The sequence below is a fragment of the Cornus florida genome, unplaced genomic scaffold (assembly GCF_030987335.1).
Source record: "Cornus florida cultivar Cherokee Brave unplaced genomic scaffold, ASM3098733v1 CherokeeBrave_3.0.0_Hap2_Chr01, whole genome shotgun sequence".
NCBI lineage: Eukaryota > Viridiplantae > Streptophyta > Magnoliopsida > Cornales > Cornaceae > Cornus > Cornus florida.
Window position 1 is genome coordinate 70,219,400 of NW_026775571.1, and position 60,948 is coordinate 70,280,347.

A 60,948-nucleotide genomic window follows, 5' to 3' on the forward strand; every position below is an offset into this window, starting at 1 on the left:
TGCCTCGATTAGTGGACCTTGTTGTGAAGTGCTCAAGGCGTGATGGTGCCCCTCGCTCCTCTTTTCCTAGGCATTTTGATATGCTCTATGGGGTAATAAAACACAAATTATTGTCAAATTCTCTCCCACTCCCCTATTGTCTGTACATTGCTGAATATATACAAAATAATGAGAGATAGAAATAGAAACGTGTACCTAATATAATGGTGGATCGTGATATGTACATAATTGTGTAGAGATAAATTTTGAAACTATGCTCTCTTCTTGAAATGTGTCACGGTGCTTCCTTGGCATGGGTGCCTCGTCAAGGCAAAGGTGTAGCTCACTTGTTGAGCAAAATGGCTCTTGTAGCCAAGTGCTGTGCTTTTGAGTGGAGTGTCTGCCCCAGTGGTTGTTAGACGCTCTTCTATCTGATTGTAATGTTTCTTTTTCTTAATGCATTGATCGTTTTCCGTCAAAAAAAAAAAAAAAAAAAAAATGATCTGGACGTTAGGTAGGTTAGATTGGTGGAGCTTTAAGTGTGATCTCTTTTTCATGCCCCCCTCAAGATAAGAGTTCCATCAAGAACACCTATCTTGATTCATTGTCACTGAAGTTCTTGGCGGGATAATGATTTGGTTAATGAGTCGGTAAGCTGATCAGCGGAATGCACATGGGAAACTCTGAGCAATTTCTTCAATGGCGATATGTTTCATTCGAGAAGGAAACACAGGGTTGGCGCAGAGGTATGTGTGTAAACTTTAATAATTCGTGTTAAGCCATTAATCACAAATTTACATGAATCCCATATCTTAGAACTTCATGATTTTCACATATCTATAATGCATAAATAAATGGTTAGATATAAATACCTCGATTCATGATATTAAACCTTGTTGAGATTATATCCAACGTCTAGATCATTTAACCACGAACTAATCTGCAACTCTGATTAACAGGCAAAGGTGGAAACTGGTTTCTCTCTCTTGGCCTTTTGCACACATAAAACTTTTACGTGTTGTATCATTAATCGTACATAATTGATGGAGTATATGCACTTTTATAAAAGTAGAGAGAAGACCAGTTTTCCTTTTAGTAACATAATTCTACTTTCCATCAAAGTAAGGAATAAGAAAGGAAAACACTTCTCCAATAAGTAATTACCAAAAAGGTAATTATAAGATGATCAAAAATAAATAATATTAATTAATATCTATTTACTTAGCCACCAAGTAATAGTCACATGTCTAAATCATGTGGGCCACAATTAAATAAATAATCTTACATTCTCCCACTTGGCACATATGATAATTTCTGTAGTAGTTTAGTAAAATAGTCATTAGTGTGCACCATAAATCAGATTAAGGTATTAAGTTGGTCATCATAAATATCATGGTAAACAAACTACCAATGTGAGTTATGGCGGTTGTATGTCCCTAAATGACACAATCCCTTCCATGTACCACAACCCTAGTAACCTATTCAACATAGTCTATAAATGAGAAGTATCAATAATGATCTAACAATAATGTATTTTTCAAGACTATTCCTATTACTACTTATTAAAGCAATATGTACATGTACATTAATTAATAAGAAATATCAGAAACACATTTAATGAGTGCAAAATATCATATATATATATAAGCACTGTTAAGAAATTCACAATTAAAATATAATCATCATTGACTACATTCAAGACCCATTCTTTTAACATATTCCATAAATGTCTTGGGTGGTAATCCATTCGTTAATGGATTGCAATCATAAGTTGTGTGCTTATATATTCAATAGACATTCGTTATTTCTAAACATCTTATTTAATGATAAAATATTTTAACTTTAGAATACCTATCATTTTTCATACAAAAAGATCAACAATTGCAGCATAAATTTTCAGTAATCTGAAAATGGTACCCATAACTCCAAATCCTGAAATAAATTCAGCAATAATAAATTGTAGCCTCAAAGCATGCTACTAATTAAAAATTCATAATAGACAAAGTAATAAAAAATTACTTTATACTTTTTCATAATATTATTCTTCCAGCCAAAAGAAACAAATAACCAATTAAAAAATGTATTCTTAAGTGTGAGCATATAATTTTTTATCACATACCAACTTGTATATACATCAAACTCCACAATATATGTATAAGGAATATTTTTCGTTTCTTTACCTTCTAGCTAACTCATTCTTTAGGATTGCATTAGGCTGAATTTATCCCCTTTTATGTATGGAACAATATTGGTTAAACAATGTTCCATACGAAATCTTTTTAGAACTCTTTCAATATGTGCTTTCTGAGACAAATCTAAAAATCCACGTGATCTATCATAAAATATTTCTATTCCTATCACGTAGGATGCCTCATTCATATCTTTCATTTCAAAGTTCTTAGCGATAACTTTAGTTTCATTTAATAAACTAAGATCACTACTAGCAAATAAAATATCATCAATATATAGAATTAGAAATATAAACTTACTCACACTAACCTTCTAATATATACACTGATTAATAGTGTTTTCCTTAAAACCAAAAGAAATAATGGTATCATTAAACTTAATATACCATTGTTTTACAGACCATGAATTCTTTACCCTCTAATGTGAAGCCTTCAGATTGTTCTATATTGACTTCCTCTTCTAAACTCCCATTCATAAAAGTTGTATTCACATCCATTTGATGTAACTCTAAATCATAATAAGCTACTAATGCCATGATATTTTAAAAGATTCCTTTTTAGATACTGGAGAGAAGGTTTCTTTATAATCTCTTCATTCACGGCACTAATCTATTTAATAAAATCATTACTGTTAATGGCTTATGAATATGTAACCGAATCTGTATATATTTCACTATATATCAAAATCAAATTCTTACAGATATATCACATAGTCATCCGGAATAACAAATCTCCTTTCTCTTTGAGATCGTCTTAATATTATTCCTTATAATTCATCTACAATCTATTCATTGATAGCAATTTCATTATGGAGTTGTTGATCATTTAATTATTCTTCGTTGTTATACAGTTCAACAACTGAAGGAATAATTATTTCTTTAGAAGTTATGGGTAAAGAAATTTGTACCCTAACTTCTGGAATGATCAAATTCTTATTTTTATCACTCCCACTAATTTCACCATTCTTAATGAATCTGTCATTACCGGTTTCAATAATTATCGTACTATGTTTAAGATAGTAAAACTTGTACCCTTTAAATTACTTAACATCCACAACATTATGGATAACGAGAAATTACTTAACAAGTCCTAACCAATTCCATAAGAGTACGATTACGCCTTACAGCTACACGCTTCTGCTGTGGCATGTATAGCAAAGTGTATTGAGCATAAATGTTATATATTTCAAGGAGTTTAATAAACGGTTAGAGTATTAACCCGTTTCATCATACTTTCCATAATTTTTTTTTTTTCCTAATTGAAGGATATTTATAAAAATAAACATTATAGTACATAGAAATAAAGTAAGGGTATACCCTTACTACAAAACAGAGCCTTACCAAGAAGGCAAAATAAGCACTGATCTAAAGAAAGGAAAAATTACAAGACATCTTGAAGTGTTACCCCCATTACATCAAGAACCTCCCAAATCACAGTCTTAACTAACTCCAAAGAAGCTTTACATATATCATTGTGTACTCTCTCATTTCTTTCTCTCCAAATGAAATACATTCCTGCAGTGAAAAGTATCCTCCGAAATTTATTCTTCTTTCCTTGGAATTTCTGTATAAAAGCCGTAGCCAAATCCTGAACATCACCCGCTTTCTGTAAATTCCAAGTAAAAATATCTGACATAGTGGACCACACAACCCAAGCATAAGGATAATTACAAAACAAATGATCCAATGTTTCTACATTGCTAAAGCACAAACAGCATCGTGAAACAATAGAGAATCCTTTGTTTTGCAAAAAAGAATGAGTAATGACAGCATTTTGCAGCACCAAAACTGAAAAAACCGACCATCTAGGTCTACCTCCATTCCAACACAAATCTGCCCAGTAAACAGGTTGATTAGGCCTTCTGCATGCCTCCCAAGCAGCCTTAAAACTGAAATTCGAAACCCAATTAAGATGATTATCTTCCCCAACAACTTTATAAGTATGAAAAAACTGAATCAAATCTTGGGTAGTATTCATCAACAACTCATCATCCCACTGACCCTCAATAATGAAATCACTCAATGTACAATGCTTATTTCTGCTAAGGGAACTCAACACTCTATGATTAAATAGCTCACCTAAACACTTACCTTTACACCAAGGATCCAAAAACAATTTGATGTTCTGACCATTACCAATTTTATATCTGCAATTCACTTTGATCACATCTTTGACTACAACGATGCTTTTCCAGATAGATGAATTAGCATCCCTCTGAACAATATTCCAAAAGGAGGATTTTCTGAGATATTTTTTCGTGAACCAAGCCACCCAAATTCTATCTTTTGATAACAAAAAATCCCAAATGAGACAATACTTAGAAGCCATATCAATATCCACCAATCTTCTCAGCCCCAAGCCACCTTTTTCCTTAGGAGCAATAATCTTATTCCATCTCAGACCATGTAATTTCTTTCTATCTTCTACATGCCCCCAAATATAGTTCCTTATTCTCCTCTCAATCAAGTTAACAACCACAGCAGGTAGAGAATACACAGAAGTCCAATATAGTACCAAAGGAAGAATACAAGCTCTAACTAACTCCACTCTACCAGCCATAGAAACATATAAGTCATTCCATCTAGTTGTGAGAGAAATAACTTTCTCAACCAACTTAATACCCCTGCTTCGGAGCATTTTATCAGAAATTAGTAAACCAAGGTAAGTGAAAGGAAGTTTCCCACTCTTATAACCAAGAGCTCTCAAAATAGTAGACCTTCTTCTAACAGAATCAGTAAGAAAAACTTCTGATTTCTCTTTACTCACTGCCAAACTAGAGGTATATTCAAACTGCAATAATGACCTTATGATTTTCACTTTTCTATCTAGTTGTTTTTCAACCTCATTTATGTATACTTTAAGAGTACCCATTGCTTGAGATTTTTCATATAACAAATAGATATATCCATAACGTGAATATCAACTATAAAGGCGATAAAATACTTTTTTCCTCCAAAAGATGGAACACCAGAAGGTCTACAAATGTTTGTATGAATAATTTCAAGAAATTATGTACTTATTGTGGCTTTTTTCTTTGTGTGTTTGGTTTATTTACCTTTAATACAATCCACACACACACCAAAATCAGTAAAATTTAGATTCAGAAGAATCACATCCTTTACTATTTTCTAACCTTTCATTAGATATTGACCTAGTCTTTTATGCCACAAGAAAGATAAATTTTCTATTAATTGAGCTACGCTTCATTCTAACATTATGATGCAAGATCAAAAGGTTTTTAATAAATAAACTATCAAGTTTGAATTTTCAGAAATCATCAACAATAATACCATAACTCACAAATTAATTTTTTTTTTTAATAAACATCATTATCAAATTTAAATGAAAAACCATTAAGGAAATTGAATAAACGTAAAAAAGTTTAAAATAATTTAAATAAAATCCACTGTCTAACATTAAACATAATGTCACAATAGTTTCAACAAAACTTTTTCCCAATTATCATAAATAAGAAATTCTTATTTGAATTTGTGGTTTAGGTCATAAGAAATTCTTGCATCTATTAGAAACATAAACATCAGTCCTTAAGTCAACCTATCATGTATTAGAAAGAATTTCAATAAGTAATCGAAATATACAAAAGCCAAAAGCTTACTATTCTTTTTCGAATCATTCTTTATATTTCATATAATCTTTCTAAAAGTGTTCAATACATTAATGACACTTTTTCATTATTACATTCCTTTCTTTTAGTAGATTGATCTAAATATTTTAATTTTGGGTGTTGCTCACTTAATGCCTATTTCAGGCTTATTCCCAAAATTTATTTATAACTTCTTGAGTCATCAGATGAACATAATGATTACCTTGCTACTTAAGTCTTATCTACTCCTAAATTAACATAATGATCAATTAAATCACTTTCCACTTGTCTTAATAGTGTTAATTCGAAATGACCCATACTGAATATACAAAAAATTGAAAAAAAATTGAATAAGAAAATTCTCATTCACAATCATCTATAAGGTTCTCAATTTTGTAGCAACATTAATCATCTAAAAATACATTCATACATGGTATGAGTACCAACAAAAATGCATAGTAGTTATATCAATTAATAATTTTCATTTTAGATATTTATCTACAATACGAAAACATTCTTATAATTAAATATTCCTTAGCACTATCACTATGGAGAACAATTATTCGCATAACCATGATGCTTAATCTGTTAGATATCTCCCAAGCTTTATGGAGAATCTTTTCTTCCTCACTATTTTTATTAGTAATAACAGTAGGTTTCTCAATTTAAAATGCTAAATCTTGATTTAGCACACCTAAATTTTGAACTTAACTTACTCATTCCATTATGAGAAGTTAGTCCTATTGAGAATCAGAACAGATGTAGCATGCGCATTAAGAGATATAATAAAATAAATATAATAAGATAAAATGCTCACAATAATAATGCTTTGAGTTAACAACACGTTTATATAACTTAAAAATATAAATACAATGTATAACTATAGTACCCCTTTGGGTAGTGTACACACAAATTTTGTAAGTCTGCAATAGAAACAAAATATGGAGCAAAATAGAATTTTATTAATTTATGAATGTGGAGTACAGTCCTTTGTAATATCTTTTATAAAAAAAGAATGGTCCTCTGATTCGATCTCCTTGTTTTTGGTTGGTTGGATCCAAGGGCTGCACGAGCTTGTTCTTGAATCACTGTGGAATTTGATGAAGAACGGCACGTTGTTGGATGTGCTTGATGTTCTTCGCTTTTGGGTTTCGATTCTGAATTTGTGTCTGAATTCTGAGTCTCTGGATTTCTGAGTCTCTGAACTTTTGAATTCTGAATTTGTGTCTGAATTTGTAGACTCCTGAATTCTGAATCCTCTCTCCTTTTTTCTTCCTCCAAGCCTCTATTTATAGGCTTCTTGGATTAATAGGATGATAACACGTGTCATCTCCTAATAAAGATAAAACTATAACTGGGCCTGGCCGGTTATATTGTGATAATTATCCTTAAAGATAATTTTTCAAAATGTACTTTATTAGGAATAATTATCGTTTCATTTAATTATCTGGGCTGGGCTAATTAAATAATTTAAGTGGACCAAGCCTGGTAAATTAAATAATTTATTTAAACATTAGGCCTATATTTAATGGGTTCATTCGTTAAAATCAAAGCCCACTAAATTTTAGTATCTACAAATTGCCCCCACTTCAAGTCCCAATTTTGACAAGACTTGTCTCTTTTTCCAAGTGGGACTTGAAGTTTCTTTTTCTTTTTTTTTTTTTTTTTTTTTTTTTTTCCATCTTAATTGTACTTTCCTATTTAAATTGAATTGTCAAATCCCAATACAACTTGGAGGTATCTTGTTGCCTATATATACCTTCAATATTGTAGGGTTTGTTATCAATTCCAAAAATCTCTGAAGACTTGTCAGATCACAAATAATTGGTACGTGTGTTTCTTCTTCTTTTCTTTTTTTTTTTTTCTTCTCTCTCTTCTCTTCTCCATGCTGGCTGGAGCTTTTTTTTTTTCTCTCTTTCTCTCTCCACGCATGTAGGAGAACAAATTTTTTTTTTTTTTTTTCCCCTCCACGCACGCTGGAGAACTTTTTTTTTTTTTTTTTTTTTTCCAACCCTTTTTTTTTTTTCTTTGCAGGGCTTGATTGGGTATAACAACTTGATTTGTGTCAACCGTAGCAGAAATTGAATCCTCCTTCTAGACAACACCGATTTGAGCTTTGTTATCCATCATGGTGGTGTTCAAGTGTTTCGCAAAGCAAAAGCTAACTATCTTAGAGAGCAAAAATAGTCAACAAGTCCAAGGAACGACATTAAGTGTATATGACTCACTTTTTGGTCGCAATGCTATTCAAGTGCCTGATTCTAACAATAAACATTGTTCATCTCATTGGACATGCACGGCCACATGCGAACTCACCGACTTTGGTCCTGATCAGATTAATGAAGAATCTATTGTCTCTAAAGCCTTGATACTAAATTCTTCACTTCATGAGAGAGTTGTTGAAGAAAACCAGTTTTCACTATTGGGTCTTAATGTTCAGGCGAAGGAAATATCATGGAGTATTCCCTATAAACTTCTTGCTGAATTGCTAGACACCGAACTATATTGGGAGTGGTTAGAAGATGTCTTGGCGCGTTTCCACGACTTTCTATCAAAACAACAACTATATGGTGCTTTATTTGCCTCCCTATTTTCCTATGATCATCATGAAGATGTATTCAAAGCATTCCTTGAATGTTGGTGCCCAGCCACTAATACACTTCATTGTTCTATTGGTGAGCTATCAATTTCTCTTCGAGATCTATATATGCTAGGTGGTCTCCCTCACCAAGGAACAATTTATGATGAAGTTATTCCTTGTGCAGATGAACTATCAAGAGCTGGCAACAACAAAAATTCTATCCCTTTGAGTTGTCAATACCTATTTTTGGCCTTCCATAGACTTTCCAAGAAGTATAAAGGAGATCAGAATGTGAAGATATCTGACTGGATTAATTTCTGGTTTAAAGGTACATCAAGACATGCCAAACCTTCAAAGAAATCAACAAAAAATAAAGTTCACCGCCCTATGAGGACTCAAAATCCGTCTGGTGTGATCCCTCCTGTCCGGTCGATGTCCACCAAAGAGAAAGAAGTATTTATCAACCTTGGTGTAGATGAAACATCGAGAGACACCACTTATCTAGTTGCTTTTTTAGCATGTTGGCTCTGCAAATTTGCCTTACCTGTACACCCTGGCAACATAATTCGTCCTGGGACTTTCAAGGTCGCAAGCATGTTAGCAGATGGCTGCAACATTTGTCTTTCCATCCCGGTTCTGGCCAGTATTTACAGAGGCTTGAACGAGATTGTTTCCTCACCAGATCCTGGAAGCTGCTCTGCGATATTTCCAATTCACTATGTATTCGGATGGTTGAGTGAATATTTCAGAACTAATTTCACCATTCCTAATACCAACTATTGGCCTAGAATGACATTATATACAGGCGAAGGAGGAGCAAGATACTTTGACCATTTTGAAACCCAAAATTTATTCAGATCATGTAAAGGAATAAACTTAACTCGAATGGCTAAAAGATCTTCAAAAGAGCGACTTATTGTAGATAATGGCGAGATGATAAAGGCTGACTTTGACACCCTAATCAATCTTCGATCATGTTATTTGACATTGCGCCAAAATGACCGTCTTATCATTGAGCCGTATAGTACACACAGATTTAGCCGACAATTTGGGTACCATCAAGATATTCCTAGAAAATTAAAAAATGACTTTCGTACTTGCACCTTAGAGGAATTTTTAAAGCATTGGAACTCATCCGTTCATTATTCTTCTGGTTGTGATGCGTTGCTTCCTTCAACTTTCAGCCACCAAAAATCCTCAGTTACCAGAGCATATGCCAAATGGTGGTCCAGCGTATATATTGATCCATTTACACAGAAAGAAACTACCTCAAAGCAATTTAAACGCACGATTTCCCCACCAGAGAAACCAACTAAAATCAGGAAGGTTTTAATTAAGGGGCTGAAGTCAAATCTCCCATCTAAGCCAGTGCCAAAGTTAACCATCAAATCTCATAATGATTGTGACGTTGTTGGAGGATCTAGTAGCCATCACCAAACAGCAGAAGATGTCCCACCACTAATCAATAACCGTCGCCGTCGTCAGTTGTCAATGGAGTTAGATGAGGATGTGAAAGGTTATGATGAGGATCGTAACTGGAAGCATGTCACCGACAAAGTGAGACTTGATTCAGTACAGGAATGTGTTGCCACTTCTCTTGATTAATTTTTTACTGGGGTACCTAGCAATTCACAACCTATACAGGTAACTGTTATTATATATATATATATATATATATATATATATATTGTACTGCAAATTACCATTATTTATTATTATTTTTTTAATAGATAAAAGACAGCAAGGGATTTCTTGGGGAAGATGTCGTCATTGTTGCTAACCCAACATGTAATGAAGAATCTATTTATGGACCGTCTACCTTAGAGTTGGCCACTGCGATAGGAAAAGGTACAGAGATTTCACTACAAAGAAGCAGAGTTAGTCAACACTCGGATGTTTTGGGGGTTGCTGAAGTGACTAGTCAAGCTATGGAGGTGGTTGAAAATATTGGTAAAGATCATGTAGTTATCCCTTCTTTGATTTTAAGAGAACAGGGTCCACCCTTGCATCGTGTTGCCCCTTCTGAAATGTCAATTTTCAATGCGGAATAGATCGTTCTTGATATTCATCGTCGTGTTGCTTTATTCTTTATTGATTTCATAAAGAATATCATACGCGATACTCCTACCGATAAAATACCGTCTCGAGTACCTAAACTTCAAACACTTTATGAAGGACTCGCAAAACTCCCTGGAAACCATTCAGCTTTGAAGAGGCGAATTGACTCATATACCAATAATGCGCCAATTATATTGCTACATCTTCTTCATATGCCTGTATGATGACTTCAGACTCTCAATCCCAACGATTGGCCAATATTGATGCACAGCTCACCAACGCTAGGTCTATAGAAGATGATGGTGCTAAGCATATAGAATCACTTCAATCTAGTTTGAGTGAAGCTGAATTTAAAGAAGCTAGATTAGTGAAAGAATTGCAAGAAGCCAGGGAAGAGACTCAAGGGCTTAAAGTCCTCATATCGACAACGGATGCACAGTTATCTCAGAAGAAGGAAGCCATCACCAAACTTTGGGAAGATCGAAAATCAATAGAAGAAGCTAACGTCATCTCGAATCGCAATCTTGAAGTAGTGAAGTAACTGGAAGAGATATTATGGTAAGAACGTGACGAAATTATCGCTATGGAATTTTAGTATTGATCATCATTTTTTTCCAAAAAAAAGTTGTAACTTTGAATTTTAGCAATAAAATAAATGATTTATTATCTCCATTTTATTTACAAAGATGTTATCATTATTTATTTGTTTCATCGTTCACAGTTTATACTCTTACGGGCTAGGAGTTTATAAAGAATTTTTTTTTTTTTTTTTTTTTTTTGGGCGCACTGAACTTAGAATAAAAGTCTAAGCTGCCTACGTACCCTCAAAAGAGGGATCAAGTCATCATGTAGTTCAATAGAAATAAGGGTTTTTTTTTTTTTTTTTTCAATCACAGTTTTAACTCATGTAGGCCAGGAGCATAGTGCAGTTTAAGCTCGTACGATCAAGAGCATTGCCTTCATGGGTAGTAGCGCTTCAGGAATTTGCCATTAATGGGCCCCACTCTTACTCCGTCTTCATCAATAATGAGATATGCGCCGTTAGTATAAACTTCACGAACAACATACGGTCCATCCCATTTGGATACAAATTTATTTCCCTTGCGATTTATGACAATCGGTCTACGAACAGCTAATACTAAGTCTCGAACTTGAAATGACCGAGTTCGAACTCTCTTATTGAACGCTTTAGAAAGTCGAGCTTGATAACACTCTAGCTATTGTTGAACTTCTAATCTCTTTCCATCCAATGTTTCCAGTTCTTGAAAACGTAAGATGGCATTTTCTTCACTTGTAAGACCTTCTTGTATGGCTATCCTTAATGATGGGATTTGTTGTTCCAATGGAAGAACTGCTTCTACGCCATAGACCAGAGAATATGGAGTTGCTTGAGTAGGTGTCCGATGCGTAGTGCGGTATGCCCATAATGCTTCCTCCATTCGCTCATGCCAATCTCGCTTTATTTGGTTGACTACTTTCTTCAATAGCTCACATAGAGTCTTATTGAATGCTTCTGCGAGACCATTTGCAGGGGCATTGTACATGGAGGATTTACGTTGTTTGAATCCAAATTTCTCACAAAGGTCAGTTACCCAACTGTTTTTAAAATTCATCCCGTTATCAGTGATGATGTATCGAGGGACACCATATTGATAAATAATGTTGGACTTGATGAAGTCAACCACTGTTTCCTTTTTCACATGTTTATAGGGTGCAGCTTCCGCCCATTTTGAAAAATAATCAGTTGCAGCCAAGATATACAAGTGGCCTTTTGAAGACTTTTCTAAAGGACCAACTACATCTAATCCCCATGCATCGAACGGCCATGACGTCACAGTAGGGTGTAATGGTTCCGGTGGTTGGTGTATGAAGTTGCCATAGAATTGACAGGCTTGACACATTTTTGCATACTCCAAGCAATCTTTGACCATGGTGGGCCAATAATAACCCATTCTTTTGACACGAAAGTGCAGCTTTGGACCAAATTGATGAGCTCCACAAATCCCAGAATGTGCCTCCTTCATTGCATGCGTTGCTTCATCATTTCCAAGACAGCGAAGGAAAAGGCCCTCATAGGAACGCCTATACAATGTATCGTTGTAATAGATGAAACGAGGTGCTCGTCTTCGTATTTCAGTCTTATGGCGTAGGTCTTCGGGAAGCTTTCCATGTTCCAGATAATCAATGATAGGGATTCTCCAGTCTTCTTCCTCTTGTGTCCAACAAGAAACCACATTACTTTCTTCAAATTTATCCTCCAAGACTTGTGGCAAGACCCATCTTTGACATACAGGAACATCAACCAAGCCTTCATCAGTTAACGCCAATGTTGTAGCCAAATTTGCCAAAGCATCAGCTATCCTATTTTCTTTTCTTGGAATGTGCTCTAGTATGACGCTATCAAACTGTTCCAACAAATGAAAGGCGTAACGATGGTACGGTACTAGATCATCTTTCTTAACCTCGTGTTCTTTAAGAAGTTGGTTGATCACCAACTTAGAGTTTCCATATATTTCGAGGTTCGTGATGTTCATCTCATTCGCCATTTGAAGGCCGATAATCAAGGCTTGATACTCAGCTACATTATTTGAGCAGTTTTCAGTAAGTGCAAAAGAGTATGGAATAACATGTCTCTTTGGAGAAACAAAAACTACACCTGCTCCAGCCCCATCTGATCGTGCTGCCCCATCGAAAAACATCATCCATGGAGGGAGGATGTCCACAAGGAAGACTTCTTCATCAGGAAAATCTTCAGAAATTTCCCAATCGGCTGGAATAGGATGGTCAGCTAAGAAATCAGCTAAGACTTGTCCTTTTACTGCTTTTCGTGGCACATAAATAATTTCAAATTCGTTGAACAAAATTGACCACCTCGCCAATCGTCCGGAAAGGACCGGCTTAGACATGACATATTTGAGAGGATCTGCCCTTGCAACAAGATGTATCGTATGAGCCAAGAAATAATGCCTCAATTTCTTAGAAGCGAAGACAAGTTCGAGGCATGTTTTTTCAATTGGAGGATAATTTCACTCCGTCGGGGTGAGTCTGCGACTTAAATAATACAATGCCTTTTCTTTATGTTCTTCATTATTCTGAGCAAGTAAGGCACCCAGCGATTCTTCTTGCGCAGCAATGTAAAGTATGAGTGGCTTTCCAGGTACCGGTGCTCCCAATACCGGAGAATTGAGAAGGTACTTTTTGATACTATCAAAAGCATTTTGGCATGATTGGTCCCAATTAAATGGAACATCTTTTTTTAGGAGTCGGTTAAAAGGCTGACAACGACCCGCTAAATTTGAGATGAACCGACGAATGAATGCAAGTTGACCTTGTAAACTTCTAAGTTCACGTAAATTCTTTGGTGGCGGCATCTTTTGAATGGCCTCAATTTTATTAGGATCAATCTCAATACCACGATGACGTACGATGTATCCCAGAAATTTCCCTGAAGTCACACCAAATGCACATTTAAGGGGATTCATCTTAAGTTGATATTTTCGAAGGCGATTAAAGACAGTACGTAAATCCTGTAAATGATTTCTTCGTTCTTTTGTCTTAACCACCAAGTCATCAACATAACATTCAACAATCTTGTGGAGTATGTCATCGAAGATCCTTTGCATAGCGCGCTGGTATGTTGCTCCCGCATTTTTTAGTCCAAAGGGCATAACTTTGTAACAATATATGCCTTTAGGAGTGCGAAAGGCAGTTAACTCCTCGTCCCTTGGAGTCATTCTTATCTGATTGTACCCAGAGTAACAATCCATAAAAGAGAGAGCTTCATGTCCAGTGGTTGCATCTACAGTGAGCTTAGGGATAGGAAGAGGAAAATCATCTTTTGGGCATGCCATATTCAAATCACGAAAGTCCACACAGATTCGAATCTGTCCATTTTTCTTCTTCACTGGAATAATGCTTGAAATCCAAGTTGGATATTTGACCTCACGGACAAACCCTACTTCAATCAATTTGTTGAGTTCTTCCTCTATCCTTGGAACTAGCTCTGGACGGAAGAAACGTTGAGACTGCTTAATCGGACGTGTCCCATGTTTGACAGCAAGATTGTGCACTGCAATTTTAGGATCAAGACCGGGCATCTCTTTGTATGTCTAAGCAAAGACATCCTTGTACTCAGACAATAATTAAAAGTAATCATTTTCTTTTGAGGGGTTTAGGAATGCACTAACAAAAACTGGTTTGGGTTGATCGTCAGTTCCTAAGTTGATTTCTTTGAGTTGATCAACAGTAGCCTGCCCCCCGTCTTCTAGTGTTGGTGGAGCTTTCTCGATATCATCTGGTTGTTCACAGTCAGGTTCCTCTTCAACAGTGATGTGGTATGAAGTAACACAAGACGATTCGCCAGTGCCTTCTATTCTATCCACTTCTGCTGATTGATTAGTAAATACAATGGTTCGCCTTCGAGCTTTCAATGTAACATCATTGGTGACATCTATCTCTGTCTTACGTTTCATTCGCGAAGGCACTAGGCTCTGAACCTCACTATTATTCACCACGTCGATGTTAGCTTCTTCTGACTTCACAATCTTGCTGTTTTTTAGTGGTGTATCATGGATAGTACCAATTCGAGAAAATACTGACTTTCGAGATTGAGGTTGTGCAGATTTTCTTCTTTGGTCATGACAGCTCATTCTGTTAAAAACAGAGTTACGAGGCAAATTGCTGATATGGGAACTTGAAACATTTGATTCTCGGCTTGACAACCTGTTGAATACAGATGTTCGATCGCATGGAGCTCTTATACGGTCAAAAACTGATTTTTGATGCCCAGTCTGCTGATCTTGTTCATCCTCAACTTCTTCAAACCCAATGTATGAGGTGCTTGACTTCTTATCCCTCTTTATGATTTGAATTCGAAGTGGCTCAGAAGTTACGAAACCGAGACCAGACTTAGGTGAAATGATTTTATGCCCTTGATCTTTCAACTTCTTCTGTGTCTCATTGAGGTCGTGCACCTTCTCACCGGTGACCTCAGCATTCAGTTTTCCAAGGCTTGCAGGATTTGTAAAATCATACCCCGACTTAGCCAAGAGTTGGTATGCATTAGGATCGAATCCTTCGTCGGTCCTTTGTTTTAGAAGTGATAAATGATCAACCATAGATTGAGAAGGCCGCATGAACCCTTTTAACGGAGACTTGGAAGGCGAAGACTTCTGCATCTTAGGGAGAGGAAGAGTTAACTCTCCTTTAAGCTTTTGCATATCTTCTTTTTCCTTGGTTTGTGACATCTTTAATTTAAATTCCTTAGTTTCAATTATCTCGATAACAGGTGTCGCCCTTCTTGTCGCTGAGATTTTGGAACATACTTTAAAATAGGTTTCGTCCGATGTGCTTTTATCGAGACCCCTCGCGTTTTAGCTACCTTTACAATGTCTGTCACTAAAACGTCTAGTGGAGCACTTAATGCTTCTTTTGCTTTTGTAGATTGAATCTCTTGTGTAGACGGAAGGCTTGGGATGGGCACTTCTGAAGGTGTATCATGATCGATATAGAACTTGGCATCGGCAAAATGAGATTCTGCCTCTGTAAATGGCTTATGATCCGCCACAACCGTTTGTATGCCATTTTTGTAGAATTTGAAGCACTGATGAAGAGTCGATGGAATGACGCCATTACTATGTATCCAAGGCCTTCCCAACAACAAATTGTAGGACGTCTTTGCATCAATCACATGGAATAAGGTTTCTGCTTGGAGCTCGCCAATAGTTAGCTTTGCCCGAATCATGCCGATAGCTCTCTGTCCTCTTTGGTTAAAACCTTGAATAATAAGACGGCTACGCGATAACTCGTCAATTGTGATGCCAAGATTTTTCATCGTAAATTTTGGCATTAGATTCACCGCCGAGCCACCATCAATAAGAATACGAGTAACTCTTCGTTCTTTTATGTAACCGGAGACGAAGAGAGGACAATTGTGCGGCTTCGAACCCAACTGAAGATCCTCGTCCGTGAAAACAATTAGTGCACAACATGACTCAAACGTACCTCTGACCACTTCATCATCATCAGATTTTTCAATGATGGCTGTATTATGGTTCTCTACAGTCTGGACTTCATCTTGATCCTCGTTCTTCTCATCATTAAGGCTTGTTTTCTTAGTTGAAACCATGTAAGTTGTTACAACTTCGTCATTTAGGTATCCTTTTGGAAAGAACTCTTGCAAAGTAATAGGCTTCTGACTCTTTTTGCTTATAGAGGTGTGTTTAGTTGACTGTGTCTTCTTGACCCATTTTCTGTTATGGCCAGACTGTTTATGGTGATATTGGGGTTTCTTCTTCCTTTGCCCTCTGTCAGAATAATTAGTCTGAAAAATATCAGCTTGTTGCTTTCGTGGTTTCTTTCTTGTCACCAGAGTCCAGCCTTCTTCATCATCCTGAGGAAAAACCCTTCCAAATGTTGAAATGTCACGTACACTCCCTTGGCCAATATAGATTGGGATTGGTTCCAATGAACCAAACTGGATAATTGTGCAAGATACCTCCGAAGTTAAAGGCTGAGCATGAGCACTCCCCACGACAGAGGTTGTCAAAGTAGCAGTAGTATGATTTGAAGTTACAACTTCGTCTGTATCCAACAAGATTTTTCCTTGTTTTGCCAGATTCATCACCACCTCCTTGAAGATAAAACACTTCTCAATTGGATGATTGATAATGCGATGATATTTGCAGTATTTTGGATCGTTGATACGTCCCATCTCTGGAGGACGTTTGCATTCAGGGAGTTCTATAACTTTACTTTCAAGTAAACATTCCAAGATGCCAGGAACATCGGAATTGGGGAAGGGGTATTCTTTCTTCTTTAACTCCTTTAGCGTAGGACGCTGTCTCTCCCTCTCTTGAAACTGGCGAGGCTTTTTATCATCCTTCTTGTCATCTTTAACAGATATCTTGATTGGGGTGGTTGAGATAGCCATTGAATCTTTAGCAGCATTTTTTGATGACTTGTCGCCCTTCTTCCAGTCCTTCTTATCTTTGCGTGGTTCTATAGTCACGGGACTTTTGCCGTCATGTGATTTCATACCGATCTCTATGTCATGGGCACGCGTAGCCAATTCCTCAAATGTGCGAGGTTTTATGCCTTGCAAAATGTAGAGCAGGCCCCAATGCATTCTCTGCATACACATCTCCACAGCAGATACTTCTGACAATCGGTCCTTGCAGTCAAGACTGAGGGCTCTCCACCGATTAATGTAGTCGATTATAGGCTCATCCTTCCATTGCTTCGTGTTAGTCAACTCTATCATACTAACAGTACGACGAGTGCTATAGAACCTGTTCAAGAATTCTCGTTCCATCTGGTCCCAACTATCAATTGATTCTGACTTTAGGTCAGTGTACCACTCAAATGCGTTTCCTTTAAGGGACTGGACAAACTATTTGACTAGTAAGTCCCCCTCTGTTCCGGCATTGTTACAAGTCTCGACAAAATGGGCAATGTGTTGCTTGGGGTTACCTTTTCCGTCAAATTGCTGAATCTTCGAAGGTTGGTATCCTACATGCATTCTCATACTGTCGATTCTCCTTGTATAGGGCTTTGAGTACATGAGAGTGCTCTATGAGACACCACCATATTGAGCTCGGATTGCATTCGTTATCATATCTTGCAATTGTTCGACAGATAATAAAGAGACTGAAGAAGAGGTATGATTGGTTTGACCAGTCGCCTGTTCTATCCCCGGCGTCTGGTTTTGACTGGTCGCTTGTTCTGTCACCGGCGTCTGTTTGGGATTCTCCCTGTGAGTACCTTGTGTTGTAGAATTAGGATTCTCCGTTAGTATTGCTGTGGAAGATGTAGGTTTCCCAGACGGTGGTGATATGAAAGTTGCACGATTCCCGGATGGCATTGGTGTTTCACCAAAGGTCTGAACTTCCAATTTATTCATTAGTGTAGCAATTTGCAAGTCCTTTTCTTCAATAGTCTTTGTAAGGTTCTCAATGGAATGAGCCATAGTTGCTAGTTGTTCCTCCACCATAGCAGCTCCAGTCATCATAGCAGCAACCACATATGAGTATGATAGGCCTTGAGAATCCACGTTCCTTGAAGTGATTGATTGCTCCGAAGTCTGACGTGGTGACTCTGGGGGTGAACCGACACTAGAGTGAGCATCATAGATAGAACGAAGTGAATCTAGTGGTGGAGCCTCCTCTGGAACAATGTCAAGGTTTTTGACATGTTGAGTTTTCACGTTCGCCGGTGTTGCAGGATTAGTTTTCACCACATCTTGCTGAAGTTTGAATGACGCCATCGCCTGGGACTTGCTACGTGTCACAGGGCCCGTCAAGGTACTTCCATCGCTTAATTTGGTCTTCGTGCCACTTTTCATGGTGGCTTTAGCGTCGACCTTTGCAATAGCGAAGTTCTTTTGGGCTTTCTTGTCTGTCTGAATCTTAGGGGGAGCCATAGAATCTGATAGAGAAGAAACTTGATGGTAGGAGAAAGAGATGAGAGGCAAAGGTAGTCCCACCGGGCGTGCCACAAATTTGTACACACAAATTTTGTAAGTCTGCAATAGAAACAAAATATGGAGCAAAATAGAATTTTATTAATTTATAAATGTGGAGTACAGTCCTTTGTAATATCTTTTATAAAAAAAGAAAGGTCCTCTGATTCGATCTCCTTGTTTTTGGTTGGTTGGATCCAAGGGCTGCACGAGCTTGTTCTTGAATCACTGTGGAATTTGATGAAGAACGGCACGTTGTTGGATGTGCTTGATGTTTTTCGCTTTTTGGTTTCGATTCTGAATTTGTGTCTGAATTCTGAGTCTCTGGATTTCTGAGTCTCTGAACTTCTGAATTCTGAATTTGTGTCTGAATTTGTAGACTTCTGAATTCTGAATCCTCTCTCCTTTTTTCTTCCTCCAAGCCTCTATTTATAGGCTTCTTGGATTAATAGGATGATGACACGTGTCATCTCCTGATAAGGATAAAACTATAACTGGGCCGGGCCGGTTATATTGTGATAATTATTCTTAAAGATAATTATTCAAAATATATTTTATTAGGAATAATTATCGTTTCATTTAATTATCTGGGCTGGGCTAATTAAATAATTTAAGTGGACCAAGCCTGGTAAATTAAATAATTTATTTAAACATTAGGCCTATATTTAATGGGTCCATTCGTTAAAACCAAAGCCCACTAAATTTAAGTGTTTACAGGTGGCAACTATAAAATACTAATAATGATCTTATTGGTATTTATATGTATACCTTCATTGGTGATGTATTATTTAATTAAACAGATAAGTTACCTTTAGATATCCTGTATCTACATAATTAAAAAATACATGCAATCCCTTAATTTTCATTTAATCACTTGAAAATCAATTCCCTTTGGAGAATTATTTCTCATAATTAAATAAACTCAATATTTATAAATATCATAAAAAATAATAAGCATCATAATTAGGGGTGCACAAAAGAACCGGAACCGTAGAACCGGAACCGTTTTTCCCGGTTCTCACGGTTTCGGTTCCGGTTCCAACCCGTGGGAACCGGTAAGAACTGGAACCGTATATATACATATATATATATATATTATATATATATATATATATATGTATTATATATTTAATTTTATACTAAAAAGGAAGTAAATACAAACTGAGCCGTGAAAACAAAAGTCTATTTTTTAAGTTTTTGGCCTTAAATCTCTCTCTCTCTCTCTCTCTCTTACAGTCCTTGCCTCATCTTAATCTCTCATCTAAAGTACTAACAAATGAAGTGATGAACCCTAAGCTAACAGCAGTAGCGGCGCCGGCTACCAAGATCTCACCACGCTCCACAGTTGCAAGTAGTTGATTTCCAAGTTGGTTAGTGTGTGTGTGTGTGTGTGTGTGTATATATATTTAGTTTTTCTCTTTTTTATAAATTTCTCTCTCATTTTTCTCGCTCTCTCTCGTACTGGCATGATTAATTTTATTTCTTCGGAAGTAAATAAAGGAAGTGATTTTATACTGAATATCAATTGTTGTACTGTTGCTTTTCCTTTCCCTTTTCTTTTTTCTCCATCAGACAAGCCTTTATTTGAGACTTTTTCCATTCTTCTTCTCTCTTTTTTTTTTTAATTTTATTTTTTCTCTGTTATGGTGATTTTAGTTCTTATAAAACCAAGTGATATTCAGTACAACAATTGCTTGATTTGTGCAAAAGTGTATGGTAGAATAATAACGGTTCCATGGGAACCGAACGGTTCGGTTCCATACTATACGGTTCCGGTTCCGGTTCTGTTTTCAAGGAACCGTCGTGAACGGTTCCGGTTCCGGTTCCGACCGGAACCGTGAGAATCGGAACCGTGTGCACCCCTAATCATAATTCATGAAATATTGTAATTATGTTTATTACTAAAATTAATATTCATCAACCATTATGGTTAGGCCACTTTGGTAGCTACCAACCTTTACATAATATAAATATCAAATTAGATAGTAACCAATTTATGATTAATTATGTCTACTACAAAAATTAATATTCATCAATCATTATGATTGGGCCACTTTGGTAGCTACTAATTTTCACATAATATGAATATTAAATTAGACAGTGATTAATTCATCATTAAATTATATTTACTACTAAAATTAATATTCATCGACTATTATGGTTAGGCCACTTTGGTAGCTACTAACATTCACATAATATGAATATTAAATTAGCTAGTAACTAGTTAATCATTAATTTACCCATTAAACGTTATACACACATACTCATAATTGTCGATTGAAGTTTAAGCAACTTCGATCTCAAAAACTTAATTGTCCGAAATTTTATAGAAAATATCTTTTTATTTTATATACAAAATAAAACATATTATTTTATTTTTGGACTTAAAGATCATAATTGAATCAATATAAAATTAATTCTCCATCATATATGTATGTTTGAGTATAAAACAATAATTTATTTGTAGATCTAATAAGATAACATTTTATTTTTAAAAATTCAGATAATAAAATAAATAAATACACATGCTTTATGTATTTATTAAATTTTATATAATTAATAAAATAGAATCTAAAATACAAATGGGTTTCATAAAAAAAAATAATAACAATAAATAACAAACAATACCAGCTGATATCACTTTTCAATTCCAATTAGTATGCCTATCATGCACGAAAATAAAAACAAACACAGTTTAATAGATTCATGTTTGTCTTATTATACATCTATGTATAAGTTGTTAATAACTTTCTGTCAACTCAGTTAGGCTCCGAAATCGATGTATGTAAACCAAATAAATGACCAAACCCATCAAAACTTACAACCCACAAATTGATTGAAACATATATATATATATATATATATATATCGCGGATTCCATTTAATCGATCGTTCAATCATTTAATTTTAATTTTAATTTTATTTATACAACGGTTAAAAGAAAACAATGAGTTCATAAACCATATTGCTCTGATACCGCATGTAAATTATAATAATTCGTATTAAATCATTAATCACAAATTTATATAAATCTCATATCTTAAAACTTCATAATTTTTACATATTTATAATGCATAAATATATAATGCATAAATAAATGGTTAGATATAAATACCTCAATTCATGATATCAAACTTTGTTGATATTATATCCAACGTCTAGATCCTTTAATTACGAACTAATCTGTAACTCTGATCAACAGACAAAAGTGAAAACTGGTTTATCTCTTTTGGCCTTTTGCACACATAAAACTTTTACGTGTTGTATCATTAATCGTACATAATTGATGAAATATATGCACTTTTATAAAGGTAGAGAGAAGACCAATTTTCCTTTTAGTATTATAATTTTATTTTCCATCAAAGTAAAAATAAAAAAGGAAAACACTTCTCTACTAATTAATTATCAAAAAGATAATTATAAGATGACCAAAAATAAATAATATTAATTGATATCTATTTACTTAGTCATCAAGTAATAATCACATGTCCAAATCATGTGGGGCATAATTAAATAAATAATCTTACAATGTGGTCCCGACATTGTCACAAAAGACTCGTTCGAGTAGCATGGATTGGACAACGAAAGGAGATTCTGCAACCAATTGATCTCAGCCGCAGTGGATGCAGCTACATAGGTGGATTGATTCAGAAAATTAGAAACAAATCTGCCAGGATCAACCCAACAAATCATAAAGGAACGGACCTACCAATGTAGATAGATAAACACACGTGTAAACGAAAGAAAAACCAAGTACCATTCATACTTAATTTAGAAGAAAAGATAAGTATTGACTGTTGCATTAGGTTCCTCCCTACTTCAATTATTTAAATTCTCAACCATGACGATGGAACAGAGCATCAAGGCAAAAAGGTAGTCCATAACCAGGCACGGATCTCCTCCCTACTTCAATATGCGCAGATGTTCTATATATATATATTTACAAGTAAAAAATTGCTTTAATTAAAGCATAATAAATGTTGCAGGCATTATTTTGAAGGGCCTTCAAAATTCAGATACCAAAATATCAAGATAATTGAAATTCACATTTAAAACTCATGGTAAACAAAAAAAAAAAAAAAAAAAAAAAAAAAAAAAAAAAAAGAAAGAAAGATACTAAAAAAATTACAGTATACTTCACAGAAAACGCTAGAACCAAAAGATTTAAATGACTTAAAGATTAGAAAATATTGAAAAGCTAATATACACCGTGACAACACTTACTCAAACTAACAAAAAATTAGTGATTGCTAATCAAAATATATGCTAAAACTTTGTGTAATTGAAGATTAGTTTAACAAGCAAAGAACAATACTACCTACCTTGTGCTTCGAGCAAATCTAGATCCAAGAAAAAATAGTTGCAGAGACCACAATACAGTTGTTCTATATGTCAATAACGATCAATCAATATATATACACACCAGAGATTTATATATAATTCAGGCGTAAATGAAACGAAACAACGTGCAGAGTCAGAAATCACGCGATAAGACAGTTAGATTCGAATAAAGTAATACGGAAGATGGGAATTTATATTTTGGTTTTGTGTGTGTTTTTAGAGAGAGAAAGAGAGAGAGAGAGATGTCATTTATACGCTCTTCTCTCGGCTGTAGCTAATGAAAGGAGGCAACATGCTAACTTGTACTCCGTAGAAACTACAGAGAGAAGCCTTTCCACGAGCTCGAAGTGTACGTGACTTATTACGCTCCAGATGTAGCAATGTAGTATGTTTATTTACACTGGCCTCCCACGAGGGTTGAACAAATTACCCGTAGACCATTATTATTTTGACTTCTTTAAAATTTAGCGAACAAATCACCCGTAGACATTTATTATCTTGACTTCTTTGAAATTTAGCGTGTCACAATAATACAATAAGTGAATGCCCTCAATATTATTTTCTATTGATCAAATTTTATCAAATAATAATTTTGTACTTCCATGAAAATCTTACCCTTCCCTAATATGAAAATCAGGGACTTAGTAAAATAAATATATATTATATAAAAATTAGAGTATTTATTTAAAGTCACTTTTCCAAAACGAAGTTAAATGAGGTTAAAATAACAAATGCTCTAATCGGTAAATTATGTGCACGCGTGAGTAGGTTCGGATCCCAATATCTTCTCCTGTTTGTCGTATGAGAGGCTTTGAATAGAGTAAGGAATGTGAGAAAGAACCGACAAAAAATTCAATAAAGATATTTATGGAGTATTTATTTTTATGAAGTTTAAATATTCACAAGTTTTCAACCACATGGAAGAAATACCGTTTAAATTCTTGAGGAAGGGTGATTAATTTTAATTTTTGTCAATCAATTAGTACCGGAAATGACTTCACAAAAAAATATTTTCAAAATAAAAATAATAAAGGAAAAAGTAAAGAAAATGGAAAATTGAAGAGACTAATTTGTTGATTTTTTTTAATACTCTCCCTTCTTTAAAATAGCTCAGTTTCAGTAAATTGAAATATATCTTTCTTTTTGAAAAAGTTAAAATGAGGATATCCTTGTATAAACATTTATAAACAGTATTATTTAAGATAGTCACCAACACCGACACATTGACTCTATTTAGCCATTTTTGTGGTATTAATCCAGACCATTTAATCCAAGAGAAATCATATTGATAATGACCTCTTAATCAATTTTTCCATGAATTCCGAAATTTCTTATGGTTTAAATCGAAATGAAATATACCCTGTGTTCCAAAATAATCCTTTATTGTATTCTTAAGAAAAAAAGATGTTGACAATGACAATATCTAATCTGTCCTCCTCCTCGACATCATTAGATTACAAATATTTAAGTTGAACATTAATTTGAAACAATGAATATAACCATTTTTTATATAAATAATACTAATAGTTTTACACAATTTTGCACTACGCTAGCAGAGAGCGACTCTAACCTTCTAATTTTTACTTTGAAATGAGAAAAAAAATACCATTAGATGACTTGGTTCGAATATTAGACGAATAAAGTACATTTATGCTGCGTTTAACGACATAAATCAGTTTTAAGATTGGAAAAAGTTCATTTTAAATCTGAAACATAATAATTTACTCTTCCAATTCTATAACATGAACATGCAACATCATTTTTTTCCGAAATTTTGGAATATTTAGGAGTTTGATTTCCTTTAGATCAACTGAATTCAACAAGTGATTCAATAATAACATTATAGACGTCCATAAGCATGACTTATTACTATTGCACCAAAAAAATGGTAAGATGTAGTTGGATTGAATTTGGGCCAGGCCCAAGAACTGGACCCAATTAGCGGACTTCTTCTTTGACCCAATTATTTAACCTTTTGACTAGGTGGTACCTTTTGTGGATTCATCTCCTTGGTAGATCGTCTTCATCGTGGTAGATGTTCTCGGCCATCTGCCAGATCTGAAGAATGTTATCTTCCGCTAGGCTGGCAATGACCCAATTTTCACATGGATTCCATGAGAAATCTGAACTTTTACTCGTATGACCAGCATGAATGAAGAGCAATTCGAGTGGACCTTCTTCAGCATCTTCTGGTGTCTGCTCTTCACCAATCCTGGGAATGTAGCAAGGTTATCGTTATTTTACACACTTGTCTGACTGTTTTACCCGGTTAAGACTGCTGATAAAAGAGAAAAACAGGTTCCAACTTGCATGCCTCACGTCTTGATATTGAAACTAGAATACCTAATCTGAGATCTTAGTGATGACATTTTAAAGTATTCCACTTCAATAAGTTTCAAATATGTTGAAAATTTTCCCCTTTTTAGAGATTTAAAAAATTTATTAATACTAAAAAAGATCCAGATCACTAGAACATTGAAATAATAAGATTGTTTGAACGTGTTTAACTTCAACAACTTCTCATGTTAATGTGCATTTATGCTCATAAAATATTGAAACTAAAATAAAATTAGTAAACATCTTTTACTGATAGCAACTAAAATATAAATTTAATCACATTGCCTAATGTTTATAAATTCAAATAATACTTAAAAACCCAAATTGATGGCCCTCTATGATCAAGACAAACATATCATAACATTTTGGAGAGTTGTATAAAACAATAAGAAAATAAATCACGGCTTTGACATCTGTAAGCATTGAAGAATCCAAGTTGATGCCTCAAATTTATTTAGGCATTGTTTATCTTTCTGTAATTTGCCATGATAGCTTCAAATTTCTTACTGTGCAGCAAGTGCTTCAGTTATATCAAGATAAAGATTGAAATTTCTGATAATGAAGCAAAAGCTAGATTAAAGCTAACACTTCTACATAAATAGAAATCCTTTACAAAAACTGCTGTCAGTAAGATAAAAAACAAACCTGCTAAGATCCCACACCATAAGTCTCCTACCAAGACAACAAGAAGCTAAGATGGTCTCATTCTTTGGATTCCACCCAACTTGAAAAGCCTCCTCCCTGTTGTAAATCATGACAATAATTGAGTTCAGAATATTTACACATACAAATAGATACTCATATGTACATGTTCGTGTGTGTGTATTTATATATGTGCTTACATATGTATCAAAATATGTATGTATACACCTAGTTACTCTCACAGCAACCGAGATAAAAAGATACTATCAAAATCTACAATATTTTCAGAAATATATCTTGAAAAATAAAGCATCTATGATGCAAGGGAGAAAATTCCTTACTTGTGACAAGCAAATGTGTGGACAGCAGTGGAGATCTTGCGTAGGTCAAATAACTTAACAGTCTTATCGGTGGACCCCGTTGCCACAACCCACTCATTAAAAGGGTTGAAAGCCAAGCAATTTAATTACCTAAAACAAGACCACGGATAAGAAAGTATTTTGTCACATTCAAACAGCATTAAGCATGCATACCAACAAAAAATAAAAACATTCGTGTACAACAGATGAAGAAAAACGAATCAACCCAACCATCCAATATTAGAAAAGAATCCAATAGCATACACATATGCAGTTATGTCAAAAATACAATTCCAAACTATTGAGACCTCCTAGTACTACTGTAGGAAGCTGTATACTTCATTCCTCCCACAATCACCAGAATAATCCATACAACATTAGTAATTCATACAGACTGACTACAATTATAGAAAGCTATGCATTTCAATTACCCTGTCTCACCCTCAGATTTATTATATATGCAACAGATCCAAGTTTTTCATCTATGAGAATGCATAAGGAATGCCTAGAAATGCAAGTCATTAATACCTTTCCACTCAATTTCAAATGTAGGAACATAAAAAGAGCTCTTATAGTTATTATATTGTGGATGTGGTTCAGCCACGTCACCCAGGATTAAGTCAAACAGTCAACACTTTGACAAAGTCCACCTCAGCAAGACTAAGTAATATTCGACCACGGGGCATCAAACCTTGGTCCAACACTCGGTCGATGGGCCTTGGGCCTCGAACCACGAGCCGACCTCTTCACAGTTGGTCGATGGGCCTTGAATCATGATCGGACCTCCAGTCGGTCGACGGGCCATGAACCTCGACCCAACTTCTACACACATTGTCGATCAACGAGCCTTGAACCTTGATCCGACCTCTTCACAATTTGTCGATCGATGGGCTTGAACCTCGATCCGACCTTTTCACAATTTGTCGATCGACAGGCCTTAAACCTCGATCCGACCTCTTCACAATTTGTCGATCGACGACCTTGAACCTCGATCCGACCTCTTCACAACTTGTTGATCGACAGGCCTTGAACCTCGATCAGACCTCTTTACAGTTTGTCGATCGACGATCCTTGAATCTCGATCTGACCTCTTCACAATTTGTCGATCGACGAGCCTTGAACCTCAATCCGACCTCCTCACAACTTGTCGATCGATGGGCCTTGAATCTCGATCCGACCTCTTCACAGTTTGTCGATCGACGGGCCTTGAACCTTGATCTGACCTCTACAGTTTTTCGATCGACGGGCCTTGAATCTCGATCCAACCTCTTCACAATTTGTCGATCGACGAGCCTTGAACCTCAATCCGACCTCAATACAATTTGTCGATCGACGGGCCTTAAACCTCGATCCGACCTCGATCCGAGCAATGAAAAGTTATGGTAGGGCTCTTCAAGTGACGATGGGATACAGAAAGGATCTTTGAATGGAGGATAGAAAGTTAGTAATGTCTTACCCACTAAAGCAAGACCCAATTTGAGGATAAGAGCAAAAGACAGCTGGAATAGTATAATTGCCTTTACAGCTTGCCATTTTTGGAGCATTCAACAGGAAAGGTACACTTGGCAGTATCTCCAGAAATATAGGGATTAGGGCAACATGACCCAAGGAAAACAAGACCCTGACCTGTTCTTAGATTGAAGGCCTAACAAATGTACCACCTGAATGACCTAAGACTAAAAATAAAATAAAAAAAGGCACGGAAAAAGAGGCAAGGGCCAAGGGAACTAACGGCGGCTTCTTCCCTACCATTGCTCAAATTCTCTCACTGGACTGATTTTCTCTCCCTTCTTCTACCCTTCTGCATTCTTCATATTGCTGATCTTCAAATTTAGAGAAAGAATATGAGAATCAAAACTCAATTCAATAATATTCACGATGCTGTTACATTCAATTTATAGAGTAATATCTAGCTAAAATAGGTAACTAAATATACAATAATCGGGAAACTAATTACCTACCAATTAGCCCTAAATTAAGGAGAAAATAATTCAATTCTACAGTTGTACAATAGGTAAAATCTCAACACTCCTCCTCAAGTTGGTGCATAGATGTCACACATACCCAACTTGTCTAAAAAATTTGAAAACACTTGATTTGAGACTGCTTTGGTGAGAATGTCGGCTAGTTGATCCTCAGATCGAATATTAGGCAACTCCACAATTTTTCCATCCAACTTTTCCTTAATGAAGAATCTGTCTATTTCGACATGCTTTGTACGATCATGTTGAACTAGATTATGGGCAATATCACACGCTGCTTTATTGTCACAATATAGTCGAATCGGTTGCCCAGGTAGATAACCCAAATCCCGCAAAAGAAGTCTTAACCACAAAGTTTCACAAAGTCCAAGTGCTATACTTCTGAATTCAGTTCTGCACTCGAGCGAGCAACAACATTTTGTTTCTTACTTCTCCATGTAACAAGATTACCTCCTATAAAAGTGAAGTAACCAGAAGTAGATCGCCTATCATCTATAGCTCCAGCCCAGTCAGCATCAGTATATGCATCTATGTTTTGATAACCAGTATTTTTAGTGAACAAAATTCCTTTTCCAGGAGCAGATTTCAGATACCTCAAAATGCATATAACTGCAGTCATATGTTGCTCTCCAGAATCATGCATAAACTGGCTAACAATGCTCAATGCATAAGCCAGATCCGGTCTTGTGTGTGCTAAGCACATCAATCTCCCTACAAGTCTTTGGTATCTTCCTTTATTAGCAAGTATTTGGTTGGACTCAACACATAACTTCAGTCCTTCTTCCACTGGTGTCTCAGCTAGTTGACATGCTGTCATGCCAGTCTCTTGTAATAGATCTAAGGCATATTTTCTTTGAGATAAAAAGATTCCTTTATTAGACCGAGATACTTCGATCCCAAGAAAATATCTCAAATGACCTAGATCTTTCATTTTGAATTCTCTGGACAAGTACTTCTTGAGAGCCTTCATTTCTTCAGGATCATTCCCTGTAACCACTATGTCATCTACATATATAATAAGTGCAGTGATCTTACCCTGTTGTTTCTTTAGGAATAATGTGTAGTCTGAATTGCTCTGACAGTAGCCAAAGGCTATCATCGACTTTGTGAATCTTCCAAACCATACTCTCGGTGATTGTTTCAAACCCATATAATGATTTCTTTAACTTGCAGACTTTCCGACTATACTTTTCAGGTATCATGCATCCTGGTGGGAGATCCATGTAGATTTCTTCAGATAATTCACCATGCAGAAAGGCATTCTTCACATCAAATTGTTGTAATGGCCAATCCAAGTTTGCAGTTAAAGACAACAAGACACGAACTGTGTTGATTTTGGCTACAAGTGCAAACATCTCTGTATAATCAATTCCATAGGTTTGAGTGTAACCTTTTGCCACCAATCTTGTTTTAAAGCGTTCAACTGTGCCATCAGCTTTATACTTCACAGTGTAAATCCATTGACATCCTACTAGTTTCTTTCCTGGTGGAGGATCAATGAGTTTCCAAGTTTTATTTTTCTGCAAGGATTTCATCTCCTCGTTCATTGCTGCTTTCCACCTACGGTCAGCTAAAGCTTCCTGCACACTGTTAGGAATAGATACAGTAGATAATTGATTTACAAATAACAAATTTGATTCTGACAAACGATGGTTCGACACATAATGACTCATGGGATACTTAACTTTACTAGAAAGTTCGGGTTCATATGTGGGTTTAAGAATACCTCTAGTGTGACGTTGTGGTAATTATTTTCTGAGTGGCTCAGGCACTGAATTAGGAACATCCTCAGCAGGCGATTGGTTTGATATATCAGTTGCGAGAGACTCAAACTCGGACAACGGTGGAGTTGGCACCATACTTTCCATTTCGGGGCGGTCATCACCACTTTGATCCAAACTTATACCACTTGAATCCAATTCGCCCCGATTCCTGATTGGCTGGTCCAACTTGTGAGTCATTACCACCAGAATCGCCATCCTCAAAAATGTGATAATCATAATCTAGAGTTTGAATTTCTTTCTGGTACTCCCCCTGAAGTTCAGACGCAGAGAAAAAATACATCGAGTCTTCATGGAAAACAACATCCATGGTGATAAACATTCGTCGAGTTGGAGGATGATAACAGCGATACCCCTTTTGATGAGTAGCATATCCGAGAAAAACACATCGCAACGCTCGAGGAGTTAGCTTATTGCGTTGATGTTTATGGAGGTGTACAAATGCTACACAACCAAAGACATAAGAAGGTAGATTTGGGACGGTTAGGGCAACGATGGCGTCAGTGAGAGCCTGCAATGGTGTCTGGAAGTCAACAGAGCTAGAAGGTACTCTATTGATTAAATATGTTGCAGAGACAAGTGCTTCTCCCCAATACGATAACGGCATATGAGCGTCTATCAAGGAAGCACGAACAACTTCTAATAAGTGTCGATTTTTTCGCTCTGCAACCCCGTTCTGCTGGGGTGTATTGGAACAAGTGGTTTGATGAAAAGTTCCATGTGCTTCCAAATATTGTTGAAGGTCAAAACTCTGATATTCTCCACCATTGTCACTACGGAGAACCTGAACATGTGCATTGTAGTGAGTTGCAACCATTTTATGAAACTTTTGAAACAATAAATTCACTTCACTTTTGGATTTCATCAAGCACAACCAGGTCATCCAGGTACAGTAATCAATAAAAGTAACAAACCAACGTGATCCACCTAAAGTAGGAACTTTGGAAAGACCCCAAACATCAGAATGTATAACCATAAAAGGAAGTGGACTTTTATTCAAACATAATGGAAACGAAGCACGGTGGCTCTTTGCTAGTTCACAAACATCACAGCGTAAACTAGAACCATCAAAATTTTTAAATAAACTAGGAAATAATTTTTCCAGATAACCAAAGGAAGCATGCCCCAGACGTCGATGCCACAGCCAGATTTCAGATTTCTTTCTCTCCCTCAGAACCATCTACTGTCAATGCTTGTCGTAGCTTGTCGGAACTTTTTGACAACAAGTCCAAGTAATACAGTTTCCCTCACCTAATACCACAACCAATCGTCTGCTTTGTTTGGATGTCCTTAAACACACAAAAATCAGGCCAAAAACTTACAACATAAGATAAAGCTGTGGTAAGATAAAGATGGAACAACCAAAACAGAATCTAAATTTAGATTATCAGTGAGTGTCAAAGATCCTTCCCCAATAACTTGGGTCGAAGTTCCATTAGCAATAGAAACAAATTGTTGTAGGGAGGAATTGAGCGGGGAAACCTGTCTAGAATCAAATGTTATATGATCTGTAGCACCAGAATCAATTATCCATGCATTATTAATAACAGGTGTAGAAATATTTAAAACCTTACCACCATGATCTCCAATTACTACCAACCCCAAGGCCTTGTCAGCATCATCATTATCTGTCTTAACAACTGCGGCAGTGGAGGTCTTCGTTGAATTCTTCTTCCAACGACTATGATCCCACCATTCCGGATATCCCACAAGTTCGAAACAATGACTTTTGGTATGACCAGTCTGATTGCAATGGGTGCATTTATAAGTAGACTTGTCTGCACCGTTGATGGCTTTAGATTGTTAGGTTTAGAACGATCCTGCCAGTTTTGCTTAGAGCTGTTTCGAGCCATCATGACTGAAGCTTCAGAGTTTTCGGATTCCCCTTTCAGAGTTGCACGACGTACCGCTACTCGTCGACGAGTAGCAGCCTTCCAAGTCTGGAACTGGATCGTTGCGTAGAATTTCTCCACGAACTTGTTCAAAATCACCATCTAATCCGGCAAGAAAAATGTGAACCCTTAGTCACTCGATAGACTTCCGATATGCTTCAATGTCATCTGGATCTTTCATGACCACTTTATCTCGATGGTCCATTTCTCGGAAACTTCAGTGAGTTCTCCATAATATTCAGCGAGAGATTTTCCCTTGGCAGTGAAGGCCTTTTGGTTCAAGGCGAAAACTTGTAACTCATCATTCCCATCATAAAAAACCTTTGATAGAGAACTTCAGATTTCACGGGCAGTGGGTAAACGTAAATAACACGAGCCACCGCTTCACTTTCTGATTTTCGGTATACCACCATCTTCTGATTCAGACAAACGTCATAATTAGATTCAATAAGACTAATCCCTGCATTAAAAACACCTTCAGATTGAACAAAAATAGGAACTGATTTCGTCGCAGATGATTCAAATCGTTTTTTTTTTCCTTTTTTCCTTTTTTTTTTTCTTTTTTTTTTTTTTTTTTTTTGATATATATATATATAGATATTAAAAATAAAACAAAAAACAAATTTCAAGAACTATTTGTCTCTGTTAAGAGACAGAAACAGCAAGAACAAAAGAAACAAAAACTTTGGCAGATTCGGCAAAGGAAAACGATGGCCGTGGATAGCAGCCGGAGCCGGCGATCTGATGACGGAGAAGGCGGCTGATTCAGTTCAGCAGCAGAGAGGCGGTTGGTTCAACTGAGGTAGATCCGGCGGCAATGATGGAGAAGATCCTGCGAAGATCCGGCGAGGAGAAGAAGAACCGGCAAAGCTATGGACAGGGGTTCGGCAGGCTCCGACGACGGTTGACAGCGATGCTGATCCGGCGATGGCGATGCTGATTCGGCGATGGCTGACAGCGAAGCAGATCCGGCGTGAGCGATGGACGGTGATTTTGATCCGGCAACGACGATGCGGCTTATGATGGCTGCGGCTTGTGACGGCTGCGGCTTGTGACGGCAGTAACTTGTGATGGCAACGAAAGTAGATTGGTGAATGGGAAGATGATTCTCTGTTGGTAGATTGGTGAAAGGGATGATGGTATGGATGACTGTATATGTATGGGATGGGTCTTTGGATTGTGTATGGGTATGTATGTATGGGGTTTTAAATTTCAAAGATAAATTTAAAGAGATTCAAAGTTACGGTTCAAGAATGGATATGAGAATAAAAACTCAATTCAATAATATTTATGATGGTGTTACATTTAATTTATAGAGCAATATCTAGTTAAAATAGGTAACTAAATATACAATAATTAGGAAATTAATTACCTACCAATTGGTCCCTAAATTAAGAAGAAAATAATTCAATTTTACAACTGTACAATAGGTAAAATCTCAACAGCTGAGTGGTATATTCCCAGACCTCTTTGATTCTTCCAAGACCCACGAGAAACAGGTATCTACATGTATTCTACAGAATTAACTAAGGGGTTGTTTGATACCCAATTAAGTCCATGAGGCTAAATTTTTTTAATGCTTGTTCCAATAAGAGTGTTTGATTATGCATGGTCAGCTATCTCTTCAAAAGAAACTTTTACTTAGAAAAGGTTTGAATGCAAAGTCAATGAAACTTGACTGATCACTGATGTTGAATGTACCAAGTGAATGATCATTTTAAACTTTAATCCAACTCACAAAATAATGCTCAAGTTTTCAGTTCTACAGTACAGCTACTTAACGTATTCAAAGCTATTAATTCTACTAAAATTCATTTGTGCTTAGTTTAGTTTTATCAAACAACAACTAAGAACTATCTTCTTCAATATTAAATTATCTTCAATTGAAATTTACTTGCCAACATTAAAACAGATTACGGTGGCACAGCAAGAAACTACAAAGAGACGGCCATTTATAAGGTGTAAATACATTTAATTTAACAGGTGTTTTACAATAATCTTTGGTGCATATTCCTAGATACCAATATTAGCTTGTAAGAAGATCTGACAAGAGATCCTTCAATTCAAACATGATGTGCCAGTGGAACTACATGTGTCAAGGCAAGGTACTTAGATTACCCATCAACCACAATAACACCATCAAACATTCTCTGGCAATTTAATACTGCTATTTGGCAATGGCCAAAAATAGCTACACATATTCTTTCTTTTAATTTTCCTTACATCCCAACGTCTGTGTAATATTTTTGTGCAAACATGTTTCAAATAATGTTTCCCAGATACCAACGGGCCAGTGACCTAGCTAGCGGTATCAGGCCTTACTTTCCAAAAGAAGGTCAGGGTTCAAGCCTCAATGGAGGCATGTGTGTGTGAGTATCAACTAAGAAAACAAAAAATGTTTCCCAAATAATGCAATAACACACCATAAATCATTTTTTCAAACTTGGCCAGAAAAAAGAAATTTCTGCGTTGCATATAATGGCACAACAATTCCATTTTTTTTTTGTCACAACACAGAAACAAATAATTCCAATATTTGGAGTCTTATGCATAAATATTTCATATAATATTTCCCAGACTTAATGTCTACATGCCATAATCGGTAAATCTTTTCCAAACTTGACAAGAAAATTTTACCATACTGATATCTTTTCCAATTCTTAGAGAGCATTGATGCCAGAAATAATTAAGAAAACAAAGATTATGATGATTGATTCAGCACAAGATGCATAAGATGCCTAGTATATTCTCTTACTCAGACACTCAAGCAACCTAGCAAGTTGCCTCCTCTTTGAATTGCTATTGCCTAAAATAATTTGCTTTATAACAGAGAAATCCAACTTAGAATGTTGGCTTCAAATAAGACTGATCACTGTTGCAAAAATGAGCCAATACCAGGATTAATTCATGAAAACAGAGTTGAGCGACTCAAATTGGTGCTATATATAATATGGCACGTATATTCTACATATATATATGTACAGTATGTGGTACAACAGAGAGTGAGGAGAACCATTTGAATGCATGTGTATGTGTATATATATACACACACACACACACCACACGTATATTTGAGTTTATGAGTATAAGGTATTATGGAACCACGAAAACCCACCTCGCTTTGATGAGCAACTACGGATTGAATGGGCTTGCTGGCTGATGAAGTCCGAAGATCCCTTATATGCAGGTATTGATCATCCCCAACAGAACCAAATAAGTATTCGTCCCTCAGATGCCAGGCTACATCCTCTACAACACCTTCATGAATCTACTTTAGCAAATGTCAAACCATATCAATAATCTACAGATCAAATAGTATTTCAGCTATAAGATATTAATAAAGCTATAGATGCTTAAGCTGCAGAACTTCCGGTTTTCTATGAATTTATATTTTCAGATAGCAATTTGCAACCACCCTAGTTGCCATCAGTTCACCTTAAATGTTTTTTGTGCACAAATGTATTTTAAAAATTAAAAATAGATTTGTTGTGTATAAGGAGCTTGCCACTAACAATGTCGAGTTTACTGACTTATAAGCATGCAGTAATTCCTTCGATGTTTCAGTTTTTACTTGTAGGCCTGTTATGTAAACTATAACAGTAGTGTAACTATGTGTTATGGCCACTAAAATTTATGCAGTATTATATGTAAACTATAACAGTAGCTCCATCTAATATTATTATTGACTTCTACTGTGAGTTGTTGAGTTATAGGGGTAAAAGAATGCTATCTATTGATTTAAAGGGCGTAATCTTCAGTTAATGGGGTATCCTTGCTGTCTTTAGCTTCTTCCTAGTTTTTTGTTTTGTACTACCCCTTTTTTTTTTGGTCGCAGGGGATGGGTTTAACTCACCTCCTATTCCTTTTATTATTATTATTTTTTTGAAAACGGAAACAAAAAAATGGAGGTGTTCCCACTCCCTTTGGGAGTGGTGGATTGTTCCCTTAAGCCATATGTGTATTTCTTAATCTGAGAGGAGTTGAACTCGAGGCCTCTTGATTATGTTGCACTGGTCACTTAAAATAGGAGTATAATAATCCTCAAAAATCTTAACTACTAGATTTTCGATCAACAAATATAGGATGGCAATAATTTCTCAATATTGCTTGCAATCAGAAGCAACTTTATATAGTACATGTTCAATGTTATATGTGATGCATAGCACGTACAAAAAGCTAGCTTTGAGATATGGATTATGAATTTGGGTTTTAAACCACCAAATGCAGGATGGTGAGCTGTAAATGCTTCGTGATTTTCTGGTTGATGTGAATCTATAGTTTATGTTTACCATTAACTTCGTATTCTATAATTGTTCTCCGTAAGCCATACTACATGGCATTTTAAAAAAAATTTCCTAATTGATGATACTCAACACACCCCCCCGGGGAATTGTTTGCACCCAAGAGGAGTTGAACCTTAGACCTCATGAAGCCCATGGCCAAGTGACTTACCCACTTGAGCCAACCCCTTGGGTTCATGACATTTCAGATATTGATACACTGTTTAATTGGACCTTACACCCTTCCGAACCCACCAAATAAAAAATAAAAAAATTGTTGTACAATCATATATTGTCACTTATTGATTGCGTCTTGCTGCAGGGGGACTTGTGTTATGTGGGGGGCTTGTTGATTTTATTTTTTCAAGAAATTCTGCCACTTTAAGCACCAGTGTACTTTTCGGAGGTGCTTTGCTGACCCTCAGCACTCTTAGCTTAAAGTTCTGGAGACAAGGAAAATCCAGCTTTCAGTTCATTCTAGGACAAGCAGGTATGTATTTCATCCAATCTTTAGGTGTCATGATGCTGAATTCCTAGTCTATATGCTATAATGTTCGATTCTTATTTGACTTTTTTATCGTTAATCCTTTCCCGACTCAAAACCAAAAGTGGTTCTGTAATTTGATCAAGAGCTGCTTAGTGAGAACGACAAAACTGTTGAAAATGGCTCATTTCTAGAAGGCTATGTCATCACTTACATCATCAGGCTTAGCTATGTCATCGCTTACATCATCAGGCTTTGAATTTTGGCTATAAATAGCCCTTGTATCTCATAGGTTCAATCATCCAAAAATCATTTGAGAGGCATCCAAGAAAGGGTGAATTTGGATCATAGTGTGTGTGAGAAAAATCATTTTGTGTGTGCTTCACTTGAAGCTTGTCTTTGGGTGGGTTTTCCTCTTTATGTAAACAATATACTATATTGGGGTTTTTTTCTTGAGAGTGTTGTGTGAGTCTTCTTTGTGGTGAGTGAGAGGTGTGAGAAGAGAGATTATTGTGGGGAAGAACCAAAAAGTTCTTCAATTTGTAATCTTCTTCTTTATAGTGATACGGATCGTCATCGGCTATGGACGTAGCCCTATTGAGAGGGTGAACCACGTATAAATCCTGTCTTGTGGCATGTTATTTTTACTGTCATTTTTAATTCTGGTTGTTACTTGGATATCCCTTCTTTGTGGGTATATCTGTTCGGGAACGCTTCCGCACAACAATTGGTATCAGAGCTCGGGTTCGGGTATTGTGTACAGATACCGTGCAAGTGTACGGTACTTTTCACTAGTACTGCTCACAAATATGGTACTATTCATCGAGAAATTTTTTGGAAGTTTTTTATGATGATGACCAGATACAAGATTGAAAATTTTGATGATAAAATTAGTTTCAACATGTGGCGCATTAAAATGCAGGCTTTACTCATCCAACAAGGATTAAAGAAGGTGCTTTTGGGAAAAGACAAGTTGCCAGAAAAAATGTCAAATGAAGACAAGGAAGAACTTGATGACAAAGCACGCAGTTCAATTCTTTTGAGTCTGGGTGATGAAGTGTTGCGCGAAGTCATTGACGAAGACACAGCGGCAAAATTATGGTTGAAATTGGAAAGCTTGTATATGACGAAGTCTCTCACCAACAAACTTTATCTGAAACAGAGACTATGTGAGTCGTACACAGCGGAATGTATATAGGAGAGTTTTAGGTTTTGTAAAAAACAGATCTGTATCCTTAACAACTTTGTTTATTTTATATTTGAACAATTAAACAGTTAATCACATGCAGATAAAATAATGCAAAGTATAAAGTTAGAGATGACACCAAGATTTTAGCGAGGAAACCCCAGTTAATAAAATACGTCAACTGTTATGGGAAAAACCTCATGGACTGTGCAATTCAAAGTAAACCAATCCACTATGCTTGGAACAAAGTATACCGAACTTTAACTCTGGCTCACACCCTATCGTTCTAGACCACACCAACCACTGACGATCCTCTGGCTTTGCGACTCCCCGTCCAATAGCAACTTGATCTCAGGCTTACACTTGATATTTGTAGAAGAGTAGTAGGTAAATCAGACAGCACTCCGCGAATACTCCAACCCTTCCAAAGTGTGACTGCGATTACTTCTGTTCTTCAATCGTCTGAATGATGTAGAAGAAGATCTGCTTTGTCTGATCAATGTTAATACAACTGTATGATCACGATCAGGATTCGAACACCACAACTCTAGACTCACTAGGTGAATATGTGTAGGTTCTAGGAAGACAACAGAAAAATCAATTTTGATTTTCTAAGAGAAATAAACTTCCTAAAGCTTTGAATAATATCTGAATTATAATATAAAAGCCGTGAATAAACCAATGTATATGACATGGTTTATATAGAGTATAGAATGACCTAATCTCTCTGAAAATAAGGTAAATTTCGTGTATAGGATTTGGTACACTTCTAGACCAACTGGAAAATAAATTGGAAAAAGGAAACTGAAGTTGTATTGCAAACAGGAGTTCTTGAACCAGTTCAAGGAAGCTGAACCGGTTCAAGTTTGACAGTGTATCAAACTTGAACATCTTGAACCGGTTCAAAGAAGCTGAATCGGTTCAAGGTTGGCAGACTTGGATTTCGAATTCCTTCAGTCTTGGTTCATTCTACGGAAATTGTAGACTAACATGGAAAGTGTAGAATGTCCAACCTTGTTCATATTCCTTCCTAATGTAGTGTCCTTACCCTTTTCATCACAAACTCTTCAAGTATGGTAAGTTTGAACTCCTTCCCAGTTTTGTAATCCCTATTGAACTTGATGACTTGTAGAACAAGTAATTTAAATTACAACTCAACTTGGACTTGTTATATCTACGATAATTGCCAAAAATAAATAATATCTTACAATGTCCCCCTTTGGCAATTTCGTGATAAAACCCTAAAAACAATTTTTGCAATCTACCCAAAGCAGAAAAGTAAATTACATGATTTGCTTAAAGGTAATAGAAACATTGTTCTTCTTGGATTCAAAACTTGACATGTTTCCTGCACGCTATCAAACAACAACTACCAGTGAAGTTTAATAAAAAATTAAAAACTCCCCTGAAGTAAATATCCAATCAAGTATTTTCTCCCCCTCACATTGATAGGTGGTCTCCCCCTTTTTGTAACAAATTGACAAAGGAGTGAAAGAATAGTAGCACAGTAAATTCCAATTCAATGAAGTCAATTAAAACATAAGTCAGATAAGCATAAAGTCTAAGAAAGCATATTCTAGGAATATCCAAAAACAGAGACAAGTTGTGCAATATTTAAACAAAACATGATGTCATGATGCATGTAAAAATAACATTAAAAGTAGCACCATGTCCCCTCAACAACTTAGAGATAAGAAACATCAGCCCTAATCTTCATCACTTTCTTCTTCATCCTCTTCACCACTCTCTTCTGCATCCTCATCATCCTCATCCTCATCTTCAGCTTGCAGAGACGGATCTGGAGGCACAAGCCTGTAGACATCCTCATCTGGAACCCCAGATGGCTGTCCTCTCAGCTGAGTCATCTATAGTTTGAGATCTCGAATCTCAACCATCATCTTCTCAAATAATGAAATTCTGATGCTGAAGTAGATGGGAATACATGAGGTTGGCATCAGCTTTCATGAAAACTCCCTTTGAAGCAAAAAGCTGAGTAATATCTGAAATTTGTGATGACCCCTTATCAACAGATCTCCTAGCCTTTCTAGCATTCTCCCGAGTAGTTTTTGATTTGTTCAAAGCATGAGGGTCTAACTCAGTCATGATAGGCTTATGTTTAGCCCTTGGAAGAATCGGCACATTCTTCTTTTTCAGAATTTCCATGATCATCATTGAAAAAGGAGACGAAAACTTGCGAGAATTCACTACAAGAAAAATGACTTTTTACCACAGTGGAAAAGATTAGTAAAAAGTCGACTTTCTACCACGGTGCAAAACCGTGGTAGAAAGTCTTTCTTTCTACCACGGTTATACACTGTGATAAAAAGTCTATTTTCTTAGAAAGTAATAAATTTTCTACCATAGTGCATAACCGTGGTAGAAAGTAATAAACTTTCTACCACGGTTCATAACCGTGATAGAAAGTGTTATATAATTTTTTTTTTTTTTTTAAAAAAAAAAAAATATTGTAGCCCATTTGAAGCCTTTTTTTTTTCCCTCCCTACTACTAGCCTTGCAGGACCCATAAGCAAACCCTAAATAAATAAAAAATAGTATCATAACCAAAATAATTTACAACTGACCAATAACATCATATATATATATAACCAATTACAAATCATTGTTTTATACAAAAATTAACCATATACAAATTTCAAATAAGTACATGATCCACACCTTATATATTTACTTAACCAAAATAAAACAAAAATTCTTCATATCTTCTTGCAACTTCTTGCAACTTCTTCATGAGCCATACAAAAAATATAGCGGCAACAAAAAAAAGTAACGCCAACCGCAACCCGCAATCCTAGTTTTGACCTACAAAGATGTAATAGTTGAATTAAGAGAATTAATGTCCAGCAAGTTGTAAAGTTGCCAAAATTAAACCAAGCATCATAATAAATGTACATTGAAAGCATTATATTAACTCAAGTAAAGCAAATATTAACATAGCCTTAACTCAAGCAAAGCAAGTTCAGTGTCAAGGAAATAATCCCCAAGATTAAAGCTTAAACATGGCTCATTTAATAGGTGATTGAAAGTACACAACCCTCCCAAATTGCGCTCACCGCAGCCGCGCCGGGGGGGGGGGGGGGGGGCTTCTTTATTTAACAAAGAAAATGACGTTGGCCAATTCATGTTCTATACAAATCTTGCTTTTTCTGCCAGGGAGTTTGTTATTTAGTGTTAAATAAACACAAAGGAAGATGTCAGAAGCTGGCTACTGTTACATGTCCATGATGAAAGTTTATCTGATTAATAAAGTCCCCTGCTGCTCTCTAAAATCCAAACTATTTACACACACTATAATCAACCTGTTTTCTGGCTAAATTAGCCATCAAAGGATTTGTTCAACTCTTCATTATGTAAATATCACAATTAAATTATTCATAGCAGAAATTCGGATATTATATCAATAAATTCATCATCATTTGCTCCATTGCAAAGAAAAGACCTGAACCCCAACAGGAAATAAGCTTCCTAGTATTTCAACTCTCACTTTTTAAAACTTTTTAACATGCTAAATACTCACTTTTTAAAACTTTTTAACATGCTAAATAAGAAGTAATCAATTAAAAAAAGGAGAATTCTATTTTGGTCCCCATAATATATTTTATGCATGTTACAGTAAAAAAAAAAAAAACCTTCAAAATTTATTTTTCTTTGTTCGATTTTGTCCCTAGTATAAAACTAATACCAGTTAAAACTCAAGTAAACTTACAGTTTTACACAAGTATAAAACTCCTTTTTTCCCCTCGGAAAATATAAAACTCTATACTACTTCCCTTTTCCCCCTTTTAGCACTTCTTTCCTTTTTCGCTCCAAGGTATCAAATAGTTATATTGACATCAATATGACACAACTGCATGGCATCTAGATCCTCTACATCACTCTCCAAAATTCTGAAACATAGGATCAAGCGTGTATCATATAGAAGTAGAGAGCATTAAGTTCAAGTACTTTAGATACAATCCCCACCACCTCCAAATGGAAGAGCAAAACATAAACTACCAACTAATTGTAGATACAAGTAAATGCTACTAGTATTACTTGAGTTTAAAATAGACATATATTTGAAAGCATAGAGAGGTGAAGTCATGTTATCAGATAATTTGGAACAAAAAGAAGCAAGCCTCACAACCTATACAAATTACAGAACCATGAGAAAATAATACAATAAATGGAAAAATAACTACACCAGCACAAGATTATCCAAACAATGTAGCTGTGATTTATAGTCCAAAAAATAGCCACATAAAAGAGGGAATTACAAAAAAAGAGAAATTCAACCTCAAACAGCAAAGATTTTTAGGTACACATTCCATCACCTCCAAATGAAACAGCAATATAACTACCAACAAATTGCAGAAACAAGTAAATACTAGTATTACTGGAAAAACAGTGCGTAAACAAGTCTTATATTTGGAAGCATGAAGAATCAAATTCATGTCATCTGATAATTTGAAGCACAAAAAAAGCAAGCCTCGCAACCTATACAAATTACAGAACCACGTGAAGAATCGAAGTCATGTCATCTGATAATTTGAAGCACAGAGAAGCAAGCCTCACAGCCTACACAAATTACAGAACCACATGTAGAAGAATAACCGTGTAAATTCTATATATATATATATATATACCTTGGATCAATTTCAATGGCCAAGTGAATCAGAGGACCAATAGATGCCCCTTATTTGCTGCGCAAATCGATAAATGACACAAATTAAAACCAAGAGAAAATTATAAATAAAGATCTTGATTCTTGCACATGTAATGTAACATACACAGCAAAACACAAATCAGGTAAACTACCTCTAGATTAGGACGAGTTGCGAGAAGCCAAGCGATGCAACCAATGCATCCGAGCGTAGTAAGAAGGCCACCAATGTTCCAGAGGATATGGAGATATGCTCCAACCGCAGAAGCTACCAGGGCACAACATAGTGAAAGATAAACTTGCAAAATCAAACAAACAGAAAATTAAATACCTAAAATTGAAACAATTGAACAGTGTATACAGAAAATTTTGTAAAATGGGAAAATTATTTACATAATTAAAAAACACTTTCAGACGCCGGTAGACACAAATCAAAATAATAATAAAATAATAATACTGAGATCAGGAAGAAAAAATGGAAAAAGAGCCTAGTCAATTAAGGCTATCAATCAAGAACGCCTAATTCGTATGAATCAAAGAGAATCAATAATCACATTCAACTTACGAAATCACAATTATTTGGTTCAAAGACGTATGATAAACGAAAAGGTTCAATCAGACCATCTTGTTATTGAAAATTATTGATCGAAAAACCCAACTCCAGAAAAGAAAAGCCAAAATTCCAAATATATTCACCGTAACCCTAATTCTCTGTTTTAATTGATTTTCCAAAAAAAACTTCGCCTAATTAGGGATATTGTTTTTTAAAAATAATAATAATGAAGATCTAACACAAAAATACATAAATTTCGTAACCCCATCCTAATTTGGTAACCGGATACAGAGATGACGATGGTTACCGGAGAGAGATGACGATGGCGACTGGAAACAAAGACGACGATGGCGACCGGAGAGACAGAGATCTAGACGACGATGGAAAGCCCCTTTGTAGCGAGATGTACAGATCAAAGAAGATTTTTGTGTTAGGGCTTTTTTTCGAAGACTGATATTTGAGTTAGGTCAGGTTTTTAATTTTTAATTTTAAAAAAAAAAAAAAAAGGAACAATAAAATCTTAGTTATGCTAATATTGGTGAAATTTGGGCTTTGCTTGGCCCTGATTTTCTAGGTCTTGTTGAGGACATGTTGCCTTTTCGAAATATCAGCAACATACTATAAAGTTCATTGAAGCCCAAGTCACAGAAGTTACCATTCTACAGGCTACAGACTTCTATCACGTTGATGGGACTTAAGTGAGCTTCTGTTGGAGTGCATAATTTATATGTGGAAACACCAAAGGGAACTATTCCGATAGGGAATGGCAAAGTACTCTACCCATTTAGAACATTTTTGAGTTATTGTGTCGCGCAACTCGAAACTCTTCGTCTCAAATTATAAAACTCAATAAATTGGATTTATGAATCCAATAAATATGTAAATTATTACCATTGAATTTTTAATTGTTTTTAATCCATTTGTTATTATATTATTTCACTAATCAATCCAACCAGCATAAGCTGGTTCGGTGTTACTTCACTAATTTATTCCAAATGTTCTCATCCTGATCAATCTAACTGACAACAATATTCTCTGTTAATTTCCTATTTTGATTCAATATTGTGACTTCCTATTTAATTTCAGCAGTCTAGTCTTAAACAATATATAGCATTTTCTTTTGATCTAAATAGGATAGAACAGGGATACCAAATATAAAAACTATTTAATGCTATTTATTCTATTAATGTCATAAATAGCATTAATAGAATTATTATTTACGTTTCTTGGTTGGTTTATTGGCTTGTTAATGAAGAAAGAACACAGGGAAAGGGAAAAATAAGGAAGGGGCGACCAAAGACTTTGAAGTTCACAATCCAAACAAGAAACTATGAAAGCACCCCACAAAGAAAATCTCAACGTACAACTAAGTACGCTATGTATATAATTATTTCTCTGTCCGACTCTTCCAATCACATTAGAGCTTTGTGGGTAGTCAACGAACATTACAAACCGCTAGTCTACAGTGAACCAAACCAAACCCAAGTGCAATATATATGAGAAACCAAGCTCTATTTCCATAAGGAGAGACAGTTTCTCATTTGAAAACCAAGCTCTATTTCCATAAGGAGAGATGCTCACTCGTAAACGTCTAATCTATATATATATATAACCAAGCTCTATTTCCACAAGGAGAGACAACTTCTCAGTTGAAAAACCAAGCTCTATTTCCATAAGGAGAGACAGCTTCTCAGTTGAAAACCAAACTCTATTTCCATAAGGAGAGACGCTAGAAGCTTCTCAGTTGAAAGACCAAGCTCTATTTCCATAAGGAGAGACAGCTTCTCAGTTGAAAAACCAAGTTCTATTTCCATAAGGAGAGACAGCTTCTCAGTTGAAAACCAAGCTCTATTTCCATAAGGAGAGACGCTAGAAGCTTCTCAGTTGAAAAACCAAGCTCTATTTCCATAAGGAGAGACAGCTTCTCAGTTGAAAACCAAGCTCTATTTCCATAAGGAGAGACGCTCGTAAACGTCTAATCTATATATATATATAACCAAGCTCTATTTCCATAAGGAGAGAGATGCTCACTCGTAAACGTCTAATCTATATATATATATATAACCACACTCTATTTCCATAAGGAGAGACAGCTTCTCAGTTGAAAACCAAGCTCTATTTCCATAAGGAGAGACGAGAGATAGAGCTTGGTTTTCAACTGAGAAGCTGTCTCTCCTTATGGAAATAGAGCTTGGTTTTTCAACTAAGAAGTTGTCTCTCATTGTGGAAATAGAGCTTGGTTTTCAATTGAGAAGCTGTCTCTCCTTATGGAAATAGAGCTTGGTTTTTCAACTGAGAAGCTTCTATCGTCTCTCCTTATGGAAATAGAGCTTGGTTTTCAACTGAGAAACTATCTCTCCTTATGGATATAGAGCTTGGTTTTTCAACTGAGAAACTTCTAGCGTCTCTCCTTATGAAAATAGAGCTTGGTTTTCAACTGAGAAGCTGTCTCTCCTTATGGAAATAGAACTTGGTTTTTCAACTGAGAAGCTGTCTCTCCTTGTGGAAATAGAGCTTGGTTTCTCTCCTTATGGAAATAGAGCTTGGTTTTCAACTGAGAAGCTGTCTCTCCTTATGGAAATAGAGCTTGGTCTTTCAACTGAGAAGCTTCTAGCGTCTCTCCTTATGGAAATAGAGCTTGGTTTTCAACTGAAAAGCTGTCTCTCCTTATGGAAATAGAGCTTGGTTTTTCAACTGAGAAGTTGTCTCTCCTTGTGGAAATAGAGCTTGGTTATATATATATATATATAGATTAGACGTTTACGAGTGAGCGTCTCTCTTTATGGAAATAGAGTTTGGTTTCTCATATATATTGCACTTGGGTTTGGTTTGGTTCACCGTAGACTAGCGGTTTGTAATGTTCGTTGACTACCCACAAAGCTCTAATGTGATTGGAAGAGTCGGACAGAGAAATAATTATATACACAGCGTACTTAGTTGTACGTTGAGATTTTCTTTGTGGGGTGCTTTCATAGTTTCTTGTTTGGATTATGAACTTCAAAGTCTTTGGTCGCCCCTTCCTTATTTTTCCCTTTCCCTGTGTTCTTTCTTCATTAACAAGCCAATAAACCAACCAAGAAACGTAAATAATAATTCTATTAATGCTATTTATGACATTAATAGAATCAATAGCATTAAATAGTTTTTATATTCGGTATTCCTGTTCTATCCTATTTAGATCAAAAGAAAATGCTATATATTGTTTAAGACCAGACTGCTGAAATTAAATAGGAAGTCACAATATTGAATCAAAATAGGAAATTAACAGAGAATATTGTTGTCAGTTAGATTGATCAGGATGAGAACATTTGGAATAAATTAGTGAAGTAACACCGAACCAGCTTATGCTGGTTGGATTGATTAGTGAAATAATATAATAACAAATGGATCAAAAACAAATAAAAATTCAATGGTAATAATTTACATATTTATTGGATTCATAAATCCAATTTATTGAGTTTTATAATTTGAGACGAAGAGTTTCGAGTTGCGCGACACAATAACTCAAAAATGTTCTAAATGGGTAGAGTACTTTGCCATTCCTATCGGAATAGTTCCCTTTGGTGTTTCCACATATAAATTATGCACTCCAACAGAAGCTCACTCAGCTTAATGGGCCTGAGCCCAGCTTAAGTCCCATCAACGTGATAGAAGTCTGTAGCTTGTAGAATGGTAACTTCTGTGACTTGGGCTTCAATGAACTTTATAGTACGTTGCTGATATTTCGAAAAGGCAACATGTCCTCAACAAGACCTAGAAAATCAGGGCCAAGCAAAGCCCAAATTTCACCAATATTAGCATAACTAAGATTTTATTGTTCCTTTTTTTTATTATTATTTTTTTATTTCTTAACCTTTCTCATTTCCCTTTTTTCAATTTTTTATTTATTTATTTTTGACCAAACCCAGTCTCTTTGTATGCCTTCACCACAAAACTACAGGGATTCATTTCCTCTATAATATTGCAGTATCTTACCTATAGGCGGAAGTAACCTATTGCAGGAAGTTAGATTCTCTTGCTATAAAAGATATGAACCCACCTAATAGAAACTTTAGCAACAAGACTCAGCTGAGATGGGCTAGACCTATGATGATTTAATCAGATTTAAACCTCCAATATTATTGCTTTCAATTGTTTATATGTCATGGACTCATGGCCAGCTCCCAAATTGTCCTAGTTAGGTTGCACATCCAAATTATAACTCAAGAAAAATTACAACATTTCACAGTGACTACTTTCTAATTCCTGTGTATTGGATGGACTCGATCCTCCAAATGACTACGTGAAATAAATGCAATTAATTTCAACCCTACAATCTATTTGATAAATTTAAGCTTCAATATAAACTGCGCCCCCAGTGGAGAAATCAATTGCAATGTAAACACAATTTTGGTAATCAAGACCCAATTAGATTACAAAGAAGACATCAAAAGAAATAAAACTTGTTATTTTATAAAAAAATTTCCTAAGTGTCAAAATTACAATATTACCTCTTGGAGTTCTCACTCTGATGAGACAGCGGCAGATGAACTTCTTTGGTGGTGGATTCCCTCCGGATGTCACCACATACAGATAGAAGCACAGCATACCAGCCAAGGAAGGAGTGAGGACAACATTATGGTGTTGTGATGTTGTGAGATATATTTTGTAATTGGCTAATTTCGATATCAAAACAAGTCCTATCGAGTTGTAATTTTTGGTTCAAAATTTTGAAGATTGAAGATCGGATGCGGATTTGAAGAAGTTAAAGTGTTCATGAGATACAACACTCCGAGATAATGAGAACAATGCTATAAGAAATTTTAAGAGGTAGTGAGAACATTTAGGAAGGGTTTTGAAAGGTTCGGAACAAGTTTTTACATTCTGTCCATCTTGAACTGGTTCAAGATCCATCGAACAGGTTAAACATCATCAAAATACTAAAATTTCAAGACTGACCATCTTGAACCGGTTCAAGAGGGTTAAACCGGTTAAAGAATCCGTGGGATTCTTTACTGTCCATCTTGAACCGGTTCAAGATGGCTGAACCGGTTCAAGGACTTCTAGCAACACTTGGATTTTAGTTTCCTTTTTGCTGAAGTTTCCTTTTCGATTCCAACCTCTTTTTAAGTCCTATGCACGAATCTTATCATATTTGATGAGGGATTAAGACTTACAAAACTCTATATAAACCATGTCATATACATTGGTTGAGAGAGAGCTTTAGGGAAAATCAATTCTATATTTTGAGAAAGCTTTTTAGAGAGGAAAAATTAAGAAAATCAAATCTAATTATTCTGAATTTATTTATGAGAGCATACACATATATTCATGAGTGATTTAGTGGTGTTGTTCTCTATCTCATCGGAATCGGAGCTATACTGAAGATTCAGATATTCCAGATGAGAAGCAGGATTTAATTCTTCTACAATCGAGTTCAGATCTTGAAGAATAGAAGTAAGCGCAATCACACTTTGAAAGGGTTGGAGCATTCGAGGAATGATAAACTGGTAAGTGAATTACTAGCAAAGGCTACACTTGATATTTGTAGAAGAGTAACAGGTAGATCTGATTTCTGCCCCTGCTCTTGAATTACCTCCGTTTGTTATTTTTTTTGCTTGCTCTTATAAAAGTTCTAGTATTATTAAACCAGCTTTTATTTTCAAAGTACATTGAGACAGTTAATTAGGTTCTCTTGGTCTGTTTTGCATCTAAATTCTACTCCGTAGTTATTACATGGGATGATTTGGAGAAAAGATTGCTGTGTAGTTGATAACGTTGGTATTAAAAAGAGTACTACAACCTTGTTGGTCATTGGAAAAACAGCATCAATTGAACATTAACAAGGCATTAAAAACAGCATCAATTGAACATTAATAAGTCGTTAATGTGGTCACTTCTACAGATATCAGGTGAAACTGTTGGAGAATTAAAAATTGTTTCAGACATGCATGAGCGAACCCTGTTATCTTTTCTGCAATTTTTTTTTTTTCAGCCAAACCTCCATCTATCTTCAAATTGATTCAATAATCTACATTAACACTAAATGAAATATTGGGGATTTGTTTCGAATCATCAAGTAAGGTTCCTTGATATTAAATATAGTGTATAATTTCTACGTACCAAAAAAAAAAAAAAATTGAAGATAATAATAATAATAACTAAGAAGAGAAATTCATTGTCATGAAAGCAGTATCTTTCTAAGATTTGAAACCCACTTATATTTGAAAACATTTGATTGATCAAATTTAGGATTCATCTTCTGGCAAGTTTGATTCTACATAACCCTAAACACCAAATTAAAACCTCAAAATCTGCTAATTTGTACATAAAATCATCAATATCGAGTAAGAGCACTTACCAGTATAGAGAAAGTGAAAGATTGAAGAAGAGAGCGATCAGATCCAGAACCCTAACGGCGGGACAGACGTCGATCTAGTATGCTTTGGAGATTTGGTCAATAAAATAGGACTAAAACGTTGATTCAGTGGTGTCTAACAGCGGCAGCCATGGTTGAGAGAGAACTTTGAGTATGAGATAGAGTACGGGCTAAACCGAAAGTTATGTCGTTTGGCTTACCTTAGAGTTAATACAACGTCGTCGTGGTTTTTTTTTTTTTCGTAATTGTGGTGCGGGAATCTTTCTACACGCCTGTCAAAACAAATTAAAAATTTTCTAGGCACTAATTTTTGCCGCTTAAACAAACTAAAAAACGTGTGAAAAAAAAATTAAAAACACACTAATAAATAAATAAGCTTACCTATAAATATTTTTAGTACAATTTTTTTTTCCTGAATTATTTTAGTACAATTTTTTTTAGATTTTGTTTTAATATTTAAATAAACTAGTTTTTAAATGTTATGATGGGTATTATAATTATAATTTCAAATCAAAAAAAAAATTATATAGTTTAAAATATCAATTTAAATAATAAATCTTGAAAAAAAATAATAATAATAAATTATAAATTCTGCAAAAACTAATTTTATATATTCCAAAATTTCAAATTTTAGAAAAAAGAACATCATATTACTGCGTTGAAAATGAAAAATGGAAAATTGAATAGGATATGTTTTGACATCTCCATATGGAGTTTTCCTTCCAAATTAATAGTGAAATTTTGCGCGATATATACTTTGGCGCTTTAGTGCAATTAACAATAAAAATATAAAAAAAAAAAAGGTAATTATGCAAATATACTTAGTTTATAAACTATTTAAATATCATGAAGAAAGAATGAGAAATTGTATTTATGTCGTTTAGCTCCCAAAAAGTGAAAATTTGGAGCTTTTAACAATAAAAAAATTAAAAATTAAAAACTTATTTGGAAATATTTTTAGTCCAATTTTTTGAAAAATATTTTATAAAATATTTAAAATATTTTTAAGTTATTTAAAGAATTAAACTATTTTGTTAAATAGTGTGATGTGAACTATAAATATCATACAAATCAAACTAATTTTCATATATTTAGGTAAATTAATTTTTTTTAAAAATAATTATAAACTCTAATTATAGGTACTCTTATTTTTAATATATGGTTTTTATTAATTTTAAAAAATTAGATTGCATATATGATGGGTAATTTAATAGAAAATAATTTTTTTGGAAAAGACAAACATCTATAAAAACATAAAGAAATCCATCTTTAAAGTATTTTAAGTATCAATAAGTGTGTGTATATTTTACACACTAATTAATAAATAAATTCAACTAATATACTTCTTTTTTTCATGGTAAGGAACATACTCACACACATCTACCCTCATTTGAACTTAAACACTTTGAAAGATAAGGAAGTACCACTAGGCTATAACATTTGGTGAAACTAACAGTCTTAGTATTTTCTCTTAACTGGCAATAATATAAGAAGTATTATACACTATCTCTTTAAAAACTTATATTATTGTACACTTTTACGTCGATCCATCAATAAAATTGAGTCAAATGAACATAAGTGGAATTATTACGTTATATTTAATTTATTAATGTTTCTACATTTGGTTTTGTTTAATTATGTCTAACAGAGTACCATTAAGTCTTATTCTCAATAACACCAATTTAAGTTTATTCATTATATAGCTATTATAAAACTTATATTATTGTGCTATTTTACCTTAATTAATGACTAAAAATGGCAGAGGTGGGATTACTATGTTTTATTATTTGACTATATTAACGGATTTGTGGCGACCTTGTGGGCGGGTATGTGTGAGGTGGCACAAGTAGGCTACCACATTGGGCAAGTTACAGGTATACAATCCCACATCGTCTGGGTGTGGATGGAGCAAGTGTTATATGTAGATTCAATACCCTTCTATGGCACACACGTTTTAAAGACGTAATGGTTGTGAACCCACCAGAACTCCAGAGTTAAGCCTGTTTAACCTGGAGTAGTACCAGGATGGGTAATCCCCTTAGAAGACGTTAGCCCCAAAGGGAGTGATTGTGGCGACCTTGTGGGCGGGTGTGTATACCACACTGAGAGAGCTACAATTGCACAATCCAACATCACCTGGGTGTGGATGAGGTAAGTGTTATATGTAGATTCAACAGCCTTCTATGACACAATGCGTTTTAAAACCGTAAACCTATCAAAACTTCAGAGTTAAGCGTACTTAACCTGGAGTAGTGAACCCATCAGAACATACTCTAGAGTTAAGCGTGCTTAACTTATAGTAGTACCCAAAAGCGAACAATATTGTATCTGGTTAGAGTGAGGGTTGTTTTAAGATTTATATCTTTAAGAATTAAAACCCTGAAAGTACAACTAAAAAAAAAAGTGCAAACAACCCCTCTGAACTATCACAAATCGGCATTTTACCCCCCTGGACTACAAAAATGAAGAAATCAGTACCACAACTATCCAAATCCGTGCAAGTTAACCCCTAAAGCTCAATTCCGGCAACTTTCCGGCCCACAAGTGCAGTCCTTTTCTTTTAATTCCAAAATTGCTCTGGAATACTCATTAATACTATTATTTATTTATTCATTTTTATTTTTACAATGAAGTCGGCCGGAAGTGCAGCATGGCCGGAAGGAATTCACGAAAAAAAAAACCCAAGAAATCCTTTAAAAATAAAATAAAGGACATTATAGATCTAAGAACATAGAATTTTTTTAAAAAATACATAGCAAAAAAGTGTGTTCTTTAATTCACTAATATGCTCCTAATCAAGGAAATACCATAAGAAAAAAGTAAAAAGTCGTCTTTTTTCTCTTTTACCTGGCTTGAAGAAAACTGACAATCCAAAATCAATGGCTTTAAGGGAGAAATCATCATCCTTGTTAACCAGTAAGAAATTCTCAGGCTTTAGATCTCTATGCATAACCCTAAGAGAATGGCACGCCTCAACAACTCCTACAATAATCCTGGTCAATTCAGCTGTTTTTCTCTCGCTGTAATGCCCCCTCTGAATAATCCGGTCAAACAATTCACCCCGGCACAAAGTTCCATCATAGTGTGAACATACAAAGTGTCCTTATAGGAACCCTTAATCGTCACAATATTCTTGTGACCTGCCAAATGGTGTATTATCTGAATCTCCCTACTAACATCCTCCACATCTTCCTTCGAAATCAGCTTCTTCTTGGAAATAGATTTACAAGCATAATCAATACCCGTAGAATCCTCAGTGCACAAATGAGTAGTGCCAAATTGTCCTTGCCCTAATTTAAGACCCAATGTATAAAGAATGTTAGGGGTCTTGTGACCCAATACATAATAAGGGTTTTCATTCCTATGGCTCATGATGGTCTCTTTTGGTGGATTAACAGGGGAATAATTATTGTCGGCCGCTTGGGTCAAAACCGGTAAAGCTAGCCAGCTAATTCTTGCCCCCGGTGCCGCGTCACGAGTTCATCACAGCCGAACTCACCAACGAAAAGCTCACAGTCGAGTTCTCCTTACCCGCCAGTGCCGCGCCGCAAGGTCACAACCGACATGTCCACAGTCCATCGCCGGCCCATGCCGCCATCGCCATCACTACACCAGCCGACCGAACCAAGAATCCTTACCTGAAATTGGACATCGCCGATTTAGTCCTTACCGCCGATTTAGTCTCGCCATCGCCATCATCGTTCTTCGCCGGATTCTCAGCAATCAATATACTTCTTGGATGGCCACCATCCACAGCTATGGTGACACCCTCGGAAACAAATCTAACAATCAATAAGCTCTATTTCGCAGCCTCCGATGCAATGGAGACCATCTTCTGAAGCCGATCAGATTTGTCGACAAATAGAGAGACGACATTTAGGTCACATGAGGTGCTGATTATTTATTTGTATTTTTTTTTTCCTCAATTGCAATGGGTAGTTTTGTAAATTTACAATGAAGTCGGCCAGAAAGTGGCCGGAATTGAGCTTTAGGGGTTAACTTGCACGGATTTAGATAGTTGTGGTACTAATTTGTTCATTTTTGTAGTCTAGGGGGGTAAAATGCCGATTTGTGATAGTTTAGGGGGGTTGTTTGCACTTTTGCCAAAAAAAATACAATCAATTCCTACTTTTGAGATATTTTTTCCATTTAATTCCAAAATTCTTAAATCTTTTATTTATACCCTTATGCTATGTTCGGTAGGAAGAAAAGAAAAGGGGTGGAAGGAAAGTAGGAAGGAATGAACAAATGTCGATCTTCGTTCAGTAGAGATGATATAAGGAAAGAAATGATAATAGGAAGGATGAGTAATCCTTCCTCCTTCATAAATTTTCATCCACACAAATATGGGGGGAAGATAAGAGAGAAAACAAGTAAACATATTATAGAAGTTTTAAATTACTACATCATCCTTCATAAATATTTAATAAATCTCATAAATAAAGTAAGAGATAGATTTAATGGTAAAAATAACTTAAAAATTTATCTTTCCTTTTATTCTACCGATTAAATTAAATTGTTAGTTTTTTTCATTATCTTCCATTCAATCGAATAAAAAGAAGAAAACGGTTGATCTCTTTCCTAGGGATGTCTTAGTTATCCTTTCTTCTCTATATTCCTTTCAATTTTTTCCTTTCCTATCGAACGGAGCATTACTAAATTGAAGTAAAATTTTGTAGTTGTAAATTTATTCAAGATTTGATATAAGATCTATATTTTTTATTCTACCTTTAAGTTTTCATTACTTAATAAAATTGCAGTATGAAAGTAAATATTGATTAATTTAATTAAAATTCAATATAAGAATGTTTGATACTTTTTTTTAATTTTTTTGAATGACAAATAGTGAAATTTAAAAAAGGTCAAATTTAAGATCGAAAATGTCATTTTGGAGTTTTATCAACAATTAATTTGCTTATGTAGGTGGGGATATGGTGTTTCTAGACTCATTATGTAAAGAATTATAAAAAAATAAATAATAATAGTTAAAATAAATATGAATTATGTGGCAAATGGATTCCCAATTGCTACGAAAAATATGAATTACGTGGCGAAAGAATTCCCAATTGTCATGAAAATGAATTCGTTGTAAAAATGACATTTCAACATAATGGCCGAAAATTCGTGGCAAAAGATATTATTTTGCCACAAAGAAAGCATCGTCGCAAATTATTAATAGATTTGCCACAAAAATAGTTACGTGGAAAAAGAACATACCTTTGCCACAATTGATAATTCGTGGCAAAATCAATATTTTAGCTACGAGAAAAAAATTTCGTGCCAAAATAACATTTTTGCCACGAGAATAACATCATGGCAAATTGTTAAGTGATTCGCCACGAAATTATGTACGTGGCAAAAAGAACATACAATTACCACGAATTAAAATTCATGTCAAAAATAACATTTTGTCACAACTTTGTATGCAGTCCCTAATTCGTCATGGCAAAATAGACATTTTGCCACAAAATTTTAGGTCGTCGCTAATATTCATGGCAAAAACCTAATATTTGCCACGAAAAAGTTACTTCGTGGCAAATACCAAAATTTAGCCACAAGAATTTAATTTTGTGGCAGAACACAACATTTTGCCATGAAATTTTATACGTGGCAAAAAATTTCGTGGCAAGAAGCCAAATTTGTTGGAGAATTCCAAACATCCTCAAAAATTAAAACATCATGTTAAACCAAATGCAGGCAGCCCAAAACAATCATATATACCAAAAAAAAATCTCTTTATAGTTCATTATGATAAAATGCTTACAACACATGCTATTAACCAAAGAAAGTAGTGTTAACAAAATATTCAACAAAAATTCAAATGTCTTAAATATTCAATTGACTAAAGAAAAGACAACCATGTTGGTCATTCGAGTGGTTGTGACTTCCACTGAAAGGTGAATAACAGCCTTTTCATAAGATTAAAGATGACAACTTGAAGAACTTGTAACCATGAAGCCATGTGAAAACCCACGAACATATGTTAGAGCTGGTTATGCATTATCACTGTATCTTTTTTCTTTGGAATGGTGCCATCAGAATTTAAAGTAGCTTATGAAGACTTTTCTACCATTTGATCCTACAATTTAGATAAAAACGTCTTTTAGAATTATAATAGAAGTAAAAGTGATGACCAAATTTAATAGTACACACCACCATTCATAATTGAACCTAAGCCATTAATGATAGTAGCAGTTTCAGGAAACATTTTTCCGAGCAAGACTTTGAAACTAACCATGTCTCTCATCTTAGCTACCACTAGTCATTTATCATCCTCTATAAATTCTTAATTATTTTCATCTCTCAAAGGAACAAGTTTCCCACCACTTGTTATGAACAACTCTGTAAAAGTCAGGTTTATGCCGGTGAATATAAAATAATTCATTGGTTCCACTCTTTGATTTTTAACAGAAAAAAAAAAAGAAAAAAAAAAAGGAAAGAAAACATAAAAATGACATGCTAGTAAAAAATAACAGTCAAAGATAGTGCTAAAAAATCATGAAACTACATGAAATGCAACATGATTAATAGATGGAATGGATGGAAATGGCATTATGCACTCTCTCTCTCTCTTGTCCATCCACAAATTTGGCCCCATTTCTTGTGATCTCTCTTACATCTTCCAAAAGTGCCACTGCTATTCCAAAAGTTGAGAAGCCAAACCTCTCTCTAGGCAATACATGCACCCGTAACAAGTAACAACAAAGTTAGGATAAAAAAATCAGTCATACCCATATGAAGAAATCTACAAATTTGTTCATAAATAATATTAATTTTACTTTAAAAGTATCAAATTCAATAGTTACCCACATGAAAATAATTACACCTAAATGAACAAATTTATGACTAGTTGTAGAAGGCCTTTACTTTCGTAACATCAGTTGGATCTGATTTCCCATAGTGCTCCTGAAAAGAAAACACAGTTAATAATCAAATCCAAAAATGACGCAAAAATAAGAAAGAATTGCCATATTACATATAACAATTTCTTCTGTCCTTTAGTATAATGTTCCAATGCTTTCACAACCAACCAAGAACACTTAAAATCTTCAATATCCGTTCCAATGTGATAATGAAAAAGATTCAATAAGAACTCATAACAACTAAAACATTGATTTTTAAGAATACTACATGGTCATATATCAATTATCCATCATGCTGAAGCTCACCTTACCAATCTTTTCCGGTTCACCAAAACAATCCAGATAATCATCCTATAAAATTAGCAGAAAGCAAATCACCAACATGGACACAAGAAAACCTTATAAGAAAAAGAGATTTGAGTTGCATGTACAATTCTAAAGTAAGTGAAGTACCAGTGCTGGAGGGAACTTTATAACAACAATCTTACATGCCCTTGAATGTTATATTTTAATTATCCACCAAAATGTGAATTATGTTTAAACAGTATATAACTAATTCATAAATTTTTAAGGCAATCATAACAAACTTGTGCACATTTGATGTATATCCTAACTACACTTCGATTGGAAAAAGTGTAATACCAACTGAAATGAAGCAAACCTAATTTCAGTGCAACAAATTTATTACTCGTCCTGTGCCAAATTCTAACCATACCATAACGAAATTAATGATGATAGGTGAATACTCCAAGAGAAAGAGAAGAAGGAATTCTCTTATTGCATATTTAGAAATTATACAGAAACAATACATAAATAGAAAATTTTGAAGGCTACAGATCAGCTACTCAATTTCCTAAATTGATGGAATAAAACAAGCAACAAATAAATAGCAATTAAACTAAGAAAGTCAACACACGGAAAGAATCAAATCAACATTAAATAGGAAAAAACAATCAGCCTAAGATTAGGGTGCCAGCATTTACACCCTAAGATTAGGGTGCCAGCTACACACGGATAAATCCATGTCTCCACTACGTATTAAGAAAAAAGAAAGAATTCTCAACATTCCCCCTCAAGCTGGAACATAGATGTCGATTATGCCCAGCTTGTCTCCTAATTTTTCGAAATTCAGTCTCGGTAGGCCCTTTGTCAAGATATCAGCAGCTTGGCTACTTGTAGGAACAAATGTCATACAAATTGTTCCTTCTTCAATTTTCTTTTTGATAAAATGACGATCTACTTCCACATGCTTTGTTCGATCGTGATGAACAGGGTTATGAGCTATACTGATCGCAGCCTTATTATCACAGTACAGCTTCATAGGCAGATTTGCTTCATTTTTAATTCTTATAATAATAACTTTAACCACAATAATTCACAAATACCCTGAGCCATAGCTCAAAATTCAGCCTCCGTACTGCTTTTAGCAACAATTGTTTGCTTTTTACTTCGCCAGGTTACTAGGTTTCCCCAAACAAACGTACAGTAACCAGTAGTGGACCTTCTATCTGTAATTGAACCTGCCCAATCAGCATCTGTGTATGCCTTAATTTTCTTCTCTTCATGTTTTCCAAAAAATAGGCCTTTACCAGGAGTTCTTTTGAAGTACTTGAGGATTCTGTACACGACTTCTAAGTGATCCTTTCCAGGAGAATGCATGAATTGACTGACTGCACTAACTATGAAGGCTATATCTGGACGTGTATGCGAAAAATAGATCAGCTTTCCAACCAATCGCTAATACATGCCTTTATCCACAGGAGTTCCACCTTCTGTCAGTCCTAGCTTTTGATTAGGATCCATCGGAGTGTCAGCAGGTTTACAAGCAAGCATACCTGTCTCCTTTAGTAAATCCAGAGTGTATTTTCGCTGTGAGACTGAGATTCCTTTACTGGTTCTTGTAACTTCCATGCCCAAAAAATATTTTAAGAAACCAAGATCTTTAATCTCGAATTCACTAGCCAGAGTCTTCTTCAATAGTTCCATTTCTTCAAGATCATTACCTGTGAGGATTATTTCATCAACATAAACAATTAATATTGTGACTTTCCCTTCACGGGATTGTTTATAGAATAAAGTATGATCTGCCTGAGTTTGACTATATCCATAGCTGCGAATTGCTCTAGTGAATTTTTCAAACCAAGCACGTGGTGACTGTTTCAACCCATAAAGGGATTTCCTCAGTCTGCATACTTTCCCAGATTCGCTTCTGTTTTCAAATCCTAGTGGTCTGTCCATGTATACCTCCTCGTCAAGATCTCCATTAAGAAAGGCATTCTTTACATCTAGTTGTTGTGGAGGCCAATCCAAATTTGTTGCAAAAGATAAAAGGACTTGGATGGTGTTCAGTTTTGCCACCGGTGCAAAAGTCTCCAGGTAGTCCACTCCATATGTTTGAGTAAATCCCTTCGCTACAAGTCTAGCTTTATATCTCTCAATAGAGCCATCAGATTTGTACTTCACAGTGAATACCCATTTACATTCCACTGTTTTCTTTCCTGTAGGCAAGTTTACCAATTCCCACGTGCCATTTTTTTCAAGAGCCCTCATTTCTTCTTTAACAGTTTCTCTCCACTCTGGAACAGATAGAGCCTTCTGTATAGATTTGGAATTTCGACACTAGAAAGATTAGTGGTAAAAGCTCTATAGGATGGTGATAATTTTTTATATGAAACAAATCTAGAGATAGGATGAAGGGTGCATGATCGAATTCCTTTTCTAAGGGCAATTGGCAAATTTAGATCAGATTCATTATTAAGTATAGGAGTAGACTTGAAGGGGAGATTACCTGAATCAGAATTTCGAGTCACTATCTGAGGTTCAGATTCTTGGCGATGCTGAGATGGTGGTTGCTCTATTACTCGTTGATTGTTTCGTCGAGTGTAAACCCGTAACTCTTGTTCATTCGGCTGCTGAAGTTCTCCCCCTATCTGAGAATTTTCACATGTTAATGGCATAGTAGGATTAAGAGGAGAAGGTGGAGGTTGATCTGGTTGAGATGGGGTTGAGTTAGGTAGAGAAATATCCCAAAACTGATCTTCCGAAATATGTTGCTCCCCCTGAAGATCAGTTTTTGAAAAAAATGACTGGTTCTCAAAAAAGGTGACATCCATGGAGGTGAGAAATTTCCTTTTTCTGGAGAATAACATCGGTACCCCTTTTGAGTAGGAGAGTATCCCACAAACACATATTTTATGGCTTTTGGATCAAGCTTGCCATGGTTATGGCTGTGTATATGGACGAAAGCAGTACAACCAAACACTTTGAGAGATAGGTTGCTAATGAAACGTATGTGATGATAGGCTTCAATCAAGGAGTTGAGGGGAGTCTGATAGTTTAGGACTCTAGTGGACATACGGTTTATGAGATAAGAGGCAATGAGAATTGCTTCTCCCCAAAAAGTTTTTTTTCATATTTAAGGTGAACATGATAGACCGAGCCACTTCTAGGAGATGGCAGTTTTTTCTTTCAGAGGGGCCATTTTGTTGGGGGGTATCCACACATGAGCTTTGATGAATAATGCCATGTTTGTTAAGAAACTCACCGAGAACAGAGTTAAAATATTCACGACCATTATCAGTTCTTAATATTTGAATTTTTGTTTGAAACTGATTTTGAATCATGAAGTGAAATTCTTTGAAAATATGCGCAGTTTCAGATTTTTCTTTTAAGAGAAAGACCCAACAAATTCTGGCGTGATCATCAATGAAGGTTACAAACCATTTTTTACCAGTAAAAGTTGCTACTTTAGAAGGCCCCCAAATATCACTATGAATGATGGAAAAAGGTTTTGATGATTTGTATGGTTGAGATGGATAAAAAGTACGATGATGTTTAGCAAGTTGACATATTTCACATTGAAATAAGGCTGGATTTTTATTCTTGAATAATGAAGGAAATAGGTTTTTTAAATAAGAAAAACAAGGGTGGCCAAGTCTACGATGCCACAACATTATTTCTTTTTCTCCAGATAAACAAAGAGCTTCACTCTCACAGCTTGTTTTTTGAGCTTGTCCACTCTCGACTATGTCCTCATCAAAGTAATAGAGCCCTTCACATTCCCTAGCACTGCCAATCGTCCTCCCCGAAGACAGTTCCTAAAATTCACACAAGGAATGAGAGAATTTAGCAATACAGTCTAGACCCTTAGTCAATTTGCTAATAGACAAAAGATTACATGAAAGATTAGGAACATGAAGAACAGATTTGAGGGTTAGACTCTTTGAACTTGGAATTAAGCCTTTTCCCGCAACAGAAGATAATGAACTATCTATAATTTTTATTTTTAGATTTCCAGGACATGGATTATATGAAAAGAAAAAATTTGCACAACCTGTCATGTGATCAGTGGCTCCTAAATC

General features: G+C 35.3%; 1 protein-coding gene and 1 long non-coding RNA gene across 3 annotated transcripts; both read right to left on the reverse strand.

Annotated features, from left to right (window-relative positions):
- Positions 1 to 22,929: 22,929 nt before the first annotated feature.
- Positions 22,930 to 26,653, reverse strand: LOC132299759 (WD-40 repeat-containing protein MSI1-like). Its single transcript, XM_059796573.1, has 3 exons — positions 26,531 to 26,653; positions 26,193 to 26,288; positions 22,930 to 25,422 (listed from the first exon to the last, which is right to left on the reverse strand). The coding sequence occupies exons 2-3, from the start codon at positions 26,210 to 26,212 to the stop codon at positions 25,212 to 25,214; spliced, it is 231 nt and encodes a 76-aa protein (XP_059652556.1). The 5' UTR covers positions 26,213 to 26,288; positions 26,531 to 26,653; the 3' UTR covers positions 22,930 to 25,211.
- A 14,067-nt stretch (positions 26,654 to 40,720) lies between these two features.
- Positions 40,721 to 50,028, reverse strand: LOC132299767 (uncharacterized). Of its 2 annotated transcripts, XR_009480179.1 has the most exons (5): positions 49,707 to 50,028; positions 43,674 to 43,757; positions 42,969 to 43,111; positions 42,797 to 42,853; positions 40,721 to 40,973 (listed from the first exon to the last, which is right to left on the reverse strand). It is a non-coding gene; the product is annotated as an uncharacterized LOC132299767 (long non-coding RNA). The 2 variants fall into 2 exon arrangements; XR_009480177.1 differs by lacking the exon at positions 43,674 to 43,757 and having other exon boundaries at positions 49,707 to 50,018.
- Between the last annotated feature and the right edge of the window lie 10,920 nt (positions 50,029 to 60,948).

What these genes read in the sequence shown, in the direction of transcription:
- LOC132299759 (XM_059796573.1), bottom strand. Translation starts at nt 26,212, where the DNA reads ATGGTGTGGGATCTTAGCAG. An exon ending in ATGGTGTGGGATCTTAGCAG is followed by an intron (nt 25,423 to 26,192) that starts GTTTGTTTTTTA and finishes CTACATTCCCAG; the next exon opens with GATTGGTGAAGAGCAGACAC.